A 72,089-nucleotide genomic window follows, 5' to 3' on the forward strand; every position below is an offset into this window, starting at 1 on the left:
TACGAACTCTTCTTGGGCTTTTAAGCCCAGGGAACTGGAAAAAAATAGTGGCATATTTATAAACTAATCTCTACCAGCTAGTTGTGTTGGTACCTTTGAGTTTGTGGGAGTTGGCCTATGCCAAACTACTCTCTCTAGGAAGGGCATAATGTGCCAGTCATTTGGTTACCGAAAGGCTCAAAATAAATTTATTCCTAGGCTAGAAGAAAATTTGTTCAAGTTTAGTCCAAACAATTTTCAGAGAGAAAATGCCATGATATCTATTTTAATACTAGGATCAAAAGGAAGGAATCTGATGTTTATGAGAGTCTGTACTGTTAGATAAATTAATTTATAGTATTTATTTACCCGAGTAGGAATTATTTTCCTGTTATATATAGATGAGAGAAGTACTTTGCCCATGGTCACATAGATGGTAAATGACAGAACCATCTTTTTACTATAATTTCAGTGCATTTCAGACCACCAAAGAGCCTAGCATTGATTTTTTTTCTACCTTTTTCTTTCCTATTTTTTATAAAATAAGATTTCATAAAGATTGAGAGCTCTCCCTGGTTCCTTTAGCAACCCTGTTCTTGTCCAGTGGTCTCACTCTAACACAGACCAAGCATCTGTGAGTTTCTGGTCTGTGACTCCTATAACTCTTATCACTGGGCCTGCCACAGTCTGGTAGTGCTTGTGTCTGAGGCATTTCAGCTTATTTACCACCTTCAGGCTTTACTCCTGGAAAAAGAACATAAAATACTTTGCCTTTGGTGTCCTTTCTGTCCCTCTCTTCCTTTTCCTTGATGCCTTTCACATGCTCAGATATCTGCACTCAGGGCAAATCAGCTTTATTTTATTTATTTTTTTGTTTTTTGTTTTTGTCTTCTCCGTTACACTTATTTATTTTGTGTTCCATTTTTTCAGAACCTAGAGGTCCAAATAGCTAATTTGGTAATGAAATATGATGACTTTTTTCTTCTTTTCTTAATAAAAATTGCCCATATTAGTCATGGTTCTCCAGAGAAATAGAACCAAAGGGGTGTGTGTATGTATGTGTGTGTTGGTGTGTAATTATATATGTGTATGTGTATATTATTATATAAAATATAGAATATATTTATAAATCTCTATAAAGAGATTTGTTATAAAGAATTGACTCATGAAATTATGGAGACTGCAGGGTCCAAATCTGCAGTGTTGGCTGTCAGTCAGCCTAGAGACCCAACAGAGCCAGTGGTAGAGTTCCAGTCCAAAGGATTGCAGGTAAAAACCCAGGATGGCCAATGATGCCAATGAAATCTGAAGGCAGTCTGCTTGAGAATTCCCTCTTGCTCAGGAAGACTGGTCTTTTTGTTCTATTCAGGCCTTTAACTGATTGGATGAGGACCACCCACATTATGGATAGCAATCTGTTTGCTACAAATTTACTGATTCAAATGTTAATCTCATCCAAAAACACCCTCCAAGTTGACCCACAGTAGTAACCATTATATCCTTTACCAGATATTCCTGAATAATGCATTTTAATACTATAATTGGTGACCAATTGGCTAGTTAAAATAAGGATTTTTGAGTAAGGGGTTTTCTACAACCTCCTTCTACTACCCCCCCATCTACTGTATAATTAACTGCCTTTGCTTCTATTTTATGAGCATTGGCTGTTCAGAGGCATCTTTCTAAAGCATCTGTAATCTAAGGTATCATTTATTTTATTCTTTTTTTTAAAGATTTTATTCATTTATTTTAGAGAGGGAGAGCACAAGCAGGGAGAGGGACAGAGGGAGAAAATCTCAAGGAGACTCCCTGCTGAGCAGCACAGAGCCCAATGCAGGATTTGACATGGGGCTCCATCTCACAACCCCAAGATCATGACCTGAGCTAAAACCAAGAGTCCAACGTTTAACTGACTGAGCCACCCATGTGCCTCCATTCAAATTCACATGACCATTAGCTCAGCAAACACGTGAGGTGCCTAGGCTGCTGATCCTGAAGACAGAGGGTAGTTTTCCATTTACTTCCTTATTTATTTCCTTAATCCCCATAACTGATAGCTGACTATCATGGTGTAGGCCACAATCTAGCTTCCTTTGATGTCTCTCTGGTTTCCCTAGAACTTAGAAATATTTGCCTGCATCAAGCGTGCCACTTTTGTGAATGGGCTGATAAAAAACACATCACAGCAGTAGCCTCTGGGTACACACATAGAGAAAATACATAAACAAATAAGAGGAAAAAATTGCTAATTTGCAATTGTTATCTAGTGGTATTCTCCATTTTATTCTGTAGAACCAAATTAGACACCTGCATGACATCTCAGCTGTGGTCTCCTTCCCTTTGGTTCAGAGGCCTCTTGAACATTGGGCATCCACTTCTGTGTGAGACCAAGCCATAAGACCTGACGTGCTCTTCCCCGGATTTACAGATGTTGCTGCTGCATCTGTCAGAGGTTTCGGCATACTTACTAAAACCAGTAAGATATTTAGGAAACGTAGGTATTTGGGGGACAGGTGCTAAATGGGTATTTAATAGAGTTACAAGACTTGATAATTAGGAGAATGTCCTAGGACAGAATTCCAAACTCCTATGCCTACACGGAGCCAGAAGGGTGAGCAGACGTGTACTAGAGAAGCACTTGGCAAAGTAGAGAGCTATGCTAACACAGTCAGCTACTACCCAGAACAGCTAGAAAGGAATGAGAGTCCAGGATGGGCAGTTCTTTGGATTTACATGTGATTTGTTCAGATGGAATGATAGGTAGAAGGATCAATGGCATTTAAAAACAAATGAGGATAAGGGTGCCTCGGTGGCTCAGATTGTTAAGCGACTGCCTTTGGCTCAGGTTGAGATCTCAGATTCCTGGGATCAAGTCCTGCATCAGGCTCCCTGCTCAGCAGGGAGTCTGCTTCTCCCTCTTCTTCTGCCTCTCCCCCTGCTTGTGCTTTCCCTGTCTCTTTCTCTCTCCCAAATGAATAAATAAAATCTTAAAAAAAACACAAAAAAACCCCCAAAAAACAAATGAGGATATGTTATTAAAATGATTAGAGTTTTTTTCTTTTTTTAAATTTTTAAATTTTATTATGTTATGTTAATCACCATACATTACATCATTAGTTTTTGATATAGTGTTCCATGATTCATTGCTTGTGTATAATACCCAGTGCTCCATTCAGTACGTGCCCTCTTTAATACCCATCACCAGACTAACCCATCCCCCCACCCCCATTCCCTCTAGAACCCTGTTTGTTTCTCAGAGTCCATAGTCTCTCATGGTTCATCTCCCCCTCCGATGCCCCCCCCTTCACTTTTCCCTTCCTGCTATCTTCTTTTATTTATTTTTTTAACATATAATGTATTATTTGTTTCAGAGGTACAGGTCTGTGATTCAACAGTCTTGCACAATTCACAGCGCTCACCATAGCACATACCCTCCCCAATGTCTATCACCCAGCCACCCCATCCCTCCCACCCCCCACCACTCCAGCAACTCCCAGTTTGTTCCTGAGATTAAGAATTCCTCATATCAGTGAGATCATATGATATATGTCTTTCTCTGATTGACTTATTTTACTCAGCATAATACCCTACGCTTCCATCCATGTTGTTACAAATGGTAAGATTTCATTCTTTTTGAGGGCTGCATAATATTCCGTTGTGTGTGTGTGTGCGTGTGTGTGTGTGTGTATACCACACCTTCTTTATCCATTCATCTGTTGATGGACATCTTGGCTTTTTCCACAGTTTGGCTATTGTTGCTGCTGGCTATTGTTGGCTATTGGACATTGCTGCTATAAATTTTGGTGTGCATGTACCCCTTTGGATCCCTACATTTGTGTCTCTGGGGTAAATACCCAGTAGTGCAATTGCTGGATTGTAGGGTAGCTCTATTTTCAACTTTTTGAGGAACCTCCATACTATTTTCCAGAGTGGCTGCACCAGCTTGCATTCCCACCAACAGTGTAGGAGGGTTCCCCTTTCTCCGCATCCCTGCCAACATCTGCCATTTCCTTACTTGTTCATTTTAGCCATTCTGACTGGTGTGAGGTGGTATCTCATTGAGGTTTTGATTTAGATTTTCCTGATGCTGAGTGATGTTGAGCACGTTTTCATTTGTCATTTGGATGTCTTCTTTGGAAAACTGTTCATGTCTTCTGACCATTTCTTGATTGGATCATTTGTTCTTTGGGTGTTGAGTTTGATAAGTTCTTTATAGATTTTGGATACTAGCCCTTTATCTGATATGTCATTTGCAAATATCTTCTCCCATTCTATCGGTTGGCTTTTGGTTTTGTTGACTGTTTCTTTTGCTGTGCAAAAGCTTTTTATCTTGATGAAGTCCCAATAGTTCATTTTTGCCCTGCCTTCCCTTGCCTTTGGCGATGTGTCTAGGAAGAAGTTGCTGTGGCTGAGGTCGAAGAGGTTGCTGCCTGTGTTCTCCTTTAGGATTTTGATGGACTCCTGTCTCACATTGAGGTCTTTTAACCATTTTGAGTCTGTTTTTGTGTGTGGTGTAAGGAACTGGTTCAGTTTCATTCTTCTGCATGTGGCTGTCCAATTCTCCCAACACCATTTGTTGAAGACACTGTCTTTTTTCCATTGGACATTCTTTCCTGCTTTGTCAAAGATGAGTTGACCATAGAGTTGAGGGTCCATTTCTGGGCTCTCGATTCTGTTCCACTGATCTATGTGTCTGTTTTTGTGCCAGTACAATACTGCCTTGATGATGACAGCTTTGTAATAGAGCTTGAAGCCCGGAATTGTGATGCCACCAGCTTTGGTTTTCTTTTTCAACCTTCCTCTGGCTATTCGGGGTCTCTTCTGGTTCCATACAAATTTTAGGATTATTTGTTCCATTTCTTTGAAAAAAGTGGATGGTATTTTGATAGGGATTGCATTAAATGTGTAGATTGCTTTAGGTAGCATTGACATCTTCACAATATTTGTTCTTCCAATCCATGAGCATGGAACATTTTTCCATTTCTTTGTGTCTTCTTCAATTTCTTTCCTGAGTATTTTATAGTTTTCTGAGTACCGATTCTTTGCCTCTTCGGTTAGATTTATTCCTAGGTATCTTATGGTTTTGGGTGCAATTGTAAATGGGATCGACTCCTTAATTTCTCTTCCTTCAGTCTTGTTGTTTGTGTATAGGAATGCCACTGATTTCTGTGCATTGATTTTATATCCTGCCACTTCACTGAATTCCTGTATGAGTTCTAGAAGTTTTGGGGTGGAGTCTTTTGGGTTTTCCACATAAAGTATCATATCACCTGCAAACACTGAGAGTTTGACTTCTTCTTTGCTGATCCGGATGCCTTTTATTTCTTCTTGTTGTCTGATTGCTGTGGCTAGGACTTCTAATACTATGTTGAATAGCAGTGGTGATAGTGGGCTTCCCTGCCATGTTCCTGACCCTAGAGGGAAAGCTCTGTTTTTCCCCATTGAGAATGATATTCACTGTGGGTTTTTCATAGATGGCTTTTATGATATTGAGGTATGTACCCTCTATCCCTATACTCTGAAGAGTTTTGATCAAGAAAGGATGCTGTACTTTGTCAAATGCTTTTTCTGCATCTATTGAGAGGATCATATGATTCTTGTTCTTTCTTTTATTAATGTGTCACATTGATTGATTTGCAGATGTTGAACCAACCTTGCAGACCAGGGATAAATCTCACTTGGTTATGGTGAATAATCCTTTTAATGTACTGTTGGAGCCTATTGGCTAGTATTTTGGTGAGAATTTTTACATCCATGTTCATCAAGGATATTGGTCTGTAATTCTCCTTTTTGATGGTGTCTTTGTCTGATTTTGGGTTCAAAGTAATGGTGGCCTCATAAAACGAGTTTGGAAGTTTTCCTTCCATTTCTATTTTTTGGAACAGTTTCAGAAGAATAGGTATGAATTCTTCTTTAAATGTTTGGTAGAATTCCCCTGGGAAGCCATCTGGCCCTGGGCTTTTGTTTGTTGGGAGATTTTTGATGACTACTTCAATTTCCATAGTAGTTATAAGTCTGTTCAGGTTTTCTATTACTTCCTGGTTCAGTTTTGGTAGTTTAAACATCTCTAGGAATGTATCCATTTCTTCCAGATTATCTAATTTGCTGGCATATATTTCCTCATAATATGTTCTTATAATTGTTTGTATTTCTTTGGTGTTGGTTGTGATCTCTCCTCTTTTATTCATGATTCTGTTGATTTGGGTCATTTTTCTTTTCTTCTTGATAAGTCTGGCCAGGGGTTTATCAATCTTATGAATTCGTTCAAAGTACCAGCTCCTAGTTTTGTTGATCTGTCCTCCTGTTCTTTTGGTTTCTATTTCACTGATTTCTGCTCTGATCTTTATGATTTCTCTTCTCCTGCTGGGTTTAGGCTTTATTTGCTGTTCTTTCTCCAGCTCCTTTAGGTGTAGGGTTAGGTTGTGTATTTGAGACCTTTCTTGTTTCTTGAGAAAGGCTTGTATTGCTATATACTTTCCTCTTAGGACTGCCTTTGCTGCATCCCCCAAATTTTGAACAGTTGTGTTTTAATTTTCATTTGTTTCCATGAATTTTTTTAATTCTTTAATTTCCTGGTTGACCCACTTATTCTTTAGTAGGATGCTCTTCAGCCTCCATGTATTTCAGTTTTTTCCTAATTTCCTCTTGTGATTGAGTTCTAGTTTCAAAAGCACTGTGGTCTGAAAATATGCAGGGAATGATCCCAGTCTTTTGGTCCTGGTTGAGACCTGATTTGTGACCTAGGATGTGATCTGTTCTGGAGAATATTCCATGGGCACTAGAGAAGAATGTGTATTCTGTTGCTTTGGGATGGAATGTTCTGAATATATCTTTGAAGTCCATTTGATCCAGTGTGTCATTTAAAGTCTTTATTTCCATGTTGATCTTTTGCTTAGATGATCTGTCCATTACAGTGAGGGGGATGTTAAAGTCCCCTACTATTATTGTGTTGTTGTCGATGTGTTTCTTTGATTTTGTTACTAATTGGCTCATATAATTGGCTGCTCCCTTGTTAGGGGCATAGATATTTACAATTGTTAGATCTTCTTGTTGGATAAACTGTTTAAGTATGATATAGTGTCCTTCCTCATCTCTTATTATAGTCTTTGGTTTAAAATCTAATTTGTCTGATAGAAGGATTGCCACCCCAGCTTTCTTTTGATGTCCATTAGCATGGTAAATGGTTTTCCACCCTCTCACTTTCAATCTGGATTTATCTTTGTGTCTAAAATGAGTGTCTTGCAGACAGCATATCAATGGGTCTTTTTTTTTTATCCAATGATACCCTGTGTCTTTTGATTGGGGCATTTAGCCCATTTACATTCAGAGTAACTTTTGAAAGATATGAATTTAGTGCCACTGTATTGCCAGTAAGGTTACTGTTACTGTACATTGTCTGTGTTCCTTTCTGGTCTATGTTACTTTTAGGCTCTCTCTTTGCTTAGCGGACCCCCTTTCCATATTTCTTGTAGGGCTGGTTTTGTGTTTGCAAATTCCTTTAGTTTTTGTTTGTCCTGGAAGCTTTTTATCTCTCCTTCTATTTTCAATGACAGCCTAGCTGGATATAGTATTCTTGGCTGCATATTCTTCTCATTTAGTGCTCTGAATATATCATGCCAGTCTTTTCTGGCCTGCCAGGTCTCTGTGGATAAGTCTGTTGCGAATCCAATGTTTCTACCATTGTAGGTTACAGATCTCTTCTCCTGAGCTGCTTTCAGGATTTTCTCTTTGTCTGTGAGATTCGTTAAGTTTTATTATTAGATGTCGGGGTGTTAACTTATTTTTATTGATTTTGAGGGGGATTCTCTGTGCCTTTTGGATTTTGATGCCTGTTTCCTTCCCCAAATTAGGGAAGTTCTCTGTTATAATTTGCTTCAATATACCTTCTCCTCCTTTCTCTCTTTTTTCTTCTTCTCGGATCCCAATTATTCTAATATTGTTTTGTCTTATGGTATCTCTTATCTCTCGAATTCTGCCTTTGTGATCCAGTAGTTGTTTATCTCTCTTTTTCTCAGTTTCTTTATTTTCCATCATTTGTTCTTCTATATCACTAATTCTCTCTTCTGTCTCATTTATTCTAGCAGTTAGAGCCTCCATTTTTGATTGCAGCTCATTAATAGCCTTTTAGATTTTGACTTTGTTAGATTTTAGTTCTTTTATTTCTCCAGAAAGGGGTTTCTCTAATATCTTCCATGCTTTTTTGAAGCCCAACTAGTATCTCTAAAATTGTCTTTCTGAACTCTAGTTCAGACATCTTACTAATGTCTGTATTGGTTAGGTCCCTGGCAGTTTGTACTGCCTGTTGTTTTTTTTTTTTGAGGTGATTTTTTTCCATCTTGTCATTTTGTCCAGAGCAGAATAAATGAATGAGAGAACAAAATGCTAACATGGTAGCAACGACCCCAGAAAAATATACATTAAACAAATCAGAAGAGATCTTAAACCGGGGGAAAAGAAAGGGAAAGAAAGAAAAAAGAAAAAGATAAAAAAAAAAATACGATCAATATGATTAGGCTGGTGCATAGATCAGTGCCACATGCTAGATTTTGGGTGTATTTTGGTCTGTTAGAAGAAAGTGCCTACCAAAATCTTAAAGAAAGAAAAACTTATATATGTACAAAAATAAGGGTAAATACGATGAAGCGATGGAATATGACTGTAAAGATGAAAATTACAAAAGATTTTATAAAAGGAATTAATAAGATAAGAAGTTGAATGAAAAAAGAAAGAAGAGGATTTTAAGAAAAAGGGGGAGAGAATGGGAATAGGCAGGAGACTAGAACAAAGCTGTACACTAGAGATTTAGGGTATATATTGGTCTGTTAGAAGAAACTGTATCCCAAAATTTTAAAGAGAGAACAACTTATATATATATACCAAAAATAAGGTTAACTACTATGAAGGGATAGAATATGACCCTTCCAGAAAGTGGTTGCTTTTCTGTTCAGAGAGTTGCTGCTATTCTTTTCTTTGGTCTCCTGCTGGGTTCGTAGGTGTTCAGAATGGTTTAATCCCTATCTAGCTGAATTCCTGGGACCAGACGAAACTTAGGTCTCCTACTCCTCTGCCACCTTGCCAAAAGGACTAGATTTTTCTAAGAGAAGACTGAAGATTCCTAGTTTATTCCATTTACCAAAATAAATTATAGATACCAAAATATCATTATTAATTAAATTACAATTAATTAAATATTAGGATTTAAAATTCATAGAAGGACCAGGAATTATAATTGAAGATCTATCTGACACAGGGAGAAAAAAGTTTTCCAAGAGCTCTGTCAAGGCCAGAAACAGAAAACATGAAGGAAAGGATGGATAGATTTGACTACTAAACAACCCACACTTAAAAGTACCATCTCAGATAAAAATATACCATTAAAAAATTATGAAATGATGGTAAACTATTTTTAACATATAGGAGAGAGAAAACTTAATATATTAATTACATGATAAAGTATTTACAAGTATTTAACCTAAAGAAAAATACTTTTAGAATGATGGGCAAAGAATATACATAAGCCGCTCACAAAAAATGGAAAAAATGTTTAGGTTCACGAGTAATAAAAGTTGCAAGTTGCAAATTAAAGTGAGATATGATTATCCATTAACTACATTGGAAATACTTTGAAATGATTAAGTAGGAATCTGAGGTAGTGGGAAATTAGAAATCTTGTATATTGCTGGTGAGAAATGAAACTGGGAAACAATTCTGAAGGTAATTTGGCAAAATGTACTGAAAGCCTTAAAAACCTGTTTACCATTTGACCCAAGAATTTTACATATAGGAATATACCCTAAGATAAATATAACATATATGTATATTTCATATTCCCCTATATGTATTCATATTCCAATATAATATCATGCATATATTCATATTCTAATCTTTCTCTCTCTGTGTTTCTCTCTTCCTCTATCTGTATATTCCTCACTAGAATATAAGCTCCACAAGGTCAAGGGGCTCTGTTTAATTCCCTGTGCTTTTACTCGAGCCTAGGAAATTGCCTGTCATGCAATACATGATCAATAAATATTTATTGGGTTATTATTATTTTTTAATATTTGCAAAGGATCTTGGCATCTTAGAGAATGCCTAGAGGAGAATGACTAGGATATTGAAGAATTTGGAATTAAATCATGAAAAAGCAGGAGGAAAGAACTGTTGGACAAGTAGCCAACAAAGGCTTTGATAATGGTCTTCAGACATTGGAAGGAGTATCATGTGAAAGAGTGATTTGACTCATTCTATACAACTTCTAAGGGCAGAAATATACCAATAGATGGAATTTATAGAAAGGCAATGTGGGGACTCTATTTAAAGAAGTACTTTCACACAACTAGAGCTGTCCAAAATGGAAGTGACTACTTTGGGAAGAAGCAATTCCCTATGGCTAAAAATATTCAAGCATAAGTATTTATAGAAAGATCCATAATGCAGAGTAAGTCCTTGACTGGATAACTGCAAATTTCCTCTGCTTAGAAGACTCACCCCTCTTCCTCCCCAGCATCACCTTCTACACCCTCTCTCCTTTCAACTAGTTACTCCTACTTACTTTTCGGACATCAGACTAAATGTTACCACTCTGGAATCGTTCTCCAGCTACTCAACCCAACATAGTGTTGTTTGTTTATGCCTCTTAGATCCATCTCACTTTCTCTGCATGTAAATTTCCTTTTGTCAGACTGTCCTCCACTAGGTCACAAGCAAGGACTAGTTCTATCTTCTCCAACTTTTTACATCTGGTGTCTAGTACAGTGCCTGTCACATGGTAAGATCAAATCAATCTTAAAGAAGTGTGTACAAAAGTTGAAATAACTTTACATTTCATTTCTTTGGGAACCAGGAACCATTAAATCAGAGAGACATATCTATTTTCTTCCTTATTTTTATTCACTGTTTTCAGTTCCTCATGATTCTGTTTACTTTGTTGGTGCACTGGCCTAAATATATACTTTAGGGGTTGTAAAGGGAGGACTTACAATGGCCTTCCTCCATCCCTGCTCCTGCATGCCTCCAGTCATCTCAGATGGGCCCACTAAGTCATTACCTGCATTTCAGTCCAACCCCAGATGTTGACCTAGATCTTTTACCTGGGAGATTATAAAAAGCTTGGTCAACTTCTGTGGGGGTTCAGCATGCTCAGCTTTGATGCAAGATTTTCTCAGATATAACTCAACATCTGGGAAGGAGCTCTTTTGTTTTCCTAAATTGGAATTAGTTTTACTTTTTTATTATAAATGTCAAATGTAGTTATTATAAAAAATTCAGGTAAGACAGAACATGTGAAGGAAAGAAGTAATATCACCCATAATCCACTTGAAGATTACCTTTGTTAACATTTTGGTGTATATCTTTGTAGACTTTTAAAAAAATAAGCATTTTATAACGAAGTACTATCATAATACAGAAACTATTTTATAACATACTTTTCCATTTGATATATTGTAAAATCCTCTCCATGTCCATAAGTATATATTTATACTATTTCTTTTATCATGTCTGTATAGCTTTCCAGAATATGAATATGCCATAGTTTATTTAAATGATTTTGTTTTAGCGTATTTAGGCTATTTCTATTTTTCACACTTATGAGCTGTGATACACTAAACCTTCTTGGTTGTATATCTGATTGCATGTACTCAATCATTGCATTTGTGTAAATTTGAATGTAAAATCTTAAGATTACTGGATCACAAGGTACCTATAGTATTTTAGCTTTTGGTGTATATTGCCAGGTTGTACTCTAGAAAGCATGTAGTCATTTCCACAGATCCAATTAGCATAATGCTATTGGTGTGAATGACCAGCTTGATGTTTTGTTATTTATTAATACAATAAAGTTCCCTTCAACCTACATGACAGGAAATAGGAAAGTTGATATAGCCCTGAGGCCAGTACTGTTAGTCATGCTATGTGAAGGAAAATTGTTTCTGATAGTTTTTTAAAACCGATGGGGATGAGGAAAAATGCATTCATTAAGTTGAAAGTTACATATCAGAATTAAAAGGCTGTGTTGATTTATTCACTGAAAATTTCACATTCAAAAACACACCTGTAGGGGCGCCTGGGTGGCTCAGTAGGTTTAAACGTCTGCCTTCAGCTCAGGTCTTCATCTCAGGGTCCTGGGATCAGCCCTGCTTTGGGCTACCAGCTCAGCGGGGAGTCTGCTTCTCCTTCTGCCCCTCTCCCTCATGTGCTCTCTCTCTCAAATACATAAAAATTTAAAAAATCTTTTAAAAAAACCCCACATCTGTAATGCATCATCTCTTGAAAAAAGCCTCCAACCTTCCCTTAGTTGGATGTACCTAGATGTATGAACTGGCTTAGATCTGGAAACTGTGTTATGTAGGCTCTGGATCCTCACTACTGATAGTGAAATTAGATTTCTATGCACCAGACCTCTATGTGTCAAGCTATATCTCAGTGGGCTGCTTATCTATTTTGTTTCTAGGAAACCTGTGATCAATTAACCATTGCCACAGATCCCTTGGGGTCAGAACACTCTGATCACCACTTTCCCTCATCTTATTGTGATAATTGCACTCACCTTCATTCTGAGAATTAAGTGTCATTATCTGGTTTGCTGTTCTAGCACCCCATATTTTCCTCTGAAGTCAGGGACTGTCCAGGGTGACAGTCTCCACCATTTCCTCCAGTCTATGGAGGACAACTACATAAAGCTCTTCCAGAAGACTAGCACTCCCCTTCCCCCCAACACCAATAATACCTTTCATAATAATAAAAAAAAAGGACTTCTGGATCATCCAATGAGATAGAGTTTGGGGGATGGATGAGCACAAAACTGATCTATCCCATTGCTCCCGTTTCCTTGAAGCTTCAGTCTTTGTTCTGAAATGCACCTGGGATTTTGTTTTAATCAGGTATGAGATGACAGACATGAGAAAACTTCCTTTAAGGATGATTTTATTACTTACAGTTCCCAAGAGGAAAGGACACATGAGGAAGCACCTAGGTCAGACTGAAGGAGAAGGAGTGAAGGGGAAGCAGGTACAGAACCTCCACTGCGCTTTTCAAATAATTTTTTATTGTTATGTTAATCACCACACATTACATCATTAGTTTTTGATGTAGTGTTCCATGATTCATTGTTTGTGCATAACACCCAGTGCTCCACGCAGAATGTGCCCTCTTTAATACCCATCACCAGGCTAACCCATCCCCCCAACCCAACCCCCTCCCCTCTAGAACCCTCAGTTTGTTTTTCAGAGTCCATCGTCTCTAATGGTCCGTCTCCCCCTCTGACTTACTCCCCTTCATTCTTCCCCTCCTGCTATCTCCTTCTTCTTTTTTTTTCTTAACATATATTGCATTATTTGTTTCAGAAGTACAGGTCTGTGATTCAACAGTCTTACACAATTCACAGCGCTCACCACAGGACATACCCTCCCCAATGTCTATCACCCAGCCAAACAATCCCTCCCACCCCACCCCCACTCCAGCAACCCTCAGTTTGTTTCCCGAGATTAAGAATTCCTCATATCAGTGAGGTCATATGATACATGTCTTTCTCTGATTGACTTATTTCACTCAGCATAACACCCTCCAGTTCTATCCACGTCGTTGCAAATGGCAAGATCTCATTCCTTTTGATGGCTGCATAATATTCCATTGTGTATATATACTACATCTTCTTTATCCATTCATCTGTCGATGGACATCTTGGCTCTTTCCACAGTTTGGCTATTGTGGACATTGCTGCTATAAACATCGGGGTGCACGTACCACTTCAGATCCCTACATTTGTATCTTTGTGGTAAATACCCCATAGTGCAATTGCTGGATCGTATGGTAGCTCTATTTTCAACTGTTTGAGGAACCTCCATACTGTTTTCCAGAGTGGTTGCACCAGCTTGCATTCCCACCAACAGTGTAGGAGGGTTCCCCTTTCTCCACATCCCCGCCAACATCTGTCGTTTCCTGACTTGTTCATTTTAGCCATTCTGATGGTGTGAGTTGATATCTCATTGAGGTTTTGATTTGGATTTCCCTGATGCCGAGCGATGTTGAGCACTTTTTCATGTGTCTGTTGGCCATTTGGATGTCTTCTTTGGAAAAATGTCTGTTCATGTCTTCTGCCCATTTCTTGATTGGATTATTTGTTCTTTGGGGGTTGAGTTTGATAAGTTCTTTATAGATTTTGGATACTAGCTCTTTATCTGATATCATTTGCAAATATTTTCTCCCATTCTGTCGGTTGTCTTTTGGTTTTGTTGACTGTTTCTTTTGCTGTGCAAAAGCTTTTTATCTTGATGAAATCCCAATAGTTCATTTCTGCCCTGGCTTCCCTTGCCTTTGGGGATGTTTCTAGGAAGAAGTTGCTGTGGCTGAGGTCGAAGAGGTTGCTGCCTGTGTTCTCCTTTAGGATTTTGATGGACTCCTGTCTCACATTGAGGTCTTTCAAACATTTTGAGTCTGTTTTTGTGTGTGGTGTAAGGAAATGGTCCAGTTTCATTCTTCTGCCTGTGGCTGTCCAATTTCCCCAACATCATTTGTCGAAGAGACTGTCTTTTTTCCACTGGACATTCTTTCCTGCTTTGTCAAAGATGAGTTGACCATAGAGTTGAGGGTCCATTTCTGGGCTCTCGATTCTGTTCCATTGATCTATGTGTCTATTTTTGTGCCAGTACCATACTGTCTTGATGATTACAGCTTTGTAATAGAGCTGGAAGTCCGGAATTGTGATGCCGCCAGCTTTGCTTTTCTTTTTCAACATTCCTCTAGCTATTCGGGGTCTCTTCTGGTTCCATACAAATTTTAGGATTATTTGTTCCATTTCTTTGAAAAAAGTGGATGGTATTTTGATGGGGATTGCATTGAATGTGTATATTGCTCTAGGTAGCATTGACATCTTCACAATGTTTGTTCTTCCAATCCATGAGCATGGAACGTTTTTCCATTTCTTTGTGTCTTCTTCAGTTTCTTTCCTGAGTATTTTATAGTTTTCTGAGTACCGATTCTTTGCCTCTTCGGTTAGATTTATTCCTAGGTATCTTATGGTTTTGGGTGCAATTGTAAATGGGATCGACTCCTTAATTTCTCTTCCTTCAGTCTTGTTGTTTGTGTATAGGAATGCCACTGATTTCTGTGCATTGATTTTATATCCTGCTACTTTACTGAATTCCTGTATGAGTTCTAGCAGTTTTGGGGTGGAGTCTTTTGGGTTTTCCACATACAGTATCATATCATCTGCAAAGAGTGAGAGTTTGACTTCCCCTTTGCCGATTTGGATGCCTTTGATTTCTTTTTGTTGTCTGATTGCTGTGGCTAGGACTTCTAATACTATGTTGAATAGCAGTGGTGAGAGTGGACATCCCTGCCGCGTTCCTGACCTTAGGGGAAAAGCTCTCAGCTTTTCCCCATTGAGAATGATATTCGCTGTAGGTTTTTCATAGATGGCTTTTATGATATTGAGGTATGTACCCTCTATCCCTATACTCTGAAGAGTTTTGATCAAGAAAGGGTGCTGTACTTTGTCAAATGCTTTTTCTGCATCTATTGAGAGGATCATATGATTCTTGTTCTTTCTTTTGTTAATGTATTGTATCACATTGATTGATTTGCGGATGTTGAACCAGCCTTGCAGCCCAGGGATAAATCCCACTTGGTCATGGTGAATAATCCTTTTAAGGTACTGTTGGATCCTATTGGCTAGTATTTTGGTGAGAATTTTTGCATGCATGTTCATCAAGGATATTGGTCTGTAATTCTCCTTTTTGATGGGGTCTTTTTCTGGTTTTGGGATCAAGGTAATGGTGGCCTCATAAAATGAGTTTGGAAGTTTTCCTTCCATTTCTATTTTTTGGAACAGTTTCAGGAGAATAGGTATTAATTCTTCTTGAAATGTCTGACAGAATTCCCCTGGGAAGCGATCTGGCCCTGGGCTTTTGTTTCTTGGGAGATTTTTGATGACTGCTTCAGTTTCCTTAGTGGTTATAGGTCTGTTCAGGTTTTCTATTTCTTCCTGGTTCAATTTTGGTAGTTTAAACATCTCTAGGAATGCATCCATTTCTTCCAGATTATCTAATTTGCTGGCATAGACTTGCTCATAATATGTTCTTATAATTGTTTGTATTTCTTTAGTGTTGGTTGTGATCTCTCCTCTTTCATTCATGATTTTGTTGATTTGGGTCATTTTTCTTTTCTTTTTGATAAGTCTGGCCAGGGGTTTATCAATCTTGTTAATTCTTTCAAAGAACCAGCTCCTAGTTTCGTTGATCTGTTCTACTGTTCTTTTGGTTTCTATTTCATTGATTTCTGCTCTGATCTTTATGATTTCTCTTCTCCTGCTGGGTTTAGGCTTTCTTTGCTGTTCTTTCTCCAGCTCCTTTAGGTGTAGGGTTAGGTTGTGTATTTGAGACCTTTCTTGTTTCTTGAGAAAGGCTTGTATTGCTATATACTTTCCTCTCAGGACTGCCTTTGTTGTATCCCAAAGATTTTGAACAGTTGTGTTTTCATTTTCATTGGTTTTCATGAATTTTTTTAATTCTTCTTTAATTTCCTGGTTGACCCATTCATTCTTTAGTAGGATGCTCTTTAGCCCCCATGTATTTGAGTTCTTTCCGACTTTCCTGTTGTGATTGAGTTCTAGTTTCAAAGCATTGTGGTCTGAATATATGCAGGGAATAATCCCAAACTTTTGGTAGCAGTTGAGACCTGATTTGTGACCTAGGATGTGATCAATTCTGGGGAATGTTCCATGGGCTCTAGAGAAGAATGTGTATTCTGTTGCTTTGGGATGGAATGTTCTGAATATGTCTGTAAAGTCCATTTGGTCCAGTGTTTCATTTAAAGTCTTTATTTCCTTGTTGGTCTTTTGCTTGGATGATCTGTCCATTTCAGTTAGGGAGGTGTTTAAGTCCCCCACTATTAATGTATTGTTGTCAATGTGTTTCTTTGCTTTTGTTATTAATTGCCTTATATAATTAGCTGCTCCCTTGTTAGGGGCATAGATATTTACAATTGTTAGATCTTCTTGTTGGATAGACCCTTTAAGTAGGATATAGTGTCCTTCTTCATCTCTTATTACAGTCTTTGTTTTAAAATCTAATTTGTCTGGTATAAGGATTGCCACCCCAGCTTTCTTTTGGTGTCCATTAGCATGGTAAATTGTTTTCCACCCCCTCACTTTCAATCTGGGGGTGTCTTTGGGTCCAAAATGAGTCTCTTGCAGACAGCATATTGATGGGTCTTGTTTTTTAATCCAATCTGATAGCCTGTGTCTTTTGATTGGGGCATTGAGCCCATTTACATTCAGGGTAACTATTGAAAGGTATGAATTTAGTGCCATTATATTGCCTGTAAGGTGACTGTTACTGTATATCATCCGTGTTCCTTTCTGATCTATGCTGCTTTTAGGCTTTCTTTTTGCTTAGAGGACCTCTTTCAATATTTCTTGGAGGTCTGGTTTTGTGTTTGCAAATTCCTTTAGTTTTTGTTTGTCCTGGAAGCTTTTTATCTCTCCTTCTATTTTCAATGATAGCCTAGCTGGATATAGTATTCTTGGCTGCATATTTTTCTCGTTTAGTGCTCTGAAGATATCATGCCAGTCCTTTCTGGCCCACCAGGTCTCTGTGGATAGGTCTGTTGCCAGTCTAATGTTTATACCATTGTAGGTTACATATCTCTTCTCCTGAGCTGCTTTCAGGATTTTCTCTTTGTCTCTGAGACTCGTAAGTTTTACTATTAGATGTCAGGGTATTGACCTATTTTTATTGATTTTGAGAGGGGTTCTCTGTGCCTCCTGGATTTTGATGCCTGTTTCCTTCCCCACATTAGGGAAGTTCTCTGCTATTATTTGCTCCAATATACCTTCTGTCCCCCTCTCTCTTTCTTCTTCTTCTGGGATCCCAATTATTCTAATGTTGTTTCATCTTATCATATCGCTTATCTCTCGAATTCTGCCCTCATGATCCTGTAGTTGTTTATCTCTCTTTTTCTCAGCCTCTTTATTTTCCATCATTTGGTCTTCTATATCGCTGATTCTTTCTTCTGCCTCATTTACCCTAGCAGTTAGTGACCCTATTTTTGATTGCACCTCATTAATAGCCTTTTTGATTTTGACTTGGTTAGATTTTAGTTCTTTTATTTCTCCAGAAAGGGTTTCTCCAATAACCCACGCTTTTTTCAAGCCCAGCTAGTATCTTTAAAGTCATGATTCTGAACTCTAGGTCTGACATCGTACTAATGTCAGTATTGAGTAGGTCCCTGTTAGACGGTACTACCTCTTGTTCTTTTCGCTGAGGTGATTTTTTTCATCTTATCATTTTGTCCAGAGGAGAACAGATGAATGAAAGAAGAGAATGCTAACAGGTTAACAACGTCTCAAGCAAATATACTGTATACAAATCAGAAAAGACCTGAAACCAGGGGACAAGAAAGGGAAAGAAAGAAGAGAAAAAAAAAAGGAAAAAGAAAAAGATAAAAACAAACAAAAACAGAACAAAACAAAGAAAAACAGAATAGGATCAAATATGATCAGGCTAGTGCATAGATCAGTGCCACACTCTAGCTTTTGGGCATATTTTGGTCTGTTAGAAGAAAGTGCCTGCTAAAATTTTAAAGGAAGAAAGACTTATATATGTATAAAATAAGGGTTGATACAATGAAGGGATGGCAGATGAGTGTAAAGATGAAAATTATAAAAGATTTTATAAAAGGAATCGATAAGATACGAAGTTGTTTTTAAAAAGAAAGAAGATTTAAATAGAAAAAGAAAAAAGAAAAAAAGAAAAAAAAAGGGAGAGAATATGATCAGGCAGGAGAATAGGACAAAGCCATACACTAGTGATTTAGGGTATATTTTGATCTGTTAGAAGAAATTGTATCTCAATATTTTAAAGAGAGAACAACTTATATATATATGGCAAAAATAAGGGTAACTACTATGAAGGGATAAAAATATGACTCTAAAAATGAAAAATAAAAAAAAATTTAAAAAAGGGATTGATAAGATGTTTGAAAAAGGGAAAAAGAAAAATTCAAAAAAAAAAAACAGTTAAAAATTAACTTTGAAAAATTAATTAATCATGGTAAAAAAGCCATGAATTCTATGTGCAGTATTCCCCTAGCGCTGGAGTTCTCCCGTTCTCCTTGATCGGTAAACTTGTTCTTGGCTTGCTGGCTGTTCGTGCTGATCTTCTGGGGGAGGGGCCTGTTGCCGTGGTTCCGAAATGTCTTTGCCGGAGGCGGAATTGCTCTGCCTTTGTGAGTCCGGGCTAAGGAAGCTGCTTCGGTTTGCTCTCAGGAGCTTTTGTTCCCTGCAAGCTCTTGGTACAGCTTTGGAGGACCAGGGTGAAAATGGTGACCTCCCAATCTCCGCCCAGAGGAGCTGAGAACTCGGGGCCCCACTCCTCAGTGTGCCCCCAGAGAAAAGCAGTCACTCCCGTCTCCCCGGTCTCCAGCTGCACTCCGTGCTCACCCAGCCTGTGATCGAGCGTTTCTATGTCTGGCACCCGACCCCGTGTGGAGTCTCCAAACCCAGCAGATCCCTGCGGTGCGCTTCCGCGCCGCTCCTCCCAGGGGAGGAAGGGGAGTCTCCCCAGATCTGCCGCTTGTTGGGTCCCTGCTGGAGAAGCAGTGGCCCGACTGTGTCATTGATCGCAGTTTATGGCAACCCCGAGCTGAGAGCCCACGCCTTGGCTCCGTCTCTGCAGCCAGCTTCCCCGCTCCGATATGTGGGAGCTCTGCCGCACTCAGGCACCCCCTGTCTTTCTGTGACCCCGAGGGTCCTGAGACCACACTGTCCCGTGAGGGTTCCACCCCCCGCTTAGCCACTGGAGTGATGTCCCTCAGCGGAGCTGACTTCTAGAAGTTCTGATTTTGTGCTCCGCGGCTCTATCACTTGCCAGAAGCGGCCGACGGAGGCCCCCTCCCCCGCCGTCTATCCTCCCGAATATCGCCTTGGATTCACTTCTCCGCACGCCCTACCTTCCAGTAAGTGGTCGCTTTTCTGTTCAGAGTATTGTTACTATTCTTATCTTCGATCTCCTGTTGAGTTCGTAGGTGTTCAGAATGGTTTGATCCCTATTCAGCTGAATTCCTGAGACCAGACGAAATCCAGGTCTCCTACTCCTCCGCCATCTTGCTCCACCCCCCTTCCTCCACTGCATTTTTAAGGGAAGAAATGGGCAAGATAGGTAGGTATGCTAAGTACGCGTAGGCTTGGATAATTTGAATATTTTCTGTAGGCTCTGTGCTCTCCCGGTGGTTCCTAGTTGTCAGGCACCTAGCTCTCAGATGACTTAGGGCCAGGGAATATTGATTTGCTGTGTGAGTTTGATAAAGAACGTAGTTGGGTGTTGGTCCTCTGTATTAGTTGGCTTGCATATCAAAGGTATGCTTGAAGGTAACTTATTTGCTATATCTAGGTACTGCCTAACCTTCTGAGGGGCAGTTCCTCCTCAGGTCTGCAAGGCTCTTAGACATCAACGCATGAAATATATGCAAAAATGGACAGGGAAAGAAACAACAAATGTTGGAGAGGTTGTGGAGAAAGGGGAACCCTCTTACACTGTTGGTGGGAATGCAAGTTGGTACAGCCACTTTGGAAAACAGTGTGGAGGTTCCTCAAAAATTTGAAAATAGAGCTACCCTATGACCCAGCAATTGCACTCTAGGGTATTTACCCCAAAGACACAGATGTAGTGAAAAGAAGGGCCATATGCACCCCAATGTTCATAGCAGCAATGTCCACAATAGCCAAACTGTGAAAAGAGCCGAGATGCCCTTCAACAGATGAATAGATAAAGAAGACGTGGTCCATATAGACAACGGAATATTAATCAGCCATCAGAAAGGATGAATACCCAAATTTACATCAACATGGATGGGACTGGAGGAGATTATGCTAAGTGAAATAAGTCAAGCAGAGAAAGTCAATTATCATATGGTTTCACTTATTTGTGGAACATAAGGAATAGCATGGAGGACATTAGGAGAAGGAAGGGAAAAATGAAGGGGGGGAAATTGGAGGGAGAGATGAACCATGAGAGACCATGGACTCTGAGAAACAAACAGAGTTCTAGAGGGGAGGGGGGAGGGGGTCTGGTTAACCCGGTGATGGGTATTAAGGTGGGCACGTACTGCATGGAGCACTGGGTGTTATACGTAAATAATGAATAATGGAACACTACATCAAAAACTAATGATGTATTCTATGGTGACTAAAATAACATAATCAAATTTAAAAAAATAAGAAAACATGATTAATACAGTCATCTTCTTCTATAATATATGAGGAAAGTTCTGGCTTTTTTTTTTTTTTTTTTTTCAGGGAGAGAGCATGCCTGGGCATGATTTGAGGGGAAGAGGCAGAGAATCCCAAACAGACTCTGTGCTCAGTGGGGAACCCTATGTGGCACTCGATTTCAGGACTTGAGATCATGATCTGAGCTGAAATCAAGAGTTGGATGCTTGACCAACTGAGCCATCCAGGTGCCCCTGGAAAGTTCTGGCATTTTGATCTCATTAACTGTAGACCACCTAGCAGTTAATTAATGCTAATCCTATACCTTTGAGCCAATGTTAGGGCTCAAATGAATGAACACCTCTCAGTGAATTGGGGCTACTCATGACTTTAATTTGTCTGTCACTTAATGAACTTAGAATCTACTACCATAACACAAACTCCAGGCTTATGGTGATACAGAATGGTGTGGTTCTAGAAAAATCTTTCTGTTTATGGGCTATCTTATCCCATAGATGGCCATTTATTTCTCAGTGTGGATTCTATTGGAACTCAGGTCTTAAATATAGACCTGGAAGTAATAATGGATGCTGTGTGGAGGAGCCTTCACAAAAATTAGCATCATTTGGTGAGCCACTGTCCCAGCTTTCATGATTGAACAGTTTTTGCAGGGGAATCACGTTCCTTCAAGTGTGTGTTGGGGGAGGAATCACTTGTGCCAATAAAAATGATTCAAACAGATTTAGGAGTTCAGAGTTTTCAGTCTCAGAATCCTACTTTTCCCCAACCAGTATATAAGAGATCTGGTGGAATTCAGCTCTCAATTGGAATGCTATTTTGCACGTCCTACAGTTAGGCCCTGGATTATCGGTCATAGCTGCTCTATGTCCACATATAAGAGGAGAAGGAATCCTTCTGTGCTACCATAAGCTTTGTGATCTTCCTCACTGTGTTTTGTTTTTGTTTGTGATCTTCCTCGCTGTGTTTTTGTTAACACAATTACTTAACACAATTCCTTAACTTAACTTTCGATTTCTTTCTTTCTCTATGTATTCCTTTGGCTGTCTAGGGCCATAAGCAGAAGACAGGTGACTCCATAATTTCTATGATCCACATAGCAACTAGATTAGAGGCCTGTTGATATCCCAAAGCCTTGCCCTCTATTTGCATTTCATCCCATATCACCACTGGAGATAATATGACTAATTTTCTTGCCACCAATGTTGTGTATTATTCAAGTCCCAGTTGCCCCAACTGGAGATTGTAGATGTTCTCCACAGTTATAGAAGCAACCCAATCCCCAAATACCATATTTTTGGTATGTTTCATGGGATCCTGATCCCAATGACGATACCAGTTAGGATCCTAAGAGGAAATAAATGGCACCCTAAATTAGCACCCTAAAATAACATCCTAAGGCAAAAATACCTAAAATTTAATGAGAAGAGTTTGATAAAGAGACTGCTAATAAAGATATGGGCAGTGTGGGGAAATGACAAGGGATAAAACAGTTCACAAAGCTGGTAATAGTGGAGGCCATTACTATCTCCAGGCTTGCAGGGGTATGGGGAGGGAATGATTGGCAGAATCCGGAGACAGCTCTGTAGAGAGGACTGTTTAACCAAACAGTATGGTTCAGGGACATAGCTGACTGCCAGGCTTCTGGTAAGGGCAGGAGAATATATATCCTTGTCTCATATTCATCCCTTGCTTTGATCTCCTCCTATAGGTGCTCCTCATGGATTAAACTTAACTAACACATGAAAGACTAGGAGTTCAGTGATGTGGTCAGCTTCCTGGAGCATAGGGGAGTTTTCTTGGGTGTACTGTGGATATGGAAGTGCTCAGTTTGTGCCTTGTGGTATATTCTAGCTTAATTTGAGCTGGGCTTGCTCTCTAAAAGGGTTAAATCGAGGACCTGACTCCAGCAATCTATCCATTTGGTGCTGTCACCTAGAGAGAGGCTGGAGGGATAGGAAATGGAGCCATTTCCTGGGGGGAGTATATAAGAGCAATCCCTAGTGTGTTGAGGCATTTGCTCTGTGTTCTCAAATTTAGGACAATTTTAGTCACTATGACAGGGGCCAGCAAATTTTCTGCAAAGTGCCAGGTAATAAATATTTTAAATTTTGCAGGTTATATGGTCTTTAACACAATTACTTAACTCTCATCGTAGCACAAAAGCATCCCCTAAACAAATGGATGTGACTGGGTTCCTATAAAACCTTATTTATCAAAGTAGGTTAAGAATAGGATTTGGGCCAGGGCCATAGTTTGCATACTTCTACTCTACAGAAGCTGGAATCAGAAACAGGAAATTGAATTGGAAGCCCAGTTATATAGACTGGACCAATTCAGCAGTAATTGGTGAATGCTGTGAGCATTAGTTAGCAATTTTGTGCTCAGGTTTTACCTTCAGGCAAACTGATTTACAGCAGTGAATCTGTGACTGCAAGATTAATTTCTGACATCCCTGGTTGGAGGGTTGATACTGCTAAAATGCTGCTTTTCCAGTTACGTTTGAATCAGGAACCTAGTGGGACCAAGGGTATAGGTAGCAGACACCCTCACTTTTGAGAAAGATTAAGTCAGCTACCCTGTTCTAATGGCACCTGCATGAATGAGCCTCTCTTTCCTATAAGATCTTCCCCTGCATGTTCTTACAAGTAGGCCTTATTTGTTGCTCTGAATTTCACCCCCCTGCTTGTTCCTGGGTCTGCATTCATCCTGTTCAGTGGGCCTTGTCTCCACATTCTACCTTTTCCCCATCTGGCTAATTCTAGTTAGGCAGGACATAGAGTATGATTGCTTGCATTTCCAGCTAGTATTTTTATATATTTTTCATTTACTTTGCATCTAAAACTTTGGTTGTATTTTATTGCTTATTTTCTGAAATTGAGTTGGACTTGGTGCATGTAGTTTTAAGCCATTAAAAGGTTTAATTGGAGATTCAGGAATGTAATCGATTTGGTTCTCTGGATTTATTAGCCCCTGAATCACACACAGCAGAAACCGGAACGTTGACGAGTTCTTGTCCAGATTTTGAATTACTTCATTGTGGTTTCAAACATAGAAAAGGCACAGTTCAGAGTTTTTAGCTCCAGATTCAAATACTTGACAGTAGAGAGTTCTGGATTGCTTCCAAAAGTTTTGACACTTTAAAAAAGTTACACACTTTTCTTTTATAGTAGTGGGAATGGATTTCCATGTGTGTAACAACCTTCGCTCAGTCCCTCACCTATCAACCTTTCTAAGCAAGGGTGTGCATTTGAGCAAATAGGGGTTGGCTTTGAGAGTGTGGCCACAGGGCAGAGCTATACTAACTGGCCCATGCAGGATTGTGTTGAAGAATTAAGCTTTGTTTTCACCTTGTTAATTGGACTAGGCAGAATTGTGAGTCGGCCTGAAGTGATCTCTAAAACAGACCTGCTCACCACACATCTAGTTTAGCAGCTGTTTGCCATTTATAAGGCAGGATGTGAAAACCAGCGCAGTGGCTGCTAACTCAGCCCTTCTGGAGGGGATCCAGAGCAGCTGGAAGGGAGTATAGACTCAGGGTGGAGGTTCTGTTAGATTACTCGCAAGACGCCAAGTTGGGGTTATGGCTTCATAGTTCCTACCACCATGGAAGAGTCAGGAGAATGGCAGGGAGGAGGTGCCTCTCCTTGGGACTGTCCCATGCATTCTGCTGAGCTTCAGAGGCGCGAGGTTGGGCAGGATTGTAAATTAGAAAGAGTTCTTGATGGAGGAATAAGAAATCAGGATTCCAGTCCTAGTTCTGCCTTTAATTGCTATGTAAGGGAGGGCTAATCACTCAGCCTTTTCTGGAAGTTGGTTTCCTTATCTGTAAAGTAGGGATAATTAGTCCTGCCCTATCTCTGTCAAAGAGATGATGAGTACCAAATGAGAACATTAATGAATGTGAAAGAACTTCAAAATGCTATAAAGCATAAGAGAAAGACATTATTATCATAGCTGCTAATAAAATTGATGGACTCACTAGCACCACAGTGCTTTCTGTATCAAACACAAGCTCCTCCCCCAGGCTTCCAAGTCCGTTTCTCAACTGACCTCCATTTTATGAGGTACTGTTACAAATCCCTTACCTGAACTCTGCTCCAACTAAGCTATTCTCACAATCTTTCTTTCCACATCACAGTTTGCTCCTCCCTACCTTTAGGTTTTTGTGTATTTTGTTTCTGGTTTCCTCCCAATTCTTTTTTTTACCTTCCCTCACAGTGTCACTTTGTCTCTTACAGCATATTCCAGAAGGGCATCGCCGCCTCCCCCCCCCCACCCCAGCTCTCTTCTCACTCAAAATAGTCCTTGGAAGATCCCAGATACTTCCGGGGCATTAACACTATCCGTCTGCTGATAAGCTCTTCTCATTTTAGTTGACGACAACACCATTCTCCCACTGGGAGTTAGACAAGATGATTTCTTTTCCCTCTTCCTCCTCCTTTCCCTCATATCCCACACTTCCTTATCCATCAAATCCTGTACCATCTGTCTCCTGACTCTCGGTAGCATTGCTGTGCTTTACTTTCCATCCCAATCTCTGATAACTTGGATTATTGTTGCAGTTTACTGATTAGAGCCCCTGATTCGAGTCTGTTTCCCTGCCAATATATCTTCTACTCTTCTGCCAAACTGTAATTTCTCAAACACAAATCTGATCATGCCATTTTCCTGCTTCAGATGCTTCAGTGACTCATGCTTTTCAGAATTGAGTTCAAATGTCACCCGGTAACACACACATCTCCTCATGTTCTGCCTCCCACCTTACACTCTCCCCACTGGGTAGAAGCCTTTTTAGGTCTTGAACTGATCTAAGAATCTGAGGAAAAAGAAAATTTTATAGGTAAAGATTTGCAAACGAATGGCCATTTGCTCCTGGAGCTCATTCTTGCCACCCTTATGCATCACCACATTTGTAGTCTCCTTCCAGCCTCACTCCCTGCCGTCTCCCCACACAGACACTTGGCTGCAGGGCACAGAGGTTCCCAATGATGTGTGGCTTTTTCATGCCTCTGTGCCTTCATACTTTGTATCCCCTCTTCTAGGAATTCCCTTCTTACCATCTTTGTCCAGCTGAAGACCACTTGTTCTTCAAAACTTAGTTCAAAAGTTACCACTTCTAGGCCATCTTCTCTCATTGTCTATCTGGTTTATTTATTCCTGCTTTGTGGTTCCAGAATAGCCTGAGTAGTCTTGTATCCCACTTTAACTCAACAGAATTTTGATCTACTGCATGTTTACTTGCTAGATTATTTTCAGGTAAAGATCTTGTCTTAAATAACCATGTATTTCCAGCTCACAAGCCTATTACCTGGCATATAAGAAGCACTCAGTAAAATGTTTGCTGAAAGACATTGAATTGTTCCAATCTAGAATACTCTTTTCCCTCCCTTTATATGCACCTTATAGTTCCCTTAAGATTAACCACAAAGACAATCTCTTTATATAATCTTGCTTCATTATTGCCATCATTTAATGATCTTCTTTTTGGATTTCTTTATTCCTAGTGTGTGGTTTTAGCGTTGCATGTTAATTTAGAAGTTGCTTTGAAATATATCACCCTAAACCATCACTATTCTTTAAGTATATGGTGCCATGTAGGGTAGAGTGTCCTGGGAAAGGAGTCAGAAGACCTTATTCCAGTTTTAGCTCTGCTGTGAACTAAATGTGTAGCCCTGGGCAAAGTATTGACTTTTCTCCCCTCTTGGTTTATGTTTTCTTATTTTTAAAATGAGGGGTCTGTACAGTCTGTAAGATGGCTGCCTGTTAAAAGGCTATATGCCCCTAATGTCTTTAATTTTTACATATTGTATCTATATATTTCAGTTTTCCAATTATACTGTAGTTTCTGCATGGGAGGGATATCTTGTGCTGCAGTCCTTTTTTTTTGTCTGTGTCACTAACTACACGTCTGTAGATACATCAAATGAGCACTTAGGAAACTCTAAGCATCACCCCGGGAGATTAAGCGTGAAAGAATGATGTAACAAAGGGTTAATAAAATCATTTTTTTGCAACTTCAAATCTCTGGATTACTCAGGAGTTGTGTGTTATTAATGTATCTCATGTATATATCCCTCTAACCAGGCCTTTCCCTGAGAAGGAAGGCCAGATTTGAATCTTCAAACCTTCTTTTTGAAGTAGGAATTTCCTTCCATCTTGGGAAAAGATGTATTTTGATTCAAAGTGGGAAAAAGAGCTTTAGGAGACTCTAAAAGAACTTCAAAGGAATTTTTGGAATCCAAATTATGCCAACAAAATTAGCAAAAATAAATCAGAAAAAAATATGACCTTTTTTTTTTCTTGCTAATCTAAAGGAAAATGTGCTGCTCTTCAGAGTATAATTTAGGATTTCACCAGACTATGAATTTTTGACTGGTGGTCAGAGACCTGTTTATAATTTCAAAGAAAGGACACAGGTTAGTGGCCTGGGTAATTGGCAGTGACATTCATTACATCCTACTGGCTTTTTTTTTTTTTTTTAAGAACTCTGTGTTTATCCAGGACAGGTGCTCTTCATCTCCTTTCATCTCAGCTTTTGAAAATCAGCAGCATCCTCCCTCAGTAGTGGCCATATGTGTAGAGGACTCAACCATGGGTTATGGAGGTCAAAAGAGTTGCAGTTGAAGCAATTCTGTATAGCTGAATAGTAAATCCTAAACACCAAACCCTGTCTCACAAAGAATAAATCAAGTTTTTCCTTAACTAATTTAGATTGACTCTGTTGAACAGCCACTAACTACTTAATTCACTTCGATCAGCTGTTTCTTTTCTGTTGGTCCATGTGGGTGGGAAATGGCCTTAATTTTCTAATTAAAGGAGTCAAAATTATACTAACCACACATTTATCATAGATTTGCATTTGTAATTATTTATTTTTATATCTCTACCAACAGCATATCTGGAGCATTTGACACCTAAAGCAGATCAATTTTTAACCCTCTGCTGCTCTAACACAATTATTTCTGTGATGATTATTATTTTCTGTAGTACTTGGTACACTACACCATGAGTTCCTTGGAGTCAGGGACCATGTGTTACTTTTCTTTGACTCTCCAGGGCTAGTATTTTGCCTGATTTTTAGTACATTTCCAAGAAATGTTTATAAATTGAATGAATGAAAGAATGGATGGATCATCATATGCAGCATGGCCAAGATTAATTACCAAGTGACTGTTAACATGCTAGAGATGATATACCACATTAGATAGAAGTCTGCATTTTCTTTGGTGTGCCTAGATAATGACTACAAAATTCTTTAAAGCTGTTATGTAGAATTCTACCAGTGGAAACCTGTGGACTTGATGATAGGTTCTTACATTTCAGTGTCAGGTCTGATCTCTCCAAGTCTTTCAAAACTATAGCTCCTGGCATTTCAAGTGCTCTAGCTATAGGCCAAAAGTGGGTCAGATGCCCAAACTGTCATAGCTAATTTGCCCTTACTATCGAAATTCTGTGCTGGGTATCAGAATCACACTATTGTGTCTCTTACCCTCTAACTGTTATTCAACTTTCGTTTCTCACACTAATTTTGCAAGCACTGAAGTGCAAATTAAGCAGTAATTAGGGAGTAAAAATACACAACTACATGATGCTTCAGTCTTCTATACCATATCAATTGCTGCATAGAAATTCTCAGTAAAGATGCCAAACTGAGTACCACCATTTAAAGAATGTGAGTGCTCTGTCATTCTGAGGGTAATCCATTTTAAAATAACCTTTCTGCTAAGACTCCTGTTTACCTGTGGATACAAAAGTAAGCAAGGATTTAAACAGTCTTAAAAAAGTAACTCCTTTTCCAGTTTTATAACTCTAGCATGAAAAGCAGATCTATATATGCCTAAGATCTTAATATGCTTCCAGATGATACTTTTTTCCCACCCCATGAGCATGTGTTCATTTGTTCAATTAGTAATACCGTAAGTAATTTCAGATCTTAAGAGGTGGTGTGTCATTTTATAATACACTTTAAAAATTCTTCAAAGTGGCCCAGTCTTTAAGGTGAAACCAGGCTGCTGGTAGGAGAACAGGGTCTCTGGGATTTCCCATAGTGTGGGATGCAGAGGGCCGTTCTCCTTCTTGATCAGTGCCCTGACAGTTCAGAACTTTGCATTTGAGGCTTGGCCAGATGATGTGCCAGAAGAAATTTCAATGGCTTAGAATAACTTTTTTATTCTTTTTCTTTTTCACATTTGTTGGGTTTTATTAGTATTTACCTGGCACCATGCTAGGCACCCTTGCTTGAATTATATAATTGACTTTAATTCTCAATCAACCTATGAAATGGCTTTTATTTCTCTTCCTTTATATATGAGGCAACTGCGGTGCTCAGGTAATTAGCCAGTATTTAAAATTAGGTTTTTCTTTTTTTTTTTTTTAAAGATTTTATTTATTTATTTGACAGAGAGAGACAGCGAGAGAGGGAACACAAGCAGGGGGAGTGGGAGAGGGAGAAGCAGGCCTCCTGCCGAGCACGGAGCCTGAAGCAGGGCTAGATCCCAGGATCCTGGGATCATGACCTGAGCCAAAGGCAGACGCCCAATGACTGAGCCACCCAGGCACCCCTAAAATTATGTGTTCTTATTATTTTATGTGCAGTATTCTTTCTATGATACAATAGCAAGGACATTTGGTCAATGGCCACTGGCTTATTTCTCTCCTTCTAGGCTCTTTTTCTGTCCATCTTACTTCAAACATAAGTTGTAACCAAACTGACCATTTTTCTGTTTGTCAGGCTTGCTGTGCATTCTCATGCCTCCTAGCTTCACACAGGTTATTCTCAGAGATCACTATTTCCTTTCTCTGTGCCTGACAAAATTCTCCCTACTGGAGCCCTCATAAAGGTTTTTACCACATCTGGGAATCCTGTGATTTCCCCTAGCACCTGGCATTTCTACAATTATAGCACTGATTACACTGTGTGCTGAGGCCTTGCTTATTGTCCTGTCAGAGCTATAAACCTTGTGACGCAGGGTGGGGCCCGTTAGCAGCACTAGTATTGTGCCTGGAGCCTAAAGTTTGCTCAACATGTAACTACTGATTGTTGTTGAGTTTGATTGTAATTCCTCCACTTTCTCTTCAAAATCCCCAGTGTAGAATGTACCAACAACACCAACAATGGTTGTCTTTGGAGTGTGGGACTGGGAGGTAAGTGGGGGGAGGACACATTTCTTTGTATACCTTTGGTGTAAATAACTTACCCTGCTCATGCGTTAACTTGTAAAGAAAAGGAACAAGTATTAAAAGGAAAAACAAAAACTCTGGCCATACGATTTTGAAAGTCTGTGCTTTTTTCCCCACAGTCTTTCTCTAAATTCTTTCTATGTATTGGCAAACCAAAAGCTCTCAACAGAATAACCAGTGGATCTGTGTATTGGTGGTAAAATATTGCTACAGGGGCAAGTGTCAGCCATTTGGCTAATTTAGGCACCCTGGCTGTGAACCATAGTCTGCTGCTACTGAACACAACACAGAAGGCCAAAACTAGGTAGGAAAATTTCTGATATGCAAGACTTATGAAATAGTCATGCCCAGTATATTTGGTAGATCTATAGGAAAACTTTAATTTTCCCAAATATATATTATACATCATAAATCACTTGGAGCTTGAAGAAAACAGAGATATTTTGGTTGAAGTGTAATAGGATATTTTCTCTTGATAAGAAAATAATATAAATGTACTAGATATGAATCAGCCCCAATAAATAATCCAGGAGATTTTTTAAGGTAGGGAAAAGAAAGTTTTTCAAGGCTATAAATATATAAGGGAACAGACTTCTAGAGTATATATTGAACCAACTGAGAGGCAAACTCCATTAAGGGAAGATTAAATTAAAAGCTTGGAAAAACTTGAAAGTGCCCTTGTTTTGGGGGAAAACATAGAGACTCTCAATTGGAAGTAGTTTGTATAGTAGTTGATCATATATATAATCTGTTAATAAGGAGCACAAATTAAAGTTATTTTAATCCAACAAATGGCTATTAAGTCCTCTTTCTAGGAATGGAACCCTCTCTTAGGAACAGCAAGGGGGTATAGAACATAAGGCTGAGTGCTTTCCTTAAGGAAATTTACAATTTAAAATGGTGGGAATGATAAAACAAGTATTGAAATAACCACGATAACACTAAAATTAGAATTATCGTCTGAGAGGTACACACAACATCCTAAAAATTAGAAGAGGAGAACTTCATGCAATAGAGAGTTGATGAGAGACTTCATTCATGCCAAGTGGCACTAGGGATCTGTAGTGAAGCAGGGAACATTCTAGGAACAAGGAAGAAGCAGGAGCATAGGTTTGGAGATGAAAGGTAAGGAGTGAAAGGAATAGCAGGGTCTACTCTGGCTGTAGCGGAAGATACATATAGGAAACTGGTGGGAATAAAGTCTGGGAACCTAGTTTTGGATGAACTTGCCTGCCAACTGGCAAAGGAGAGGCAATGTAGAACTTGAAAAGAGCAAAGCACTGGGACTCAGAAGACCTGGACTTAGGTTCTACTTCAACACGTTGACATGATATTCACCCCTCAGGGTGCTCTAAATAATTATTTTATTCTTCACAGAACTGAGAGTTGGTGTGAGGAGCAAATGAGGTAAGTAACGTATGAAGAAACACACATGTAAAAATCATCATTCCCATTGTAGTGAGGGTCCCAGCTTGAGAAATTAAGCTGTGTTCCTCACCCAGAATTCACTCATGCATTTTCTTCTGATTCCAGAAGTATATTTCCATGAGTGCCTAAAGATTTATCGGGAAAAAAACATGTTCTAAAGGAAGAGAGACTTGAGGAATGAAAGCCACTATGGGTTAGTGGGTATGAGTACAAACCGAAGACAGACCTAGAATTGAACCTTGACTTCTTAGCCCTGATAAGCTATGCAACTTCTCTAAGTGATTGAGATAATGATTGATGTAATGTATGTAGAGTGCTTAATAGAGTGCCTGGAAACTATCACAAGTTTAATAAATTATGAATATTATTATTATAATTATTTTTGTGCTTGACTTAAGGGCAGTGGGACAGAGATATTGGTCAGTTGTGTTTTCTGGTATTACAGCTCCACAGAATCATGCCTGGGACCTAGGGAAAGATGTGACAATAATACAATGGGTAAAAATTGAAAGAGTGAATTCATGAGGTAAGGGGAGCACAGGGCGGCACAGGGTCATAGGCCACAGAACAGACTGATGGGACACTTAAAGATGAAGTCCATTGGAACCCACTGGACATGTCCCCCAATGGCCAGAGCCACTGATCTCACATGCTGCATTTGGAACAAGGAAAATGTCATGCATGGCCTTAGGTGGCTCCTACAGCAGCATCACTTCAAGGATCCAGAAGAGAAAGGGAGGAAAATGGTGGAAGGCAGTGTATTGCTGAGGGTAGAATTTGAGAGGTGATGTGTAAATACCTATTTGAAGACTTTGACAACTCTAAGGAGGAATTTGAGGAAGCCAGGGGAGAAGGCCATGAACTATTATTTATTTATTGTTTTGTGCTTCTTTCCCCCCTGCACCTTCTCTCCCACCCGCCAAACTGGTGTGATGTAGGGTACTGCTGATTATACTGAGACGAGGAGGAACACAACTATGCTTAGGAGGAGAGTAGCATGCGATGGCATGGGTTAGGAGAGAAGCTGGAACAGACAGATTCTTCCAAAAATTCACGCTGTTCTCTCCACCCCAGAGGGTGGGCAAGACTGTCCTTTATCAGAAGGAAATAAAATGTTGGAGTTGCTATGTCTACTTCTCTAACAGAAATAAGAAAAAATTTAACTCACCGAACACTTAAGCTCATATTTGACACTGACATCGCAATTTCATTTCTCATATCAAAGGGCAAGAATCCTAATTAAGGCTGACCACAAACTATTAATCATTTTTAATTGGGCCTGCATAATACTATCTGGTGGTTCAACAGATGAGTCTTTGGTTTATTGCACTTTACAGCGGTTAAAGGCTTTAGACAACTTCTTATTTTAGCTTCTTAATAACGTGTTGCTCTGTCAACATTTACTTTAATATTTAGCAGCACATGCTTTTGATGCCCATGTAGTATTATTCCAGTGCACCCCTTGATTCCTTGCCCCCTCATTTTCCTGAGGTAGTTATAAAATAGGTTTTCATTTCAACCTGTAGGTGACTTTGAAGACATATTGCCATATGGTGCTAAAAACATTATAATACATCACCGCTTGTTTGCCAGATGTTCTCCTCTGCTAGGCAGTGATTCAGATGCTCTGTGACGATTTTGCAAAATGAATCTTGCTAAATTGGAAAGTTTTACTTGTCACATCCCATCTCATTATTATTGGCTGGGTATTTCCAACATACAAGAAAAACACGGTTTGAACGAATCCATTAGATATGCAAATAGCAGTATTTCCTTTTGCCCAGGTGCCTGCCAGCCTTGCATGGGACAGCATCCCCATTGCACAAAGTGGGAAATGGTGTCACAGGATGCTGACTCCGCAGGATAGCTTGGATGTAGATGGGCACTGCCAAGGGTTTATTCAAGGCACTGGGATTTCAAGCTGCTTTCTATGTTGTGCAAGCAGAGACAGGCCTAGCCTTTCTCTAGGTTGAATACCCAGCTGCTTACATAGTGTGATTTGAGAAGGACTGGGAAGGCCCCAGATTTTCTCCTTATTCATTTTCACCATTGTTGATTTAGTATTTGAAGTAAGGGGCTTTACTCCAGATTTTCTCTTTTAAATAGTCATCTATTACAGAGGTGGGGCAGAGTTTGTAGTGTAAGGGGTTAAACTCAATCACTTACCTTTGGTCGCTTTTATCCTATATCCATCTTCAACCTGGTATCTCTAGTACCTGCAAAGCACTCAATGAATATTCATTGAATTAATAAATGAATGAACTAATACATGAACAAAAGAATATGACTAGCCTCCATAGGAAAGAACACTAGTGAAGAATGTATGCAATACCGGAAAGATGCTAGGGATGGGAGGATAGTAAAATGGCAAGTCAGTTGACCACCTTAACATGCCTTGGCATGCCAGGACGTGTTTTGGCAGAAAGACTTTCTTGCTAGACCTCATCTCTGTAGAGTTACTGACTGCAGCTTTAGGGCTGAGCCATATACTCCCATTGCTGTGCTCAGTGCAGCGTATTCCTTGTTGGCTGGGCCTTTCCACCCTTAGCGATCGAGAAGGCCTTCTCCACAGTGTTCTGTATTGGTTGTGATATGGCACCAGCGTTTCTCCCAGCCTGGGTCAAGCTTCAGTCTGTCCAGTTCCACTGTCATTGATAGAGCTGCCAATCTGGTGGACAGCAGCTCCATCGCTGGCTTCCTGTCGGATGCTGGCTGTCATGTGTTTTGGCAGCTGGTTCAAAAGGGCTTTTCCTGGCAAAATACCAGATTCTTATAAACATGCCTTTAACAGGGATAACCCTTGGACCTGGAATACATTTGAAATCATTACAGTAGGAGACAGATTCAGTCCAACATTGATATTCACACCACAGTGGAAAAATTCAGACACTGATGGATTTCTGATAGTCCAGAATGAAAACTTAATTCAGGACAAAAAGGCAAAGCTGAGAGAAGGACTATTCCTCTGGAGGTGATGGCTTCAGTGAATAGCAAGAGGATTATAGGACAAACTTCAAATGTTCACTGTGTGAATTCAAACTATGGTGAGAAAATACTAAGATGTTATATTATAGGGACTGGAAATGATAAGGTTTGAAATTGCTGATGGGTTAAAACAAGTAATTCAACTTCTTTTACTTCACTTTGGAAGGAAATGGGCAAAATTTCCTGTCGACAAGTGTTTAATATATACTTGCTAAGGTAATAACTGCTTGAGCTGTAACTATGTCTAAGCATAGTGCTGAAGACATTTTGTTTCTCCTGTCTCTTGATTCTCATTACTCTCCTATGAAGCTGGTATTATTATGCTCATTTTCTGGATAATGAACTCGGCTTAGAGATAACAAATGATTTGGCTTAAGGGGCTTTTAAAACTGGCTCTACCCTGTGTCCCAACCACTGTGTTCAACCACTTTGCTAGGCCTGTGGAGGCGTAGGAGATACCGAGGTGCCCCACACATATCCCCTTTCACTAGACTGTGCACCGCCCCCCCCCCAGCTGACGTGTTACCTGCTTATAGCTTGCAGCTGTCCCATCCCCTTTTCCTGCTGCCTTGCTCAGTGTTACTCAACCCTCCCCAGCACCGTGGCACATGACAGATTGGTGCTTCAAGGCAGGCAACTCTGTGATGTGGTTTATGCTCTAGAAAGCCTTATCCCTATGAATACGGCTAAGAATGTATTGCTCTGTGACTACTTTCCACTTCATATCCCATTCTCTTCCCTCCCTCCCAGGTTCATCCTTAAAAGCACTCTGTCAATAAATTACATACACCTAAATGCCCATTTCAGGCTCTGCTTCGAGGCAACCTGAGCAATGGAGAGTTTCTTTTTCTAAGAAGCATACAACCTTAATGTAAGGAAGAGCTTTCAAAATAGCCGATGCCATTCAAAGATGGAATAAATTGTTTGGGTCAATACTGAATTCCCTCTTTCAAAAAATATACAGTATAGGCTGGGTACAAAGATCATCTGGACAGAGTGTTGTATAGGGATTTTAGGCATGAACTAGGAGGAGGCACTAGATAGACTTTAACTTCAAGATTCAATGATGCCATGAACTGAGACTTGTTAATAACATTTTTCTTAGGGCACCTCGGTGGCTCAGTCAGTTAAGCGTATGCCTTCGGTTCAGGTCATAATCTTGGGGTCCTGGGATCCAGCCTTGCATTGGGCTCCCTGCTCAGCAGGGGTCTGCTTCTCTCTCTGCCTTTGCCCCTCCCCTCTACTCATACTCTCTCTCTCACTCTCAAATAAATAAATAAAATCTTTAAAAAATAATATTTTTTCTCGCATATAGTGCCTTATATTTTCTAAGAAAGTGGTATTGCCTCATGGTTAAGAATATGGATGTTACGGCCTGACTTCTCGGGATCAAAGCCTAGCTCTAGCAATATTTATATGTAGTATAATCTGAGGCAAGTTTCTTGACAACTCTGTACCTTGGTTTCCTTATCTCAATAATGAAGAAATACCTAACTCAAGGTTTGCCATGAGGATTAAATGAGTTGGTAATGTGAAATGCTTAGAACAGTATCTAGCATATAACAAGTGCTCAATAAATATTAACTATTGTTTTATATCTCTCTATATGTATGACACAACCGACTGAAGCTTTTTCTATCGAACAACGAATATGTTTGTTTTGCATTGTAATTAGTTGTTTCTTTCTCCTTCCCACTGTGTTATAAACTCCGCAATTAGAAAGAATCCTGTCTTTTTAAAAAGTTGCAATAAAATTCATATACATTAAATTCATTCTTTGAAAGTATATACTTCTGTGGCTTTTAATATATTCACAAACTTATACTCTCATTGCTATATAATTCCATAACATTTTTACCATTCCCCGCCCACCCCCCCCCCCCCCCCCCGCACCAAAAGAAACTCATGCCCATTAATAATCCTTCTGCATTTTCCCTCCTTCCAGGCCCTGGTAACTGCTAATCTACATTCTTTTTTTTTTTTAAGATTTTATTTATTTATTTAAGAGAGGGAGAGAGAGAGAGAGTGAGCAGGCGGTAGGGGAGGGGCAGAAGCAGGCTCCAAGCTGAGCAGGGAGCCCGATGTGTGTCTCAATCCCAGGACCCTGGGATCATGACCTGAGCCGAAGGCAGTTGCTTAACCACCTGAGCCACCCAGGGCCTCCACTAATATACATTCTGTGTCTATTTCATGATTTGACTGATGTTTCTCTGTCTATTTCATGATTTGATTCAATAGATTTGACTATTCTGGATATTTCATTTAAACAGAATGATATAAAATGTGGCCCTTTGTGACAGACTTCTTGCACTTAGCATAATATTTTCAAGGTTCTTCCATACTGTAACATGTATAAGTACTTCATTCCTTTTTTTTTTAGTACTTCATTCCTTTTAATGGCTAAATAATATTCCAAATTTTGTTTACCTATTTGTCAGTTGGTGAAACTTTTCTCCCCCCACTTTTTGGCTATTATGAATAATGCTAATAAGAACATTTGAGTACATGTTTTCGTGTAAATATGTGTTTTCATTTCTTTTGGGCATATACTCAGGAACGGCACTTCTGGGTCATATGATAACTATGTTTAACTTTTTGAGAAACTGGCAAACTGTCTTCCAAAATGGCTAGATCATTGCACATTCCCACCATCAATCTATAAGGGTTCTAATTTCTCCACGTTCTTGCCAATAATTTTTATTGTCCATCTTTTTGATTATATTTATTCTGGTGGGTATGAAGTGGTATGAATCTCATTGAGATTTTGACTTCCATTTCTGTGATGATTAATAATGTTGAGAATATCTTTATATGTTGTTGACTATTTGTATATCTTCTATGGATAAATGTCTGTTTAAATCCTTTGCTCATTTTTAATTGCGTTATTTTTCATTTTGTTGAATTGTAATAGTTCATTATATATCTGAATATTAGACCTTATCAGATATATGACTCCCAAATACTTCCTTCCATTTTTTTGGTTGTCTGTTATTTTTATGATAGAGTACTTTGAAAAACAAGTTTTTAACTCTGATGAAGTCTACTTTATCTATTTATCTTATGCTTTTATGTCATATGTTATTCTAGTCCTGTAGGTTTTATATCTAAGAAATCACTGACAATCCAAAGTCATAAAGATTTATAACTATGTATTCTTCTAACTTGGTGTCTTTTGATTTAGAATCCCTGGTGAAAAGCATGATGTCTGGAATCTAGTAGATTCTCAAAACATGGTGGTGGTCGAGTTAGCGATGGGATGTATCAGAATGCCTGGCTAGACTGTGTGGGCATAGGTTGCAGTATTTTAGTATTTCTGCATTTCCATCTAGCATCTGGCATTGTGTTTGCAGTGTAGGCAATGTTTCAAGTTTCTTAGATGCTTGGTCATTGAAATCAATAAGTCTTATGATATTCTCCCTACAAACTTGATATTGAGGCAAGGAAGACACTATTTGCTCCATTTGATAGATGATAAAACTGAGAACCAGTGATTAAGAGTTACTCAGGGCCATTCGACTAGTGGCAGAGCTCTATCGCTTCTGCAGGGCTTCCTTATTCAGCTCAAATGTGTAGGCTCCTTTTTCTAGGCTTAGCAGTCATCATGGTTTCTTGGCTACTTTTTGTTCAGTCACTCTTTTATGACTGTCCCTGAGACTTCTGAAGGAATGCCTAGCCGTATGTGCATTGAGTACACTGAAACTGACAAATACTAAAACAAATAATCCCCAAAGCATTTCTGTCCTCATTCTTATGCTCTCTTCTCTTTGCCTTTGGTAATATTTGCTTCATTCCTTTTCTCTTTGTGGACAAACTTGACTTAAGACCTGCAAAGCTTGTTCTCTGAGCACCATCAGTATTCTGTGGCCTGTGCCACACGATTCACCATTCAATTACTATGTGTGACACCCTAGATTGTTATTCAGTTATTTTGAATTTGTAGTTCTTTGCTACTTAATTTAACTGTAAGGTTCTTGAGCACAGGGGTTATATCTTATGTGTCTCTTACATCTTTCCACAGTAGCAGGCAACATTTTTCCATTCTTATGAGATTTCTACTTTATTTGTTTTATACTTCCATTCTGTTTGTCTATGCATTACTGGATATTGGTCAGTTTATCCACCAACCTCTCTAGGAAGCCTTTGCCACATGCTACCTTCTTTTGATTGCAAATGACTGCTGGTTTGAATAGCTCATGTGTCATTTATTTCACACTGCCTTGTGTCAAGGATATTTACGGTCATGTCTTATTTCTCTTACTACTCCTACTAAATTGTAAGGTTCTTGGTTGGAGCCATTATTTATTATCCAGTTTTATGCTTTTCCATTCCCAAGAACAAGATCAGTGACTTGCTCATACAAGGGCTCAAAACAAATATGTGCTTTCTTAGGATCCTTAAAATTATGGGAAATGGACAGGATTTGGAATCATAAGACCTTAAGCTGAATTTCCATCTCTGCCATTGTGCGATCCCCAGCGAGTTATTTCTTAATGGACCTCAGATTCCTCATCTGTGACAAACCCTAGCTCAAATCAGAGTTGGGAGGTTCGTGTAACAAAATACATAAGAAAGCATAATCCAAAGTTTATTACTAGTAGTGATGGTTGTTCATGTCACCATTCTGAAATAACAGACAAGATGTGTTTGTCACCAATAAGCATATATTGCTTAGAAGCAATCTGGTCCCTACCTACAAAGTTAGTACCAGATGCTGAAAACCAGATGAAAAGAAAGAAAACAATTTCAGGAGGTTCCCAGGCATAGGTTCAGTGCTCAAACATGTGCGTTTTGATGCGAGACAGTTTGCTTTTTCCGTAGACCATTTCTAGGCTTAACAAGGTCTGTGCCTTTTTATATAATTCAATTTGCAAGTCTGCCATTTATTTAATTATTCTATTGTTGACCAATATAGCACAGCAACTGAGAAGGAGAATGTGTCCATATGCAGTACAGTTTCTAGCTCACTGTTGGTGCTCAATGAATGTTAATATTAGATACTTCAAATAGAGCGGCTTCTATTGTAAAGAGAAAAATTTTAACAAAAGTCAGCCATTCTCTCTTCTTGTTAACATACAGACACCATTGTTAAAGAATTGCTACAAAATTGAGTTCACTGCCTTGAATGTTCTCTGTGAAGAGAGAGCACACTTAAAAATGTTGGATGATGTACCTAGCACAGAGCTATGTTGACAATGTTAAGGAGCCAATTTCCACTCAGGTCATCATCCATATTAAAAATGAAACTAATAGGTGCCCAGAACTCTCCTAGGAGCTTAAGGGCAAGCCTAGTAATTGATCTTCCATTGAGCACGTATCTAGGAATATAGAACAAAATTGCATTTCATTATTATTTTTTAAGCCAGTAAATGAGAATAGAATGGATCCAGGGTGAACGTATCAGCCATTGTGTAGTAAATGATTTTTTTCCTAGGTTGTGCCTCCAGGATGTTCTTGCTGTGGTCCTGATGGGTGATCACCATAGATCCCTTTGAGCTTCTTTATATACTTCCATGTCTAGGGTCTTTCACTGAAGAATAGGAGAGGGACAGACAAATAATGATCAGAAATATATCAAAGATGCTTCACTTATAGGAAATCAAGTGAGTGGAGTTAGTTCTAACATTACAATGTCCCAAACGGATAATCTGGCAGATGAATTTGCCAAAACACAGTGATATATGTACGTATGTCAGGTGTACTTTAGGAATTAAGAAGCCTACTTCTTAGTGATTATTTTGAAGACTCCAGGTCCAATCTAGAATATTCTGAGAGCTACCAGAGGTAAATGAAATTTTCTCTAGTAGGGAATATGACATTCATTCTTTCAGGCCTTCATTCACAAGCATTTCTAAAATATCTGCTAGGTACCAGGTACTTGGGCTACAGACATGATGCTCTCCCTTTATAAAAGAATTCACAGCCTCTGGTTAACAAGGAAAAGAAATGGTCTCTATCCTCAAAAGAATTACACATCTCTTAAATTGTAGGGCAGAATACAAGTGGAAAAATATGAAAGAGAACTAAATGACTTATTTTGAAGGGTGACTAGAAATTCAAACAAAAAGTTTCTTAACCTTTTTGGTACAAAGATCTCTTTGAGTGTCTAATAAAATATAAGGTTAAATTACATCTACTAGAAAATAGCACATGAATATTTACACATACAAATTTGAATATAGGAGCACCTGGGTGGCTCAGTCAGTTATGTGTCTGCTTTTGGCTCAGGTCATGATCCCAGGGTCCTGGGATGGAGTCCTACATTGGGCTCCTTGCTCAGCAGTGAGGCTCTTTCTTCCACTCCCTCTCTCTGCCACTCCCTCTCCTTGTGTGCTCTCTTTCTCTCTGTCAAATAAATAAAATCTTTAAAAAAATTTGAATATAGTTTCAGGCAAACTTTTTAATTCTTTCGTGACACCAAAGTTAGGAGCTCATATAAGAAGTATCAGTATAGAATAGTGTGTGTATATATATATACACACACACACACACACACGTATAGTTTAGTATATATATATAGAATACTTTCTTCAAGGCATTGAAGAAATGCATTCTGTGAATGCATTAGGACTTGAACAAAGGGAGGGAGAGAAAGCACAAAATGAGATAGTATGTATTACTGGTGAAATTCTAAGAGGAATATTATATTATTAACAAAAGAAGATGATTTGATGGGGTGGAGGGTGTGGAGACAGGGATTCTGGCAGGTCAACCTGCTTAAAAGCATAGAGCTGGGGGATAAGCTTGGTGTGTGCGTACTAATTTCCTTTCCTCAATTGGAGGTTCATGCTGAGAAGTTTTGAGGTGCAAGGTTAATGGGTAGTGAGAGATGAATTTGAGAGCCACTGGTGGCCTTTGAACAGGGAGTCATTACAGAATTTTAAAAAAACCTCGAAGTTGTAGGAGCTATTTGAGCTGACTAGATCCAACCTCCTGGCATACCAATACCTCTGGCAAGTGGTCATTTACTTTATGCTCGAGTGAACACATTAGTGGGGAATCACAGTGTAATATGCAAACTATTTCACTGTGGAATGGCTTTAACTGCTAAAAATTACTTCGTCATATCAAGATTAACTTTTTTTTCAAGTTTCACCTTCTGATTCCATGTGGATCATCATGGTTTTGTTCTCTGGAAACACAAAATAAAACTAATCCCTTTTTCACTTGATAGTCCTTCAAGTTATTTAAAATAACTATTAAATCACCTTTAAATCTTTTCCTTAAGGGCTACACATCTTCAGGCTTCAATCTGATAAATATATTTTAAGAAGATTAAACTGGCAAACATTTAGGATGGATTGGAGCAGGAGGAAAAAAAACTAAAATTGGGGAGACTAATTGGAATGGTATTGTAATAATGATGGTTAGAAAGCACTAGAAAGAAAATGAAGAATAAAATGAAGTTTTGAATGGAAGAATTATAGTACTGGATGACAAATGGCTATAGGGGATGAAGGAGAGATGTGATCCAAAAGTATCTCAAGGAATTCTGGCCTGGGACACTGAAAGAATAATTATTATAGCCAACAGGTTTCAGGGGTTAGGTTTGGTGTCTTTCTACTTTAATGGGAGGTGTTGTGGTGCAATGGTTAAGAGCATGAGCTCTAACAGCAGGATGAGTAGCAGGTTCCAGTTCTGGATTCATACATACGTTATATGACATCGGGCAAATTACTTGGCAATCTGTATCTTGATTTCATCACCTATAATGTAAATCTTATAATATATATAAAAATTATAGATTGGCAGAGAAGAAGCCCTAAATAGCAATAAGTTGTTAATACTTGTTGTTTTAACTGGAGATGGGTGAAGTCCAAGTCAAGAACTTTATTTATTTATTATTTTTATTATTTTTATTTATTCATTTGAGAGAGAGAGTGAGCACAAGCGGGGCAGGGGGATGGTGGTGGCAGAGGGAGAGGGAGCAGCAGACTTGCCATTGAGCAGGAAGCCCTACACAGGGCTTGTTGCAGGACCTGGGGATCATGACCTCAGCCCAAGGCAAACACTTAACCAACTGAGCCACCCAGGCGCCCCAAGTCAAGAACTTTAAAACAATCTATCTGGGGAGGGAACAATCAGGACCTGTACTCAGGTCATCATGTTAGGGTAGGAATAAACACCACTGACTGAAATGAGATTAGAATACACAAAAGAGCGGAGTTGCTCCCAGGTCAGAAGCACGGGAGGTCAGACTATGGAAATATAGGCAACTTGCCATTTTTTCAAGACACATGGCAGAAACAGGGCAGGTTTGGAAAAGCACTTCTCCATCCCAGGCAAGTAGGCCCTACATTTTAAATACTTGTTTCCCTGTGCACTGTTTTTCTTCACCTAACCCTGGCTCATGGGCTAACCCTTATATATACAGATTACCTATTTCTCCGGGGTGAGGAGGCTAAGAAGGTCACCTAGTTGAGGATGTCAAACTCCAGGCAATGGGCAAACATGCAAGTAGAGGTGTTTTATGAGCAGTCAGAACTCAGCTGGAGATGTAGCTGGTGGCAAATAAAGGTCTGTTTATAGGTGTTGGTGGATGCTTAGGAATGGTTGAGCTCACTATGTATTAATGTGTTCAGATATTGACATCTCCCAGGGAGTCTCTCTGTTTTGGTGTCTGCCCATCCTGAAAGAATCTTTTCCCATCCTTCGAAATTGTAAGATGATTGATTTATAACCAAAGTTGATAAAGTGCATGCAAGTTTTGACAGAGCAATACAGATGATTTTAATCAGGGGCAAGTCAATTACCTTTCTGAGCTTGTTTCTTCATTTGTAAAATGAGAATTAATAATAACACCTACTTTGTACAGTTGTTGCAAGAATCACATGAGATGGCATTTATACAGCTTCCTTGCAAAGCACTTGGCACTTGAAGGTCACCAAATAAATATTAGTTGAAGTGGATGATGACTATCATCAGTTATTTATTGAAACCCATCCTGTGAAAATATATGTGGAGAAATCTATGGCAGAGAAGCTATTTGCTGGTCTAATTTACTTATTTTTTTAACATGATTTTTATTTAGTTCATCTAATTCTCACCTGAAAGTTTCTGGAAACCAGACAAATGTCACCAGCATTTTTTTAACTGCCCTTGGCTCCAAATGCTTGGCCAGAAAAATCATTCCATATGTTTATTCACCTTGAGAAGCTGAGTTTGCTGTATCCAGTTTCCCTGTTTACTCTTCCCGTGCTAATGTTGCTGAGCATGTACAAATATCATTCTTTATCATTCCAAGTAGGTCTTGGGCTTAATTATGGATTATGAGAAATGAGCTGAACGAGCACTTTGGAGCCTGGTGAGACCGATTTGTTCAGAATGGTTAAAGGCATTTCATTCCTTTGGAAGAAAAAATAAGCCTGGTGCAGCTCACTTGTGATTCATGAAGGATGAAGTGTGGCTGAAGTCAAATGATGGGTCCCAGACCTCACTCACTCAAATTGATTCATTAGGACCTGTGTCAACTTCCCCCAAGAGGCACACATGCACTCAGATGCTCAGCGGATTGAGAGGACATATGTGACCTCCCAGGAGGAGAAGTCAGCATGGAGCACTCTCCTCCAAGTCAGCTGAGGAGCGATGAAGTTGTGTGAGTTGATTAGCATCCATTTCCTGGCTTCGTCTTTCTGTGCACCCCAGAGGTGGTGCTTGTTAGGAGGATCTCTGCCCTACAGGGGGATTAGGGCAGTGTGGGAAAGTTGCACTTTGCAGATAATTAAAAATGAACTGGCTTAAGTTAGTATCGAGTCTCCTTCCTGAATGGAGGAACTGAGGAAAGCCAGGAAGATAGGGAAAATATGCAAGCATTTAAAGAAAACCAAATTTATGAATTAATTATAAGAATGCCAAATTTATAAAATAAGAGGTTACACATTCCAATGGGACAAATGGTACTTCTAATTAGAGCAAGTGAAAGTTCAAATTCACTCATTCATTTATTCAGTCTTTCATGCATCAAATATTCCTTGAGTTCTTTTCTGTACTAAGTTCTGTGCTAGCCACAGAGGATTAAATGATGAACAAGACACAGACTTTACCAGGCTTCAAAAGGCTCAGAGTCTAGTGTGAGAGACAGACTGGTGGACAAAGGATTGCAACACAGGGTGAAGGATGCTGTGACAGAGGGGAGCACAGTGGCATGGAGTGCTAGAGAGCAGAGGGTAAAAGTTCAGTCATTTCGAGGAAGAGTCATGAGAAAGCCAGCTGAAGAAGGGCCACGAAGGACTTTCAGGTGCAAAAGCAGGCTGTGAAAGGGCTCAGGGTGTAATGGGGAAGCTGCCAGAGAGGGCGCTGGAGGAGGCAGAGGCTAGTGGCTTCGTTTGAAGTTTTCCTTGTTAAAAGTCTTTGGCCAAAGATGGTTTTCAGTTATGGCGCAAGCGTCCCTCAGAATTTTCTCCAAATAGCTAAACCAAGCACAAGGCTTACAAGAACCCTGAGACTTCTGTTATCATCAACGATGAGTCCAGATAATCTAAAATCCCAAAGGCCTTTCTGTCTCAGTAATACATGTTTTACTAGATCAGAATCAATACTTCATCTCCCTCTTTTATTTCCATGCAGTCATCAGCAACCTTGCTCCTCAACAATGATGCCTGGGGGATGATACAAAAGCCTGATGAAACCAGGGATGATCAATAATCCTTGCTAAACCAAAGGATAGCCTTGGTTAAAAACTAATGCTGATGCTTTGTACCTGCTTTTGGCTCTAGCTTCTGAGACATGTGGCCACATAAACAATATAGCATAAATAGAAACAGTAATCAAAACCAAGGTACAGAGTAAGGTTGCTTCCTGCTTCACTGCAGTCCACAGTATTGCTGCAGTGTCTGGGACATGCTTTAGAGCAATCATGAAAAATGTCAGGTCCACAGACACTGGGGATCAGCTTAGGAAAATAGCATATATCAAAGGATAAAGTCCAAAATTGACATAAAAAGGACATTGGCAGATAGGCATATGGATAACTCTGCTACAGGCACATAGAGATAATTGAGATACTTAACTGCTTTGTTGATCATTCCAGGAATATCTGAGATTGTGTCTGTAGTTAGCCCTGTTAGAAAAGTCACAAACTTGAGAATGGTATGCTGTGGCTTAGGTGAGTCAAAGAGGCCAAAAAAAAGATAGTTATGATTCCTTAAAATGTGAGGTTTGTGAATCCTCAGGCTATAAAAATTTCCAAAATGTTTTTGTGCATTGATTTTCACTTTTGCTTTAGATCTACACTACTCAAAATTCACCAGCTTTGACGTATTTAGTGTAAAACGTCATGAGGTTTGCTACTTAATTTAAATGGTTCAATTTAAATATATACAGCTGAGCCTCATTATGCATGGATTCTTTCCTTGAAAATTTGCCTACTCATTAATTTATTTGTAACCCTAAGACCAGTACTCACCGTGCTTTTATGGTCATTGCAGACATATGCCAACTGATGAAAAATTTGTATCTCCTGAAATGCATGTGCCCAGCTCAGGTCAACAAGGCATCTCTCTGCCTTCTTGTTTCAGCTCTCATATTTTATGTAAGTGTCATTTTTGTCATCTGTTTTATGCCACATTTTTTATATATTTTTTGCTTTTTGTTGGTCCTCTTTAAAATGGCCCCCAAGCATAATACTAAAGTGCTGGCTCGTGTTCCTGAATGCAAGAAGGCTGTGATGTGCCTTATGGAGAAAATACCTATGTTAGATAAACTTCCTTCTGGCATGAGTTATAGATCCACTGGCTCTGAGTTCACTGTTATTGAATTTACAATAATATCAAATAAGGTGACTTTATTTATTTAAAAAAAATTTTTTTATTAACATATAATGTATTATTTGTTTCAGGGGTACAGGTCTGTGATTCATCAGTCTTATACAATGCACAACACTCACCATAGTACCTACCCTCCCCAATGTCCATCACCCAGCCACCCCATTCCTCCCATCCCCCTCCGCTCCAACAACCCTCAGTTTGTTTCCTGAGATTAAGAGTCTCTTATGGTATTAGGTGACTTTAAACAGAAATACAAATGAAACAAGGTTATATATTGATTGGTTGATGAAAATATTATGACCAGAGGCTCAAAGGAACCTTATCTTGTATTTCCCCTTAGAGCAATGGCTTAGTTTTCACTAATTTAGCGTTTGCAGTGACTTTATAGAACACATTTATATCAAGTATCATGAGTTGACTGTACATGCACAAAAAATATGTTTGTATACATATATATACACATGCACACACATACACATGTATACAAACATACTCATATGCAAATACTTAAAGCCAAAGCCCAGTGAGCACAAAAGTAATGTTAGCAACTAGTGGCTCTAGATACTGGATATGTGAGTGTTCATTGTACTATACTTACAAAAAAAATATTTTGATTTAGTTTGGAAAACTTTAAAAAAATGTTGAGGACAAAAGATGTCATTTTGAGAGATTTTATGGTGGATGTAAACTTTTGGAGATAAAGAATTTCACAGGTTCTCAGAAGTACAGGAATGGAGGTCTTGTGAGATCTCAGTGATGAGCTGTCTTAGTGATCTGGACCCACCACTACCTTTACCTCTGTAATTTTAGGCAGGTCAGCTGCCTCTCTGGGCTTTGACTTTCTCAAAGATGAGAGATTAAATTGCTTCTGGAATCTCCTCAAGCTCCACTATCCTATTATTTTAAGTGAGCCCCAGACAGGTTAAAATACCCGTATAATTTAGATATTTAGTAAAGAGTTAGTCATAGGATCCAGTGTGCTGCTAATTATGTGATGCTAAAGTATGGGGTTAAAAACAAAGTGCCTGTTAAAATGAAAGAATAGTAATGCAATTGGCAAATACTCAGGGAATGGAATTCCCCTGTACAAAGTTGGGCATATTAAAGAAACAAAAACCTTCAAATAATATGGGAAGAATCTAGTGACAAGATTACCTTGTCTTTGGGGTGCCTGGGTGGCTCGATGGGTTAAGCGTCTGCCTTTGGTTCGGGTCATGATCCCAGGGTCCTGGGATGGAGTTCTGCATCAGGCTCCTTGCTCGGCAGGGAGTCTGCTTCTCCCTCTCTCTCTGCCCCCTCCCCCCGCTTGTGCTCTCTCTCTCTGTCAAAAACAAATAAAATCTTTAAAGAAAAAAGATCACCGTGTCACTGGAATAGTTTCCATTTATTTCCATTTCTGGTTAAGTCAAAAAGGACTTACCATATTATTCATTTGGAAAAAAATTGTTTTGTATCCATGGCCTTTTCTTTAAGTATCTTGAAGGCACCATTGTATGATAGAAAGAACACAGGATATGGAATATGTGAAACCTAATTCAAATTCTGGTTTCTCCGACTTCCTATTTCTGTGATCTTGGTGGAATTATGTGTCTTCTTTGAGGCCCAGTTTCTTTCTCTGTAAAAATGCTGATAATGTTTTCCCTGCAAGGAGAAGTTTATATGAGATAATTTTATAAAAATGGCAACAAGAGGTATTCAAAACTGTTTGTCTTTTTCAGCCTATAATTAACCATATTTTTTTCTAGAAAGACTTATAGTGGGGGTACCTGTATGGCTTAGTCAGTGGAGCATCCGACTCTTGGTTATGGCTCAGGTTATGATCTCAGGGTCCTGAGATCAAGCCTGGTGTTGGGCTCTGTGCTCAGTGGGGAGTCTGCCTGAAGATTCTCTCCCCCAGCCCCTTCCCCCACTCACTGTCTCTCGCTCACTTTTTCTCTCTCTCTAAAATAAATAAGTAAATCTTAAAAAAAAAAAAAAAGAGCACAGTCTTTGGAGCCAGACTACCTGAGTCCAAATCCTTGCTCTGCTGTTTATCAACTGGCTGCTTAGAGCACACACAAAGAAGTTCTTCTTTGTGCCTCATTTTCTTTGTCTGTAAACTAGGGATAATAATAATAGTACTTACCTCATAGAGTTGCTGCATGCATTGAATTGTTAGTAATTATACAGTATTTAGAACAGTCGGAGGCATCTTAGTGTTTGTTTTTATTACTTCTGAGAATGGTAAGAAATCCTATCTATGCTGATAAAGGAAGCGAAATTTTAGAGTAATAAAGAGTCCCGAATTGCATAAGGCTATACATGAAGCTAGCGGTCAAGGTAGACTTGATTTTGTACTTTTAGACTGATAGGAGGAAGGAATAATCTTCAGTCACTGATTGCTTAATTGAATTTTACTGTACTGTAGTGTAAAGTGTTGTATTTTAAGACCTTTATCCTTAATTTCAGCTCTTGGAACGTATCCTTAGTTCTTCCTTAGTACATCTTCTCCTGGTAGAGTTGCTGAAGTGTGTACTTTTAAAAATAATAATGGCTGCTTTTCTTGAGCAGTTTCTAGGTGTGAGGTCTGAGATTTAACTCTACTTATTAGTCTGTTTTAATGGATGCTGAGAAGACACACAAGGCTGCTGGATAAGAGACTTTTTATTTTTATTAATTTTTAATTAATTAATTAATTTTACTTTTTATTTTTATTAATTTTAATTTAGTTTAATTTATTTAATTTAATTTTTATTATTAACTCTTTATTACTCGTGCCACCGCAAGCATCATGAGCATCAGCAGGTGGGGCAGTTCACCTTGCCCTCCCTGTGTCCCTCAAATCCCACTAGGGCATGGTGATAAGGGCCCACATGGATGCTGTGACCATATTCAGATTTCATTGCAACTAAGGACCACCAAATTTGGGGAACTCACCATTTTGTAACTAAAAGTAAACAGCGTGCTCTTAATCCCAGAGGGAGACATTTTTTCATCCTTCATGGTTGCTCACTGCAAAACAACTCTGAGAAATGCTTGAGTAAAGAACATTCAGATTTTGTCTTCTTAGTACACCCAGCTCATGGCAGATTGCCTCTCCCAACATTGGGTTCTAGGACCAATGCCAAACACCTTAATTGGGGCATTTTTTACTGGTAGATCACTCTATAGCTAATATTCTATGTACATTTTACTCCCTATGGCTTCTTAAGGTTTCATGGAGAATTTAGGATGGCTGCCTCTGGGCAGTATTACAAATTGGGTACATTTTGTTTGTGCGCCCCATATTCCTATGGAAATCACTTTTCCCTAAGCAATCTCCCACATTCAGGGCATACACTGTTAATGGTTCTAACCTGATCTTTAACTGCCTTCTTGGTTTACCCCCATGCCATGTTCCAGCCCACTGCTTTCTGCCTCTTTGCTCTGAAACAAGACTTACCTATTCTGCAGCCAATCTCTTAGAGTCCTTCTGTCTTATAAGACTGAGACATAAAATTGGCAATAAAATATGCTAATAGAAGGGTGTAGTTGGATGACTCATCAGAGAAAATAAAATTTTATTTTAAGAGAGACCTTTTGAAGACAAGCTGCTTTAACCTAAAGAATAACCTGAATGGTGAGAATTTGGGATTTCAAGAATATATACACAGCTCTGTATGCTTCCTTTGTATATGGTCAACCCTGGGTCTGAGGGATAAATTTAGCTTTGATTTTATATGAAGCATTGATTTTGTGTTCTCTGAACAGGAAAAAGAATATTTCGAGGTATGGATTTAAATGCCATTTTCTTTTCACTCTCTATCGTCCACAGGTTTATGAGACCTAGTTTTTGATCTTAGTGAAAGCTAAGAGCAGTCACGACTAACTCTTTACAAGTCTATATAATATCAGGAGTTGCTCTCCTACTAATAAGCAAACCGTTACCAAAGCCGTACCTTTTAATGGAGGTGCTACCGAGGGACTTCCCATTAGAACATGGAAAATGGAGCTGTACTTAGGCTGCAAAGCAGCCATTCTGTGACCTAACGCTTCTATTGGCACCTGCATTTTGGGTCTGTAATGTTTTCCTAACTGTGCTTTCAAGGCCCAAGTGATTTAAAAAGAAATGACTGCATTCATAAAAACGGGAAACTGTAAACCAGCATAAATGCCAGTTTTTATGTTGATATTTACATTTATCCCATGGAGAGACTGAATTGTTTAGTAATATGATTCAATATTTGGGGTCAAATATTTTGGTAACATTAACAGATCAATAAATTAGACACATTCTATCTCAAATGACCAGAAAGAGCTCAGTTTCCCAACGTGAGGCAAACTTAAATTTTTAGCAGGGAACGTTCCCTGCAGAATTGTTAATTGCACTGATGCTGTAATAGTATTACATTTTAACTACAACTGTGTTAGATTTTCAAGCATCTCAGAGGTTATAAACTAGTCATTAAAATTCATTCCTGTTGGCAATTTGGTCTGCAGAGCCTTTACCCGGAAAAGCACACATCTAATATTTATGTGATTTCCATTTTAACACAACTATTTGAATTACTTGCAATACTGTAGCCTTTGTAATGTGCTCCCTTTCTTATCCCTCTCACATGAGCTCTTACTGTATTAACCTGTTAAGGATAAGATTCCCTACATTAGAGAACTGGTTTGCCCCCTATGATTTCTCCTAGCTAGGGCCCAAGTGATGAAGGCATGTTGCCCAGCATGATAGTGGGGATACCATTTTTACACTGTTCATGAGAAGAAAACATGTAGGGGAAGATATAAGCTGTGTGTACTTCCTTAAAAATGAATCATGGAACACTACATCAGAAACTAATGATGTACTGTATGGTGACTAACATGACATAATAAAATTAAAAAAAAATAGAATGACCATAAAAAAAATGAATGTCATATAGAAAAAAAAAAAGAAATCTCATACTATTTATTCCCAGCTCTCTAAAATGTAATAGATCAGGCATCCACCAGGGAGCTGGCTTAAAGAAAGTCAGCTTGCCTTCCCAAGACATTGATTTGTCTCTCTCTCTCTCTCGGTCCATCTTGGTTTTCTGTCCTCGAGCGTGACTTCTTGTTTCTACCTCTCTAATAGTTTTATCCTCACTTGTTTCCCCTTGGAGTGGATGCAGCTAACAGCAGGACCCATACATGTGTGCTTCCCCCCCTTCTTCCTAAGCATCTCACTTAGCGCCTAGCAGTTAGCAGATGTATCATAATGTGTTGTGTGTTAAATTTAAGGATTTAGCTCTAGGCAGGCCTTGACACTTTAATTCCGGTCTATTTGATTAAGTTGGACCCAGCGGAAATAAATATTTATGGATTACCTATTGGGTAAAGAAACTTAAGTATCATAAAAGCTGGGAAAATGTGATGTGGCCTCATATCAAATTACAAATAGTAGGGTGGGAGATAAGAAAATTGAGAGAAATAAGATGTGCCACTTAAAAGTTATAAGCAAAACTAATGAATTTAAAAGGATCACACCCAACTTATATGACATGGGATATATTCATGGAAGATATGATTTATGACTTCTAAAACGAGATGGGATACAGGAGAAATCACTTGGACTAGTTTTGGATAAAAGGTTTTTGATCAGGAGAGTGATGTGATGACATGTTAGGAAGGCATGTTATGTTAGGGATGACATGTTAAGGATGGTGTGTTAATCTGAACATCGTGTAGGGATAGACTTGAGGAACAATGAATTAGAATGCAACGTGGCTAGAAGAGAGGGGAGAGATTAGGAAGCCCTGGTTATAGTTTAAGTGCAGATAGAAGATGGTGTCCTAAACTTAATGTTGGCAATTGGGATGCTTAGAATGGAATGATTTCTGAAGATACTGTGGAAGCAGAATTAGCAGACTTGACAAGGAGGGGAGTTGAACCTGCCTCTGATTTTGAGCCTGCATGACATAGAAAAAAGTCAGTGACATTAACAGGGATAGGAAAGTCAGGATGATGAATGCCATAGGGAGGTAAAGAGGAGAAAGACAGTGACATTGGATGTCAGTGTTTCTAGGTGTTTTGGACACTGAAATCTCTTGGGTCTGGTAAGTAGGGAGCTGTAATAAATTAGGGTAGTTGTGGCTAACAAAGAAGATGCCATTAGTCTGACAGACAAGGAATCCTGTTAGTTGCCAGCTCTGTGACCTAGGGCAGGTTATCATACGACTGCCTCTGATTTTCATTTTCCTTGCCAGTATAAGAGAGAACTGGCTTCATAAAAGAGAGTTTAACAGGTGGATGCAAACCAGCAACGATGGCAGGTAGGGAGTGATTTGGAACCTGTTGAGAGATTTCTCGTGGGCCAAGGGAATTTGCCCTGGATTCTCTGCTCACTTCAGATCAGTACTATTATGTCACTCTGGTCCCTCCCCAAACTTGGAGATTTATGATCACAGTGATCATCAAGGCTGCCCAAGCTGAAGCTCACAGATGCCACCAGGAACTTCGCTTATGAGTCATGAGTACACAGTACACGTGATGAAAAGGAGGCTCCATCAGATGCATGCTGTCAGCTTTCCAAAAGCCTACTTCCATTAAAAAAAGGTATAAGTGACTCCATCCCTTTTTATCCCCGTTCCACCTTCTGATAAAAAAAATACAAAACACCCTTATAATTTTAATGGAGAAGATGAGAGAAACCACAGATTATTTTCTCTGGTTTTGTGAGAAGTTCCTCAGTGTGGCAGTTGAGTCTTCAGTTCCTCTTATGAGCACCTACATCATAACCTAACAACATTTGATGAGGTAGAGTTAGGTTGCCAACATTCAGTTAGCCTCAAAATACAGACATGAAATGGTAAAAATGTTGCTTAGCTGATTCACCTGCATCTGATGAAAATATTTGACTTTCTGCTTGGAATATTTCTTATATAGTTAGATATGTATAAATTTGGTATTTGCAGCTGGGACTATTTCCCCACTGGTTTTCAGTTCATTTTGTTTCTCATTAACCTTTATAAATATTCTAGTCAGAAATACCCTTTTATTTAGGATACAGTGCTTTCTTAGCCAAAGAATGAAACGATGCTTTAATGTTGCTGTTATTTTTCTCTATCACTGGTCCTGAGAGAACCACAGAAAAAAAACATGCTTGGAAAAGGAGTTTGCGGTCATGAATACCTGGAATTCCAGCTCTGTGATTTACTTCCTGTGTGACCAAAGGCAAATTATTATCCAGCCTTCCTTGGGTTTAGTTTCTCCATTGGTATGATGGCAGTGTTTGATAGTATTGTGGGATTATCAAGCGAGATAATGGTGACATTTGTCTTAAAATCTTTAAACTCAGGCATTCTAGAGTTATGTTCCATGGATCCAAATCCTGTTTATATCCTGGTCAAGATATTTTACTTCTCTAAATACCTTTCCTCATCTGTAATATAAGAATTATAATGGCATCTACCTTATAAGCTTCTTGTGATGATAAATGAGCAAACCTATGAAAAACAGAATGACTGGATAATAATAAATGTGCGGTAAATATTAGCTATTTCAATGACTACATAGCAGGTGCTCAGTAAATGGAAACTTCTTTCATTTTCCTCCTCCATGCAGGCCCTTGTATAACCTTTCAGGGTTTCCCTTCCATATGTTAAACAAAACAATTCTTAGAATATTGGAGAAAACAGTCCTTATACCTGTGCTGCTCACTTACAAAACAGAGGACCATTTGTTGAATTAGCCAGTTTCATCCTTTGAACATGAAGCTTGCTTGGGAACACCAAGCTGAAGGAAAGTCTCCTTTCTTTAGAGCAGTTACAAATGGTGTAGTCTTCTAGTTAATGAAATTACAAGCTACCCTGCCTATTCCCTATCTATTGTTCCAGCTTCAGACACATTTTAAAAAACCCTCTGGGTGCTATCTTTCTTCTAGTTATCCTTTGCCTTACTTCTCTCTTATGAGGAAATTTCTCAGGCTCCTTAAGGCACTGATTTCTCTTTTGACAACTTTGAAACTAGGTTTCTCTAGGCCAGATTTTCACTGGGTTAAAACGCACTTTGGCTGGTAATAGCAGCAGAATTTCAAGTCAAAATAAATAAATAAATAAATAACCAGTTCTTGAGTTTCTTAAGATCTCCCTATACAAGATATGATATTGATTAGGTAGGAAATAATGAAATGATCTATAGTTTTCCAGAATTCAGATCATAGAGTAATGATCAGAGGCCCTAGCACAGCTCAGGAAGAGCTATTCTACATTTATCTATTCATTTGCTCAGTCTCTTACTGTACAGTTAGTGAATGCCTAATGTAGGCAGGTTATTATTAGAGCAGTAATAATATAGCAGCAACAGTAATTGTTATGGGCTGAATTATGTTCCCCCCAAATTCATACGTTGAAGCCTTAACCCTCAGTGCTTCAGAATGTGACTGTATTTGGAAATGTAGCCTTTAAAGAGATAATTAAATTAAAATGAGGCTGTTAGCATGGGCCTTAATCCAATCTGATGGGTGTCCTTATAACAAGAGATGAATTGGACATGAAGAGAGACACCAGGGGTACACAGGCACAGAGGAAAGACCATGTGAGGACACGGTGAGAGGGTGACCATCGGCAAGCCAAGGAGAGAGGCCTCAGGAAAAACTGTGCTTGCAGACCTCGAACCTGGATTTCTAGCTTCCAAAACGATGATAAATTTCTGTTATTTAGGCCACCTAGTCTGTGGTATTTTATTATAGCAGCCCAAGCAAACTAGTGCCGTAATATTTTATATTTATATTATATTTATACTTCTAGAAATTTCTGTTGTTTTCACATACATACTGTAGCACACTGGCCAAACACATTGGCTCTGAAGCCAAGCCTCCTGTGTTTTAATCTACCACCTATGTGACCTTAGGCAAGTTACCTAACCTCCTTATTGAGGTTTCTTCATCTATAGAATGATTACAGTATCTACGCCACAGGATTGATATCTAGATTAAATGAGTTAATGTTTGCAAATCACTTTAACGGTGCTTGGCACATAGTAAGCTTAAAAACGTATTCCTTAAATTAATAAAGTAAAATGTATGCCATAGTTCATTTTATTCCTCTTAAATCTTATGAGCTGAAGGGAGAGAATGAAAGGGATAAAATTTATTGAGACAGTGTGATGACGATTTCACTCACGTTTGCACATGTGAGATTAAATTACTGGCTATGTTTACATACTGCGAAGACATTGGGACATTGGGACATTTGCATACTGCTAAGGCATTGGCTTGGGACATTCTTCCATTTTGAATCTAATTCTGTTTTCCTTTCTTCTATTCAGTATTGCACCTGTGTACCAGGAACAGTGGTGGTATCCAAATAAAATGAAAAGAATAGTCATCAAACTGGGTATTGTATCAGTCAGGGTTCAGAACTAGTAGTGTACACACACACACACACACACAGACGACCTATCACTATTTGTATATAGACATATACCGAATCTATCTTTCTATCCAGCTATCTATCGAATTCATATTATGTAATTAATTTGGGGGAAATTTGAAGTCCATAGGGCAGTCAGGAAGGAAAGATCATGAATAAACTGGAACTCCATGGACACAAGCTGGAGCTTGTTATCCACAGGTAGGAATGTCTGCTGCCTATTTCTCTCTCAGAAAGTAAAGCAGTCTCAAAAAGGACTTCCAACGGATGGAGGCCCACCAAGATAATCTAATTTAAAGTCAACTGACTAGAGACTTTAATTACATCAGTAAAACATTTTCACAGCGGACCTAGAGTCTGATTAAATAATCAGGAGAAGATGTATGTATGTCACAAAAATGGCTGCTACTTTCCATTCTTTGACTCTCCTGAAAAAATATCTCTTGTAGGTCACCCTATCTGGAAACATACTAGAAGGGGGATTCTGGGAACATAGGTTAGCTTGGTCAACTCGACACACTGCAAAGCCATTGCTGTTAATTAAAGAAAAGAGACTGTAATTCACTCTGCGTAGAACAGTGACATATTTTAAAGAGAATTTCTTTTTAACTCTCACAAAATCCTTGAAATATTATGACCATTTTCTGATGGTTTAAATAACTAGCCTAAGTCACACATCAAGCCAGTGACTAAAATTAGAAGTCAGAGCTGACTCTGCACACTATTATATTTAAGGACAATAAAAAAATAACCTCAAACTACCTTAAGTTCTGAGGGAGCTTTAGGGTGGAAGAGAATTCGATGCTGGTTGGGCCATGTCAGCTGAGTTGTATTTTAGCAGGTAAGAAACATGAATTAGCAGAGTAGTATCTACAATTTTTAGCCCCCTTCATGGAGAACTGATTGTAGACTCTTAAGATTTTCTTTTGGGAATAGCTGTGCTTTTACAGGAAATTAGGAATTACTCTTTGCAGGTGTATGTGTGTGTGTGCGTGCACGTGTGTGACATACACTTCATGAGTTAGGTATTACCTTTTCAGAGTTCTGTGACAGATCATCCGACACTTGATGTTATTTATGAAATAAAATCAAAATGTGCATATTTAAATATTTGTTGATGACTGAGCCACTTGGTAAGTAGACTTACTGCCATTATAATAATTTCTATTATTTTGTATTTTACTGTGTGCCAAGAACTCTATATAGAGCCTTCGTATACCATGCCTCAGTTAAGTCTCATAACAGCCCTCTGAAGTTTGCTGTATCCCCATCCGCATAATGAAGAAATAAAGGCTTATTAGGACGACTCAATAGTCTGCTCCAGGTTTACTGCCTGTAGAGTTCAAGTGTAAACCAGGTCCAGCTAACTCTAAAGCCCAGATTCCTAGTAACTAATGAAGCAAAATCCCTGCACAATGTTTAAGTGATATTCAGTTTATTAAAGTTATAAAGTTGTCTTGCTCTTTCTAAAAACATGATGCAAGGATTTAAAAAGACAATTTTTGTAAAATTACCGTATTGATTTTAAGTCAATCAACTCAAGTAAAGTTTTACAAATGAATGATCCCTAATCTTTTGCAATATTCTTTCAAAGTCCTGAATAACTTATCTTCGTGAATTTTGCTTTTACTGTTTGGTGAGAATAGTTCTGAAGTCACAAAGCCAGCCACGTTCGAACTCTGCCACAGATTCTGGTCCCATTTTCTTTTTTTGTTTTAATTTCAAATGGTTATGTTTAATAGGAAGGAGCAAGGTATAGTACTTAACATACGTTGTTTGATTTCATTAAATTCTCAAGGTTTTGATTTATTTCTCACAATATTTCAATCAGGAAAGTATCATGATTTATGTTTTATTTCTTTTTTAAAGTTTTTATTTCTTTTTTATTTTAATTCCTGTATAGTTAACATACAGTGTTATAAAGGAGATGTGGTATATACAATGGCGTATTATTCAGGCATAAAAAGAAATGAAATCTTGCCATTTGCAATGACATGGATGGAGGTAGAGAGTATAATGTTAAGTGAAATGAGGCAGTGAGAGAAAGACAAATGCCATATGATTTCACTCATATGTGGGATTTAAGAAACAACAAAAAAATTAGCAAAGGAAAAGAGAGAGAGAGAAACCAAGAAGCAGACTCTTAACTATAGACAACAAACTGATGGTTACCAGAGGGGAGGTGGGTGGGGAGACGAGTAAAATAGGTGATGGGGATTAAGGAGTGGACTTGTTGTGATGAACTCTGGTCCCATTTTCTGCTTATCACTTATGGTCAATTCTAATTCTATAAGAATCTCTTCCAATACCCATTTGTTGACTCACAGAAAAATGATATGGGAGAATATTCCATAGGCATAACATCATTTGATTGCAAGTTCAAATGCCAGTTAACTTTGATAGTAACAATCTGAATTCCTCAGGACAGAATGTAGACTAGTGTCTACAAACACATTTTGTTTGAACACATTTGTTATATATACCTTGTTTTAGTTCTATAGTTAAAAAGTAATGATTTGTCAAATTCAGTATAATGCTACACTTTCATAATAATATATGAAAATACTAAGGGAGGCTGGCCTTCTTTGAGAAAATTAGGGCTGAACAATATGTATGTACTTAGGGAATTCCAGCATATCACATCTCAGTGATAAGCTATAATGACTATAATAAGCCATGGGAAATTCAGTCCAAATTTCAAAATGGGGTTCTAGTTAACAATAGAAGTTTAAAGGTTACTCTAATTAATGAATCTGCTTGCAGTATTTTAAGTGTATTCGTTTAAGTTTAGTCATATATTATGAAGCATTTAAATCATTTTAAACATGCACTCAGAAACCACATCCGTTGTACTTAATAGCTGAAGACTATATTTTTACATGGAGAGTACAATTTATATCAGAACTGCCTGTTGTGGAGTTTACCATGAGTCCTTTGGATATTAATAGTTTGAACAGATAGTTCTAAAAACCTAATTCCCTTGGAGAAAAAGCATAATTTGGTTTTAGTGAGAATAAGGTAACTTTGTGAAACACGAAAGAAAGAAAGAGAGGGAGGGAGAAAGGGAAAGAAAGAAAACTTAAGCATGTCAGCCAGTAAGGAATAATACTGATGGTGGACAATTCAGACCAGTTTCTAGACATATTTTCATAGAAAGGTGCTTTTTTTCTTTATCAGTATATGTTTCCATCCACACAAAGTAATGTAACTCAAAGGTCTCTCTCACAGTGTGTTTTTTCCCCCTTTTTAAGAAAAGGCATGTATTTAAATATTACCTCCTAAAGTAAGAAAGAATGAAAAGATAAACAGCACCACTCTCTCTGTAAGTAACCTTATTAACAAAATGGATGCACACTTTGGTGTAGTCACAAAGGAACACGTGCATGCACTCACGCACACGCACACACGAATCATGAGACTGTCCCTGTGTTTAGGCTCAGATGTTACTTTTCTATGAAGGGAATGCAGGTGAAGTGTTTATTACCTCTTCAAAAAGCCTTTACTCATGTAAACAAATTGACAGGAAAAGCCCAGAGCAGGCCCCCTGAATGAGATGGTTTTACTGTTAGCAATGAGGCATTAAACAAAGTCTGCGCTACTTCTGGGAGAAGGGGAGCCGGGGAGGAGGGGGAGGTGGGGGAGGAAGGAGGAAAGAAAAAGAAGGGACCCACACCTTCATTTAAATTACAGTCTGTCTCTTAAAATAGAATGCGACCTAGTTCTCACATAAGTATCATGAAATTATCTGGGAATCTGGCTTTAATTATTGGGCTCAGATATAGCTGAACTGAGTGAAAGCACCTGCTTTTGTGAGCTGTTTATTACCTAAGTTGTGCTGCACTGGAGTAAGAGTGGTAGGAAAGGAAGGACCCAGCCAAGGATATCCATGTTGCCATAGTCCACTTTTCACTCTGATTATTCAAATGAAATGTGCAGGAAGGAGTATCAAGATGACCCTCATGCCTATAATACACGATCCATTTATTATGCATAATATTCTCCATGAAGCAGTCACACTATTTGTAACGAGGAAAATGAAACAAAGCAGATGAGAAAATGTGTCTCTATTTGGGGCACCATTCTGGAATCTAGTTTCATGACAGTTCATTTACTTTTTAATCTTTTGTTTGCTTGTTCAATATTCACAGGAGGAAGGAGGGAAATAAAGCAAGCAGTAGGATTGGCTCTGTGAAAACCCATTTTCCCTTCTCGTCCACTTGCAATATGAGCTGCTTCTCATTTTCAGTAGCACTAAAATACATTGAAGGTCTACTGTTGGCAAGGCAGCATGCCACCTAAGTGACATGTACAAAGGTGATTGACACATAAGTAGGCTCTGCAGAGAGCATCGGGTATGAAATCAAGGCCCGGATTTGAGTTCCAGGTTCTATAACTAGCTTCATGACTACTTGATGTGTCATGAGACTTCCTTGATTTCCTTGAGCCTCAATTTCCTCCTCCATAAAACATAGTTGTAAAAATGGTTGACATTTACATCATCTCTGACATTGTCATAATTTCATATAGAATATTCAGTGTCCTGAAAACAAATCTATGTAAAGAGATTTTATAAACTTAAAAGGGCTAGCTAAGGTTACTCATCATCACTGATATTTTATTTTTTTCTTCATTTATTTGGGTGAGAGAGAGAGCATGAGCGGAGGGAGGGTCAGAGGGAGAGGGAGAAGGAGGGTTCCTGCTGAGCAGGGAGCCCCACTTGGGGCTAGATGCCAGGACCCCGGGATCATGACCTGAGCCAAAGGCAAACGCCAAACTGACTGAGCCACCCGGTGTCCCGTCATCATTAGTATTTTAAAACCACATTTGTTTCCTCTCACGTGTTATTGATAAGTTGCTCCTCTGTTAGTCAGTCCTGGCTGGACTTCTCAAGTCTGTAGACAAATGGTAGTGAGCTAGGAATGCAAAACGTAGAAATTATTCTTTCTGGAGGTCTCGCTCACCTGCTAGATAATTCTCTCTCTCACTTAGGATGATCTTACACTGCTTATGATGATTACCAGTTGGTGTTGCTTTTGGCCTAAATAATTTTAAAAAATGTGGTGCTTAAAAAGAACCCTCCTATTGGCAGCTGAATCTCAACTCATAAGTCTAGTCTAATTTAATGTATGGTATTGGAATAATGACTTCCTCAGATAACAGTCCCATAGTGACTATAGAGAGAGAAGGTTATTGGGTAACCCAGCACCTAATACAGACCATAAGAATTTTATGTTGGCTGTATTAAGTATTTATTTTTTTCACAGTAGTTAATAAGCTAGTAAAAACCATAGGCAATCTTTTGAAACACTGAACACTCTGCCTAAAAGTTTAAAGTTCCTGGTATGTGAGACGCTTGTAGACCAATAGCTGGACTAAATAGCTGGACCAAGTATCTGTTCTGGCAGAGTTACTTTGGTCATTTAACAAAAATAGGGTGTTGCATGATTCAGGATAATGGTTAAGAAACTGGACTTTGGAAGCAGACAGATCTGGATTCAAGGCCAACTCAGGCACTTCATAGCGATGCAATTACTTTTAGCCTTAATTTGCTATAATAGTACTTTTAAGACTTCTTGGGAGGATAAAAATATAATAATGCATAAAAAAGGCATTGGCAAAATCAATCATCAATTCTACAATTGTATGTTGGTTACCTATTGCTGTATAACAAATTATCTCAAAATATAATGGCTTAAAACAATAAACATTTAGATCAGGAATTCAGGAATAGCTTGCCTGGGTGGTTCTGGCTTGGGTCTCTAATGAGGTTGAAGTTATTATGTTGGCCAGGGTTTCAGGTGTCTGAAGACTTGACCGGGGCTAGAAAATCCAATTCCAAGATGGCTCACTCACACGGTTATTGGCATGAGACCTTAGTTCTTTGCTGCCTGTAGGCAGAAGGCCTCAGTTCTTTGCCACAAAGACCTCCCCATAGGGCTGCTTGAGTGTCCTCACAACATGGCAACTGGCTTCTTCCAGAGCAAGTGATCCAGCAGAGAACAAGATGTTAGCCACAACGTCTTTTATGACTTAGCTTTGAAAGTCACACTCCACCATTTCCATGATATCCTATGATGTACGAAAATCAGCCCCACTCAGTGTGGAGGAAAAGGTCTGCATAAGACTGCTATAGAATGCAGGGTTCATTGGGGGCCATCTTTGAGACAGGCTACCACATTTTGGAAAAGTGAGAACCTATCTTGTGTAGTGTATTCGGAATGTTTCTGAAGCAGACTGTCCCTTAACTCAAAATGCTGAAAGGTGTCTGAGGGCTAATGTGTGTGACAATGATAAAGACTCAAAGGAAAATGCAGGGGGAAACTACACTTCCTCAAAGTACTGATGGAGTTAGAATTTTATAATTCTTTCATTCTGAATTTAACACTTAGTTAAAAGTTTTTAGTTCTCTTTGGGTAGCTGAGGTCATGACCTAAATAATCAGGTTCCCCTGGCCTGAAAAGCAACAGTTCTTAAAAGATCCCAAAGGCTGATAATTTTTTAGAAACTCCTTTCAACCTGGAAAAAAAAGAGAATTACTACCTTTAAGCAAGTATCCTTATCAGTGGAGTCAGTTCACCCGTGCTCTCTTGATGCTGAATCGTACATGCGAGGATCTAAGGCTTGTCCACAAGTCTCTTTTACCTAGAGGTGTCCTAAGGTATCTTCCTTATCAACTCTGCTGTAATTTTTCTCTCTTATAGTATTATAATGAGTCTTTATAGTATTTTATTTTGGATGATAGTGGATGACAAAGATTAGCAAGAGAGCCAAGGGTCTCAAGCAGTTCCACTGTGATAAGTATGGGAAATCAAATGTACTGTAAATGGTGTTTCTCTCCTGTTCATCAGTGCAGTAACTAAATGCCTATACTTTCATACATTCAGTTTTCTATGGATCAGTAATGGCAGTAAGCCTGGAGGAGTGCAGAATGCAGGCCTCAACTCACCATTTTTCAGCTTTGAGATCTTGAACAAATTACTAACCTCTTTGTACCTCATTTTTCTCATCTTTACAGTGTAAAGAATAATAGTATCTACCTCTTAGAGTTTTGTAAGGTTTAAATAAGTTAGCATAGGGAAAGCATTTAGAACAGTGCCTGGCATATGCTGATCATCATGTATTAATTATTATTATTGTTATCTGACTAGAAAGCATATATATATTTATTTATTTTCATACCTCTCTCTCGTTCTCTCTCTGTGTGTATTTTTTTTAATGTGTACTTGAGATGAAATTTTTGGTCTTTTAACCAATTCCTTAGGCAAAATTTTTATTCTTAATATGGGTCACTAGGGAGAAAATTTCATTCATTCATTCTCTGCTTACTTAGCAAATGTATTTTGAGTCTCTGTTATGGACTAGAAATTGTGAACGGGAAGGTCCTGGGATAAAATCATATACACATACACCAAACACACATACACATTTGGAAATTTATATAAGGAGCTTAAAATCCAGTAAAAGAGATAGACATATTTATAAATAACTCTAAACCAGTATACATACCACAGTGTGACAGGTGTAGTAAAGAAGCTTACAGAAAATTCAATGGTTGTGTTAAATAGAAAGCAATTATTTCCCAAATGGGACAGATGGGATAGGCACCATAGAGAAGGTGAATTTAAACTGGGCCTTAAGGGGCGCCTGGGTGGCTCAGTCGTTAAGCATCTGCCTTCGGCTCAGGTCATGATCCCAGGGTCCTGGGATCAAGCCCCGCATCGGGCTCTCTGCTCGGCGGGAAGCCTGCTTCTCCCTCTCCCACTCCCCCTGCTTGTGTTCCCTCTCGCTTTCTCTCTCTCTCTGTCAAATAAATAAATAAATAAATCTTTAAAAAAATTAAAAAATAAACTGGGCCTTAAAAATGGGTTGTTTCAGACAGACAGAAAATATCTAAAAAGGGAGAAAGGCAGTCCTGATAGAGGGTAAGAAGACTTATGAAACAGCCCACTATTTGGAGTGAGTGGGGATATGTCAGTGTTCCTGGAACATGGGCTTGAAGACCAAGAGTCAGACCTAAGTAAGAGAGTGAAAGCTGAGAGCTCCGGACATTAGTTGATAGACATCCAGTGCTATACACAGTTTCTTACCAATGTGTGCAGATATATTAGCTCCTTTTCTTTGAATCACTTATTTACTTGTTTGAGCAATTTGTTAGTTCTGGAAAACTGGGAAAACTCTTTGTGAAAAGCCACAAAAAAGTGGAACCAGTATGACTATCTATTTGGGAAGTGCCTGGGAACCAATTTACACAAAGTAAATTTGTGTCTTCTTTAGGGATTTGAGTTTATCAGAATTGGTGCCACAGGGCTCAAAGGACTCATGAATGTGCAAGAATGATGGGCTTATTTGGAGTGGGAAGCTGCTGGTGCCCAGACACAATGTTCTCAAACAAGGAGTGCCAGAGTCGGTAGAAGGACAAAAGGGAGGAAGTATATGAAACAGTTATGAGCACAGGCTTTGGAGACGGGCCTTATTATGTAGTAGCTCTGCCATTTGCCATCTGTGTGATTTTATATTATTTTATTTTATTTTTGAGTTTTTATGTTAAGCTTCTATTTTCCAATTTACTACAACGTATGCTTCTAAGCTTGTTCATTTTTTTCTTTTTTAAGTTTTTTCAAAATTCAATTAGCCAACATCATTAGTTTTTGATATAATGTTCAACAATTCATTAGTTGCATACAACACCCAGTACTCATCACATCACGTGCCCTCCTCAATGCCCATCACACAGTTACCCCATCCCCCCACCCTCCTACCTATCCGCAACCCTCAGTTTGTTTCCTGGAGTCAAGAGCCTCTCATGGTTTGTCTCCCTCTCTGATTTCTTCCCGTTCAACTTTCCCTCCCTCCCCCTATTGTCTTCTGCCCTATTTCTTATGTTCCACATATGAGTGAAACCATATGATAATTGTCTTTCTCTGATTGACTTATTTCACTTAGCATAATACCCTCCAGTTCCAGTCATGTCAGTGTAAATGGTAGGTATTCATCCTTTCTAATGGCTGAGTAATATTCTGTGTGATTTTAAACAAAGTATTTATTCTCTTCTTTGAGATTATTCATCTATAAAATTATAATAACCAAGGCCTCTTTTTATTTATTTATTTATTTATTTATTTATTTATTTATTTATTATTCTGAGGTTTTATAGATATCATTGATGCAAAGTGCTTGGTATTTGGCATACAGAAAGTGCTCAGTAACTGAGGAATATAATTATTGATGCTGTTGTTGATGTTGCATTGTTGTTGTTACTTTCAAATGTTCAGGATGGAGAGAGAGCTCTGTCCCACGATGAAAGCATTGGCTGAGAGTGAGGTATTTGAACTATTATCGTGTAGGATATCCTTCTATTGAAAGTCTGCTTCCCCCATTTTTCTATCAGTGGACAAGGAGGACTAATTTGGAGGGCCTACCAGGTTATCCACCTTTGTGCTCTAAGAACAGCCTTTTTGTCTAGGGGAAGATTATTTTCTTTGAGAGTGCATCTGTGGGGGTGGTTACTTACCGTGAGTGAGAAGTGAGGGGTCTCTGTCCAGCCAGTCAGAAGAGCTGAAGGAACCCTGGTGTTTCATGGAGTGAGAGATGCTGTTCAAATTCTGTTGCTTGTATTGTCTTCTCAGAGCTTCTGAGGGAAACACAGGAATGAGTTAATGTAACTCCTCTGTGCTTCCACAGTGCTCCTAGCAATATCAGGTACTATGTAAGAGAAAAGACTCAGATGTTAGACCTTTCCGTGCCTCAGTCTTCCCACCTACAAAATGCTGAATTTTTGTATAGCTTCACTAAACTAATATATAGAAAGCCCTTAAGACAGTGCCTGGAACATTGGCTCTGGATGTGTTAGCTGTTATCCTAAATGATCATCACAATGTACAGTAATTGTAGGCTTGATTGTTTATATCCACTGTTAGACTCTAAGCTGATTTATTTTGAAGAATGTATCAACAAGAATTTACATCCTTAGGGAAATAGTAGGAAAGTGGAAACTCATTAAGTAGGAGAGAAGGCTCATCATCCCTCCAAAAGGAGAAGGATTTCCTATCCTGAAAGTGGCCTACAGCAACCAAAGAGGGATGGAGAGTGCCAAGCATTAACACCAGCCATGCCCAAGGCCTGATGTTAGCCCTTGAGTCACCAGGTCTATGCTAGGAACGTCAGGGGCAACTGGGCCAGAGCCAGTCGGAGCAGGAAGACTGTAATGGCTAAGTCCTTTTAGGTTCCTGCAAGGGAAGGTGGGACTGGGCAGAGAATGTAGGAGAAAGCTGGGGAAATGAGGGTGCAGAGAAGGGAAGTAGAACACTGCACACATTTCAACCACCTCTCTGTTTCCCATCCAGCCAGTTCATAATCGTAGCAACAGTTGTGTGATGCCTTCAGGTAGCACACTTTATAAGCCTTTGAGGTGTTTGAAAATTATTTTTGGCATAATGGCTGTATATATTCTAGATTCCAGAAAGTCTGAGTCAAAGTAGCTCCTGAGAACTGCAGGGTTTGGAAATGTGATATCTTCTGGGAAAGGTTTCATTATTTAGTGTCAACCCCATTATTAGATCCAGGATCATCGCAAAACTGCATTTCAATTTTGCCCTTTTAATCCCCAGAGCTGACACTTAAACAAGGTCACTGTAGCCACCCGAGCACTATTAAGTTGGATTTAAACTTGGACCTTTTTTCTTACATTTCAACATGTGATCAGAAAGCTAAGGGATAATATATTCTGCATTGTATCAAAAAGTATTCATATCAAACCCTTCTTTTTAACTCTTCATTTTACTCACATTATTTCTAGCCATTGGATTATTATTTCTTTCTAATATAACTCTATAATAGTAAATTTGGGAAATAAGGAACTATAAAAAGGAAATTTAAAAGTCAATCACAATTCAATACGCAAAGATAAATAAATACCACTTTTCTTATTTCTAGTTTTTTTTCTGTTACAAATTATGTGTCTAAAAATATTCTTGGACATGTCCTCAGGTGTAAGAAGTTCTCTAAAGTAGAGCAAGAAGTTCTATGGAGCAATCAGAACAGAATGAACCCTGTTCATTTGTTTTGATAGATCTTAGGATACTCAGAAATTTAGTAGATAACTGTGAATTCCACTGTGGCTGAAATCACTTATACTTTTTTTTAAAATTTATTTTTAATTTAATTAATTAATTAATCAATTTATTTATTTATTTATTATGCAGTGTTCCATGATTCATTGTTTGCGTATAACACCCAGTGCTCCATTCAATACATGCCCTCTTTAATACCCATCACCAGGTTAACCCATCCTCCCACCCCCCTCCACTCTAGAACTCTCAGTTTGTTTCTCAGAGTCCATAGCCTCTCATGGTTCGTCTACCACTCCGAAATCCCCCCCTTCATTTTTCCCTTCCTACTATCTTTCTTTCTTTCTTTCTTTCTTTTTTTTAACATATAATGTATTATTTGTTTCAGAGGTACAGGTCTATGATTCATCGGTCTTACAGAATTCACAGTGCTCACCATAGCACATACCCTCCCCAATGTCTATCACCCAGCCACCCCATCCCTCCCATCTCCCACCACTCCAGCAACCCTCAGTTTGATTCCTGAGATTAGGAATTCCTCATATCAGTGAGATCATATGATACGTGTCTTTCTCTGACTGACTTATTTTGCTTAGCATAATGCCCTTAGTTCTATCCATGTCATTGCAAATGGCAAGATTTTGGAGGTTTTTTGATGGCTGCATAATATTCCATTGTATATATATACCACACATTCTTTATCCATTCATCTGTTGATGGACATCTGGCTTTTTCCATAGTTTTGCTATTGTGGACATTGCTGCTATAAACGTCGGGGTGCACGTACCCCTTTGGGTCCCTACATTTGTATCTATGGGGTAAATACCCAGTAGTGCAATTGCTGGGTCATAGGGTAGCTCTATTTTCAACTTTTTGACGAACCTCCATACTGTTTTCCAGAGTGGCTGCACCAGCTTGCATTCCCACCAACAGTGTAGGAGGGTTCCCCTTTCTCCACATCCCTGCCAACATCTGTCGTTTCCTGACTTGTTCATTTTAGCAGTTCTGACTGGTGTGAGGTGGTATCTCATTGAGGTTTTGATTTGGATTTCCCCGATGCCGAGCAATGTTGAGCACTTTTTCATGTGTCTGTTGGCCATTTGGATGTCTTCTTTGGAAAAATGTCTGTTCATGTCTTCGGCCCATTTCTTGATTGGATCATTTGTTCTTTGGGTGTTGAGTTTAAGAAGTTCTTTATAGATTTTGGATACTAGCCTTTTATCTGATATGTCATTTGCAAATATCTTCTCCCATTCTGTCAGTTGTCTTTTGGTTTTGTGGACTGTTTCTTTTGCTGTGCAAAAGCTTTTTATCTTGAAGTCCCAATAGTTCATTTTAGCCCTTGCTTCCCTTGCCTTGGGCAATGTTTCTAGGAAGAAGTTGCTGCAGCTGAGGTCGAAGAGGTTGCTGCCTCTGTTCTCCTTTAGGATTTTGATGGACCCCTGTCTCACATTGAGGTCTTTCAAGCATTTTGAGTCTGTTTTTGTGTGTGGTGTAAGGAAATGGTCCAGTTTCATTTTTCTGCATGTGGCTGTCCAATTTTCCCAACACCATTTGTTGAAGAGACTGTCTTTTTTCCATTGGACGTCACTTCCTGCTTTGTCGAAGATTAGTTGACCATAGAATTGAGGGTGCATATCTGGGCTCTCTATTCTGTTCCATTGATCTATGTGTCTGTTTTGTTCTACCACCATACTGTCTTGATGATGACAGCTTTGTAATAGAGCTGGAAGTCCGGAATTGTGATGCCACCAGCTTTGCTTTTTTCAACATTCCTCTGGCAATTCGGGGTCTTTTCTGGTTCCATACAAATTTTAGGATTATTGGTTCCATTTCTTTGAAAAAAGTGGATGGTATTTTGTTGGGGATTGCATTAAATGTGTAGATTGCTTGAGGTAGCACTGACATCTTCACAATATTTGTTCTTCCAATCCATGAGCATGGAATATTTTCCATTTCTTTGTGTCTTCCTCAATTTCTTTCATGAGTATTTTATAGCTTTCTGAGTACAGATCCTTTGCCTCTTTGGTGAGATTTATTCCTAGGTATCTTATGGTTTTGGGTGCAATTGTAAATGGGATCGACTCTTTAATTTCTCTCTCTTCTGTCTTGTTGTTGGTGTATAGGAATGCCACTGATTTCTGTGCATTGATTTTATATCCTGCCACTTTACTGAATTCCTATATGAGTTCTAGCAGTTTTGGGGTGGAATCTTTTGGGTTTTCCACATAAAGTATCATATCATCTGCAAAGAGTAAGAGTTTGACTTCTTCTTTGCTGATCCGGATGCCTTTTATTTCTTCTTGTTGTCTGATTGCTCTGGCTAGGACTTCTAATACTATGTTGAATAGCAGTGGTGAGAGTGGGCTTCCCTGCCATGTTCCTGACCCTAGAGGGAAAGCTCTGTTTTTCCCCATTGAGAATGATATTCGCTGTGGGTTTTTCATAGATGGCTTTTATGATATTGAGGTATGTACCCTCTATTCCTATACTCTGAAGAGTTTTGATCAAGAAAGGATGCTGTACTTTGTCAAATGCTTTTTCTGCATCTATTGAGAGGATCATATGGGTCTCGTTCTTCCTTTTATTAATGGATTGTATCACATTGATTGATTTGTAGATGTTGAACCAACCTTGCAGACCAGGGATAAATCTCACTTGGTCGTGGTGAATAATCCTTTTAATGTACTGTTGGATCCTATTGGCTAGTATTTTGGTGAGAATTTTTACATCCATGTTCATCAAAAATATTGGTCTGTAATTCTCCTTTTTGCTGGGGTCTTTGTCTGATTTTGGGATCAAAGTAATGGTGGCCTCATAAAACGAGTTTGGAAGTTTTCCTTCCATTTCTATTTTTTGGAGCAGTTTCAGAAGAATAGGTATGATTTCTTCTTTAAATGTTTGGTAGAATTCCCCTGGGAAGCCATCTGGCCCTGGGTTTTTGTTTGTTGGGAGATTTTTGATGACTGCTTCAATTTCCTCGGTGATTATAGGTCTCTTCAGGTTTTCTATTTCCTCCTGTTTCAGTTTTGGTAGTTGATACATCTCTAGCCTGCTTCCCCTCTCACACTCCCCTTGCTTGTGTTCCCTCTCTCACTGTCTCTCTGTCAACAAAATAAATAAATAAAATCTTTAAAAAAAAAAAGAAAGGCTTGTATTGCTATATACTTTCCTCTTATGACCGCCTTTGCTGCATCCCAAAGATTTTGAACCATTGTGTTTTCATTTTCATTTGTTTCCATGAATTTTTTAAATTTTTCTTTAGTTTCCTTGTTGACCCATTCATTCTTTAGTAGGATTCTCTTTAGCCTCCATGTATTTGAGGTCTTTCTGACTTTCCTCTTGTGATTGAGTTCTAGTTTCAAAGCAGTATGGTCTGAAAATATGCAGGGAATGATCCCAATATTTTGGTATCAGTTGAGACCTTATTTGTGACCTAGGATGTGATCTATCCTGGATAATGTTCCATGGGCACTGGAGAAGAAAGTGTATTCTCTTGCTTTGGGGTGGAATGTTCTGAATATATCTGTGAAGTCCATTTGGTCCATTGTGTCATTTAAAGTCGTTATTTCCATATTGATCTTTTGCTTAGATGATCCGTCCATTACAGTGAGGGGGTGTTAAAATCCCCTACTATTTTTGTATTGTTGTTGATGTGTTTCTTTGATTTTGTTACTAATTGGCTTATATAATTGGCTGCTCCCTTGTTAGGGGCATAGATATTTACAACTGTTAGGTCTTCTTGTTGGATAGACCATTTAAGTATGATATAGTGTCCTTCCTCATCTCTTACTATAGTCTTTGGTTTAAAATCTAACTTGTCTGATAGAAGGATTGCCACCCCAGCTTTCTTTTCGTGTCCATTAGCATGGCAAATGGTTTTCCACCCCCTCACTTTGAATCTGGAGGTAACTTTGTGTCTAAAATGAGTCTCTTGCAGACAGTATATCGATGGGTCTTGTTTTTTTATTCAATCTGATACCCTGTGACTTTTGATTGGGACATTTAGGCCATTTACATTCAGGGTAACTATTGAAAGATATGAATTTAGTGCCATTATATTGCGTGACTTGTATTGTCTCTGTTCCTTTCTGGTCTATGTTACTTTTAGGCTCTCTCTTTGCTTAGAGAACCCCTTTCCATATCTCTTGTGGGACTGGTTTCATGTTTGCAAATTCTTTTAGTTTTTGTTTGTCCTGGAAGCTTTTTACCTCTCCTTCCAGTTTCAGTGACAGCCTAGCTGGATATAGCTTTCTTGGCTGCATATTTTTCTCATTTATTGCTCTGAATATATCATGCCAGTCCTTTCTGGCTTTCCTGGTCTCTGTGGATAGGTCTGTTGCCAATCTAATGTTTCTACCATTGTAGGTTACAAACCTCTTGTCCCGAGCTGCTTTCAGGATTTTCTCTTTGTCTCTGAGACTTGTGAGTTTTACTATTAGACGTCAGGGTATTGACCTATTTTTATTGATTTTGAGGGGGGCTCTTTGTGCCTCCTGGATTTTGGTGCCTTTTTTCTTCCCCAAATTAGGGAAGTTCTCTGCTATAATTTGCTCCAATATACCTTCTGCCCCTCTCTCTTTCTTCTTCTTCTGGGATCCCAAGTATTCTAATATTGTTTCATCTTATGGTATCACTTATCTCTTGAATTCTGCCCTCGTGATCCAGTATTTGTTTCTCTCTCTTTTTCTCAGCTTCTTTATTCTCCATCATTTGGTCTTCTATATCACTAATTCTCTGTTCTGCTTCATTTATCCTAGCAGTCAGAGCCTCCATTTTTGATTGCACTTCATTAATAGCCTTTTGATTTCGACTTGGTTATATTTTAGTTCTTTTATTTCTCCAGAAAGAGTTTCTCTAATATATTCCATGCTTTTTTCAAGCCCAGCTAGTATCTTTATAATTGTCATTCTGAACTCTAGTTCTGACATCTTACTAATGTCCGAATTGATTAGGTCCCTGGCAGTCGGTACTGCCTCTTGTTCTTTTTTTTTTGAGGTGATTTTTTTTCCTCTTGTCATTTTGTCCAGCAGAGAATAGATGAATGAGAGAACAAAATGCTAACAGGGTAACAACAACCCCAGAAAAATATACATTAGACAAATCA

The sequence above is a fragment of the Zalophus californianus genome, chromosome 11, assembly GCF_009762305.2.
Source record: "Zalophus californianus isolate mZalCal1 chromosome 11, mZalCal1.pri.v2, whole genome shotgun sequence".
NCBI classification, from domain to species: domain Eukaryota; kingdom Metazoa; phylum Chordata; class Mammalia; order Carnivora; family Otariidae; genus Zalophus; species Zalophus californianus.